Source organism: Cephus cinctus, unplaced genomic scaffold, assembly GCF_000341935.2.
Source record: "Cephus cinctus unplaced genomic scaffold, Ccin1 Ccin1_scaffold0101, whole genome shotgun sequence".
In the NCBI taxonomy this organism is placed as follows: Eukaryota; Metazoa; Arthropoda; class Insecta; order Hymenoptera; family Cephidae; genus Cephus; species Cephus cinctus.
The window spans coordinates 221,280-278,612 of NW_014332838.1; the positions used below are offsets into that span (position 1 = coordinate 221,280).

At 40.2% G+C, this 57,333-nt stretch overlaps 4 protein-coding genes and 3 non-coding genes across 11 annotated transcripts; 1 reads left to right on the plus strand and 6 right to left on the minus strand.

Moving 5' to 3' along the window:
* Window positions 1-15,147: 15,147 nt before the first annotated feature.
* Window positions 15,148-20,585, minus strand: LOC107274774. Its single transcript, XM_015754276.2, has 10 exons — window positions 19,896-20,585; window positions 19,240-19,411; window positions 18,585-18,856; window positions 18,271-18,512; window positions 17,864-18,177; window positions 17,172-17,787; window positions 16,416-16,646; window positions 16,082-16,218; window positions 15,516-15,900; window positions 15,148-15,447 (listed from the first exon to the last, which is right to left on the minus strand). The coding sequence occupies exons 1-10, from the start codon at window positions 20,120-20,122 to the stop codon at window positions 15,233-15,235; spliced, it is 2,811 nt and encodes a 936-aa protein (XP_015609762.1). The 5' UTR covers window positions 20,123-20,585; the 3' UTR covers window positions 15,148-15,232.
* Window positions 20,586-20,897: 312 nt separating this feature from the next.
* Window positions 20,898-24,459, minus strand: LOC107274615. Its single transcript, XM_015753891.2, has 4 exons — window positions 24,259-24,459; window positions 23,828-24,024; window positions 23,040-23,241; window positions 20,898-21,406 (listed from the first exon to the last, which is right to left on the minus strand). The coding sequence occupies exons 2-4, from the start codon at window positions 24,012-24,014 to the stop codon at window positions 21,268-21,270; spliced, it is 528 nt and encodes a 175-aa protein (XP_015609377.1). The 5' UTR covers window positions 24,015-24,024; window positions 24,259-24,459; the 3' UTR covers window positions 20,898-21,267.
* A 927-nt stretch (window positions 24,460-25,386) lies between these two features.
* Window positions 25,387-32,757, minus strand: LOC107274719. Of its 5 annotated transcripts, none has more exons than XM_025092019.1 (4): window positions 31,792-32,757; window positions 30,083-30,329; window positions 28,085-28,217; window positions 25,387-26,443 (listed from the first exon to the last, which is right to left on the minus strand). In XM_025092019.1, the coding sequence occupies exons 2-4, from the start codon at window positions 30,300-30,302 to the stop codon at window positions 26,272-26,274; spliced, it is 525 nt and encodes a 174-aa protein (XP_024947787.1). In that variant the 5' UTR covers window positions 30,303-30,329; window positions 31,792-32,757; the 3' UTR covers window positions 25,387-26,271. The 5 variants fall into 5 exon arrangements, with proteins under 5 accessions (XP_024947787.1, XP_024947785.1, XP_015609626.2 ...); XM_025092017.1 differs by lacking the exon at window positions 31,792-32,757 and adding an exon at window positions 31,173-31,269; XM_015754140.2 differs by lacking the exon at window positions 31,792-32,757 and adding an exon at window positions 30,771-31,155.
* A 93-nt stretch (window positions 32,758-32,850) lies between these two features.
* Window positions 32,851-35,459, minus strand: LOC107274717. The gene is made up of 10 exons (XM_015754137.2): window positions 35,419-35,459; window positions 34,634-34,703; window positions 34,469-34,558; window positions 34,337-34,399; window positions 34,000-34,065; window positions 33,665-33,706; window positions 33,533-33,604; window positions 33,341-33,454; window positions 33,080-33,270; window positions 32,851-32,992 (listed from the first exon to the last, which is right to left on the minus strand). Exons 1-9 carry the CDS (start codon window positions 35,457-35,459, stop codon window positions 33,124-33,126), a joined length of 705 nt encoding a protein of 234 aa, XP_015609623.2. The 3' UTR covers window positions 32,851-32,992; window positions 33,080-33,123.
* A 4,458-nt stretch (window positions 35,460-39,917) lies between these two features.
* Trnaq-cug lies at window positions 39,918-39,989 on the plus strand. The gene has a single exon. It is a non-coding gene; the product is annotated as a tRNA-Gln (tRNA).
* A 405-nt stretch (window positions 39,990-40,394) lies between these two features.
* Trnay-gua lies at window positions 40,395-40,489 on the minus strand. Its single transcript has 2 exons — window positions 40,453-40,489; window positions 40,395-40,430 (listed from the first exon to the last, which is right to left on the minus strand). It is a non-coding gene; the product is annotated as a tRNA-Tyr (tRNA).
* Window positions 40,490-43,612: 3,123 nt separating this feature from the next.
* Window positions 43,613-43,684, minus strand: Trnaq-uug. Its single transcript has one exon. It is a non-coding gene; the product is annotated as a tRNA-Gln (tRNA).
* Window positions 43,685-57,333: the final 13,649 nt, after the last annotated feature.

A 57,333-nucleotide genomic window follows, 5' to 3' on the forward strand; every position in this document is an offset into this window, starting at 1 on the left:
GGGGGGGGGGGAAGAAGAAAGATTAAGAAGAAACTTAAAGAACTAAAGCGAAGGATTGCGAGCGATAGATCGATACGAGTTGTTCGGCAATGAGGAAATTTTGCGACGCGCCGATCCTTGTGACAAGTGTTGTGCGCATGCGCGCAAGTGCGAAACAGAGCGAGGGTTGTACGTCGAAGGAGGGATATAAGCTGTAACTGTGACTATGTGGATCGTGGGGGGCAGGCTGTAAAATTGTTTTTACATTATAAGATGCGCTCCCGTACCCCAGGGACGTTGGCGTGACGCGTGGACGAAAAAAAAAAAACAAAACCAGTCGAAATTTTTCCTAAAATCATACGTTTCGAACTTGGACGACGAAGGGTCCGTCGCGAAGTGTAATATCGAGGTAATCTCGAGCGCGCGTAATTCGAATGAGAGAGATAAAAAAATTGGACGATACGCGAAAGTGGAAAATATCAAAAAAAAAAAACATACGAAAGTAAAGAAACAAAAGACAGCAGCCCGCCCACCCGAGATCCCCGCGCGTCAAAGCGTCACTGTGATCTCGTAATTATTAATAAATATCTAATTATGATAACGATTAATCATATGAATATTGTAATATACCCGTCACTTTCACACGAAACCCCACCCCTACCCCTATCCCTCCAACCCATCTTCACCCACTTCACCCACTTCACCCACTTCACCCACTATCCCCATCCACCCGCGTTCCATCTAAGACACGATCGATTATATTTGCATTTATTATTGTGTTTCGCAGTTTTAGTTCGCCTTACGTATATTAAGTTCGTAATTGTAACATTTAATTTTAATCACCTTTCAAATGATCTCCTCGAGGCATCGATCGCTATAGGCGAGCTCGCGTGCCGATGCTTTCTGCGTAGCCAATCGCATCTCCAAGAAAATCTCGCTCTCTGTTCACCTTTCACCCTTCCTCCCCACCCTCCCCGCATTACTTTCTCATTCGATCCTCCTACATGGCTTCTCTCTTTGTACGCCATTCTACTTGTGCATTCCCAAGCGAAATCGCGTCCCGGAAAGCATCGGTAATTTCACGATAGCCTCACATAAGACATATTCATGAATATTGCGTTAATTATGTATAGCTAGGCTATTATTATTATTATTACTATTATTATTATTATTATCATCATCATAATTATTATCAACAACACGATTATTATTATTATTGACATTGGTATTTTATTATTATTATTACTATTATTATTATTATTATTATTATTATTAATATTATTATTATTATTAATATTATTATTATTATTAATATTATTATTATTATTAATATTATTATTATTATTAATATTATTATTATTATTATCATCATCATAATTATTATCAACAACACGATTATTATTATTATTGACATTGGTATTTTATTATTATTATTACTATTATTATTATTATTATTATTATTATTATTGTGTATCGTCGATACGGATAAGTTTCAGGTTTATTCCGGCACTAAAGAGGTAATCGACTAGTCTTTACCGGACCAAGCATTGAGATTTTTTACGATGGATATTTTCTAAGATCGAGATTCTTTCTTTTTTTTTATCGTTTTCTTCTTCCTCTTAAGGCTTTTTTACCTCTTGTAATACCGCGCTCGTTTGAGTCTCGCTTGACAGTGGAGAGCGCCCATCGGCGCGACCGAACGCACACGCGCTCCATTCTCAAACACGACTATCTCGTCCGAGAATTGTTTTGTAAGATTTTTTCTACCAGTAATAAATTATTGTAGCACCACCATAGAATACTTAATCTTTTTGCCAGTATTTAAATCGGGGACTTGTCTCTCGGCTTCCCGACGCGAGACGACTCGACTCGCTCGTTGATCCGCTCGCGCGACGATCGCCTCGCGTACGAGCCGTGAGTTCTTGTTTCGTACGAAATTTCAGATACTCGTCGGTTCTTCTTTTTTTTTTTTTCGTGTAAATTGACAAAAAAAGGAAAAGCAAAAACATTGCAGACGGATTCGGTGCGAACGGATCACGCAATGATCCGTCTCGATATCTTAATTGGACATTTTGGATTCTTCCGGAACACGCGATCTTAACGGACAGCCCCGATGTAAATTGCAAATGGTGTTCGAAGCTATGAATTACGTAACAATACCACCGACGCGTACGTAACGATACCCTTCTCTTATACGTGCTCCGTTACTCGGTTTTAGCGTACAACCATGTTGCGACACGAGATACAGGACGAACTCGACACTCGGTACAACGATAGTGACAACGGAACACACTTTTATCGCTTTTACATGATAATAATCGTTTATGATTTAAACGACGGATCTTCGGTTGCTCAGACTATACTAAGTTTGCCATAATATATTTCACTGCCGGTGTGTACCGTCGTCAGTAGGTGCGAGTGGCAGAGCGTTGCCGAGCGCGGTGCCGTTTGATCTTTTATGGAAATCATATCCATTATCGGTTATTATTGCCAATCGATCGGTCAATCGATCAACGATCGAGCCCGCTCGAAAAAGGTGCCAATTCGCGCTTCCGGAAACGCCTCGTCCGTGCTCCCCTGTTTCCGCGAATTCTTTCGTCTCGTTTTATTTCACTGTCCTTATCTCTGCTGTTTCTTTTTTAAATATTTTTTTGTTATCATTCTCTCGCGGAACATACCGATCGATTCGGATCAATCGATTTGTACCTTTTTTTTTTGGCAAATTTCATTGATTAACAGGGTCTCAGCAGTCGTGATCGTGTTCCGCGTGAGAAACTCTGTCCGATCCGTCGCGCCGGTCGTCATCGGACGATTCACGGAAGTCATCGATCGTGATGACGACAGCGAGAGCATGGATTGGATTAATGACGAAAGGAATATATTATTCGATATGCCTGCGAATGCGTTACCTGTAGCCAAATGTCCCGTGGACCATAGACCGCCATGATTCGTTCGTCAGTATGCAATTTTATTTTCACGTAAACTTACGCGATCCGTGTAATACGAGCGAGCGACGCTCAATTTTTGACTATTTAAATATTTCTTTCACCATTTATCTCTCATCCAGTCATTCGCTTTATGATTTTCCTTTTTCTTTTTCTTTTTTTTTCCTCTCCGTGTACAATCTCTCACCTTGCTTCTTATCACTCTCGCTTCCGATTGTCCTGCTTCTCCTCGAATGTCTCCTCTCCTCTTATCTCTGTTCTCGTCGTTGATATCTGCGATATCTCGAGCCGCCGCACAGCTCTCGCAACTGCCTTGTGATAGAGTCTGGACTCTAATTGCCGTATTCTTCTTGTAACTTGATCATAGAGAAAGGAGAAGCAAGATAAAAAGGGAATATATATATTTATATATATATATATATACAGACGCACATATAGATATATATATATATAGAGGAAAAAAAAAGAAGAAGATATTTATTGAAACTAAATTTCGTCCAGCTGACCAATCCAAAGAAGCGACCAAATAAAGAGGAACGAATATTTGCGAGGGCTTGCTGCGATGCTTGGGATCTGTGCTTTTTTTTAAAATCTTTTTTGTTTTAATTTTATTTTGTTTTTTTTTTTGTAATTTTTTTAATTACTTGTATTCGCAAACGATCGAACGAGAATAACGGCGGTCACGTGATATAACAGTCCTTCGTGGATAAGTGAAAGAAAAAAATGGTACTATTAATGTTTTTTTCCTGTTTTTTTTTTTTTTTTTTTTTTAATGTGTAATCGTTCCCATAAATTATCATTGAGATCGACGCGGGTCGTCGCCTTCAACGAACGTCCATGGCGTCTGAGGCGACGCCTCGATTCGTCTCGGTGATTCGAGAGAAAAGAAACACTTTTTTTTTTGTTTAATAAGGAATACCGTGTATTACTAATAAATTGTATACTCCGCCTTAGATTTATTAGCGTAGACACATTATTTTTTGTTTTCTCTATTTTTTTTACATTTATTCGTTTCGTTTTGACTCTCCGAGATTACTCTTTAAGTGAACATTCGGTTCTTGCGGGTGTCGCGCGCAATCCCTAATATATATACATATATATTATATATGCGTACCGTGCGTATGCGATTTCACGTGCTGCTATCATATACGGGAAATGAATACGTGTATTCTTACGTGTTATATGACGATTGAATGAAATTTGATCTGAATTATTCTGTATAATCATCCGCTCGTACTTGCACTTATTCGCTCGATATACCTGGTCGAAGAATGTGCATCGGCAAGTGAAACGCACTGTAGCCAGTAGCTATAGGGAATAATAGGTAAAGGGTGCGCGCGCACAACGCCGCAGGACTATCATACGATGCTGTGTTATTTAAGTCACTACAGACCATACGTTATTGCTACTTTTTATTATTTTATGACAATTTTTTTATGTTATTAATTTTATTAATTATTATTTTACGTATTACCGTATCCAATCTGTATTACCGACCGATCTTGATGCCCTTCTTTTTTGTGCTCCTTCACTTTTTATTTTCAATCTTCGTTATCATTCGTCTCTCTCTCTCTCTCTCTCTCTCTCTTCCTCCTTTATCACTTTCCGGTCCGATTCTATTTTTTATTTGTTTCTTCATCCTCCTCTATCTTCTATCGTCTGTGTCTCTTTTGTCGAATTACATATTACATAGAAGTTACGTTTCCACGATCCGTTCTCGAGTCCGCTGTCCGAGGCCGACGTAAAATCGCCGTTATCAGTGACAAATCCACAATGGCTATAATAATTTAGGACGTTAGTTAACGCGAGTCTTTGGATTTGTCCGATTAATTTAGGGGAACAATTAATTAGCGCTCGATTTAATTAATATCGTACCGAGTCCACGGATAGCTTAAACGGACAGAGAGGGCGTCTCTCTGCTACCCGCATGTCTTTCATTGTACAGATTTTTTCACTTTTATAGTTATTATTATCGTAAACCTTTATTACGACCGATCACGCTGACTGAGCGTTTTCGTATTATTATTGTACTTGATTCTCTCTCCTTTTTTTTATATTGAATAAATGTGAACACGCCGAAAGCATACTGAAAAAAAAAAAAAACTTAACAGGAGACGTCTTATTTATTGCATATTACGACTCCTCAATCCTCCCTTACAAGTGTGAGCGCCAGGATCAATTCAGGTACGTATGTACTCTATATCTGTATACACATATATATACAATATACAACCTGTCACGCTGCTTATATCCACCCTATAATGGGTTCCCTGAGACGTGCCATCTGGTGAGCTCATTACTAAGGGATGCAACCGCAAACCAATCAACCCTCACGTGACAATTTGAACCTCCATACGGAGTCTACCCCGAACCGCAAGATGCTTATATCCTGATTACGTATCAGATTGCAGCACAGGATCCGCATCCCGTATATAGCAATTGCTCCAGGAAGTGCAACTACCAACCCTTCCAATTCCAGGAATGTCCTAAGGTATATGCGACAACGGTAATCCACAAGGGCGGGCGGCTTCGCACGTATATATACATATATACAGGTTTTGCATAAAACACACCCAGTTAGCTCGAACCCAGTGTAGCTATTATGTATAGACTTTAACTTGGCGCATGCGCAATTGACTGATCCTCGAATCCGTGCAGTCAGCCAATCCGTCGCAAAACACAAGGCTAACAAGGGCACGTCGAGGATGCGCGTGTCACTGCGAGTTGCATATCGTCTCGTGCATCCATATGCAGATCCCTATTGATATGACAACATTTACATACTGCATATTCGCTTTGGGCCATACACTCGCCCGCCAATTCCCCATTGTTGGCTTTCAGCCACCAGTGCGTTTGATTGACATTATTGGTCGCGCCGCTGACACCAGATTACATTTCTATTTGCATACATTCGCCAAGACCACCACCCCTATGCTCCCCTCTCGCCACCCCTTGGCTCCTGAGCCCTTATGCCGGCTCACTTTTTTAAAATGTTTTTTATGTTTCTTTTTTTTCATTTTTTTTTTCGATACCAGTCACGCGCATTGTTCGCGAAAATGCCCGCAGGCTTTTTGCGAATTTACACAGCAGTAGTGTGGAGTGCACCGAGATCGAGCTTGATGCGTCGATATCGCCAAATGGGGATGATCGGTTATCAGCCGTCCATTGTTTCGCGGAATTTTCCTGCTGAAATGACCCGTCGCGATACGGTGCACATGGAAATATGGATTTGTGAATTTTTTTTTTGTTATTTCGGAGTTTTCGCAATTTTTGTTTGTCGCACTTTGGTTTTATTTAACTTTGGCGCTGGGGGGGGGAGGGTGGAGGAATTTTGGAACTACTTTAGCTTTTACGTAATTTATTCTCGACGCCCTATCTATCGGTACTATAGGCTGATATGACGCTGTGCTATTTTTTACTCGACTACGGAAGTTGAAGTGTCACGTGGTCGGGTGTAATATTTTCATGTATTATTGTCTGTTTATTCGTCACCAACTTTTCGTCTAAACTGTGCAAATACATTTTTTTATCTAATATACTTCCTTTCGTTGTTAGGTTAGGTTAGTTACCTAAGTTGTTAACAATAAACAATGTCTGTCTTACTTGTATCGTTTCAGATGCACTCATTGACGGATCTTATTACAATAGCAATACTATCTTCAATCTCTTTATTATAAAATTTATTTAATCAAATACTCAGTATCAAGATACCTTCGTAAATCTCCAACTAGTCCAAACAAGCTATGTAACGTTATCTCTTGCTATAAGGCGAACCAGTGATAATACCAGCAATACAGAAACTTTGAATTTCAGACCGAAGCAGACCATCGTCTTCATCCAACGGAGAAGAGCAAGCTTATATCCATTCAGTAAGTAACCATATATATATATATACACTATATATATACGTTAAATAGCCAAAGGACCCGGTACACGTTCCAATTAATTAAGGGTAGTTCATTGTGGGCTCCTTCGGCCGGACGATTACCTCGCATTGTAGAGCATCAGCGATATATATATGTATATAGCGAGAGTGATTTTCTAAAGGAGCAATAGTGATAAAGTTCACAGCTTCCGACTGATTAGATCGGCGCGCGCGAAACAACAATGGGCGTCCGCGACAAAAGGGCGCGTGTCAAAGTTCATTGTGGTTAGCCCTTTTATCGATCCCGCCTAAAATATGAACGTATGGTTAACGCGTCGTCTGCACACTGACCGCAAAAACGACGCTCGAGGTTTGAGAATCCGCACGTGAATATCTTGCGTGCAATCGGTACGCACGCATAGGTGGCAGCTCGATCGGAAACAAAAGGTCACGGATGCGAATAAACGTTCGCCGATCACGAAGAATGGCTCGTTAATAATTTGCCATTGCGATCGTTTTCGCGCACCAACAGATTCCCGTGATTATCCGACCTCGCTTATTTTTTTCCACGCTACCATTATTTAGTTCCATTTGATAAAGACATGAGTGGTGAGCATAATTTTCATGGTTCGCTCAAAACCGATACGCAATTTATGAGCCACTGTTTACGCTACTTAGGTAGGAAAAATGAGTCAAGGTACGCGGTACGTGCTGTCAGTATTTTTTTCATGACTAATTCAACGTCGATAAGGGCTTGACTATTTATATATCAGGTTGATTGTCACTTCGTGACTGTGAAACGATACCACTGCAAATATTCGTGTATTTAATTGTAAATTGTAACAAAGCTACTGATAAGGCACATTGTTTGCGACGAACCGAAGCAAGGTTGTGACCTTGTAGTTATTTCTCTATTTAATTCCTTCCGTAATCGCATTCACGACCATGGCCGAGCGATGCTTCGTCGCGCTTTGAAAATGCGTAAAGGAGCTTTATCTGTCGGTTAAGGAATAGTATTGTTTACAACGGGCGATAGTATGCTCCGGTGTACGATTAATCCAAGAAGTAAAACGCTGACTGAATGAATGATAAGGGAACGGTATTTATAGTAGGCTCGCGAGCAAATAGCTCGAAGTGACAGATGTCAAAATGCGAAGCACGTGGCAACATTTTTCATTGTCAATATTTTTCTGTCAAATGTAACACGTGACAAATCAATGGATGATCATTCGTTGCCTTTAGCCGAAGATGATTGGTTACTGGGAATTTTTGCTACAGGAGCCTCTAGCACGAGACACGTGCTTCTATCTGTCACTTTAAGCCACTTTATTGACAGATCGACTGTAGTATCGAAATACACGTATTATCGATACGTAATATATACTCTATAGATTTAACCACTTATCGTTTTCCCTCTAAATTCTTTTTCTCGCGATAAACCAAAATTCCATTTTAATCTTTTACGTCATTTTACAAATTCGTAATTCTCGTATAAAAATATTAAGTTTCTATAGGTAAAGTATAAGGAAATGACATTCGAATTTTTCATCCCTCGAGTATACCCCTCTCTCACGCGTATGTGCAATCTTTACGTAATCCTATATTCCCCATAGATATTTAATACCTAGTGCAAATTTTATATGCATACGAATACATACTTGAACAAGGGATTTGCGAATCTCGAGGTTCGATTAATAGGAGACCTCGCAAAGAATAGAAATGGAGTCGCGGTCGTTGAAGCGGAACGCCCTTTTTACGCGGCTCGTTACTCAGTAATTACGGGGAAAATGGTAGCGGCGTTGCAAACGAGACTTACACGCGAGCTGCGCCCGTCGTTGGCAACCCTCCGAGTTGCCAAGTCGCTAGAGAAAGGAAGATGAGGAGGAGAGGTGGAAGAAGAAGAAAGAGAGCGAAGATGAGAATAAAAGAGAAGGAAAGAGAGATAATCTGAAAAGCTTCGATCGAAATACCCATAGCGTCATCCAAGCTATCTGATTTTTCATATACGTTTATGCGAATCTGTATATACATATATATTTACACATATGGTTACACATAACCTACAATATATATACATAGGAAGTCGTGGCTCAGCTCGTTTTCTTAACAAGTATGAAAAGCTCTCCGTATCACGTTGATCGCAAAATGCATCCGCGTGAAAAGCTCAAGCCCAGGTCACGCGTGTGACGCGTGCAAAAACTCTGATAAACTGAATATATACACATTATACATATATGAAAAAGCATAGCCAGCGTATACACGATGCCGGGAAAAACTCGACAAAGCTGCATCGTTTAAAATACCACTGTACCCACATCTCGTTTATTTCACACGTGGTCGATCTGACCATTAACCAGACACCCCTCCTGTACATATACCACGTGAAGTTAGATAAGCTAGAAAAACAAAATTATTACAAAATTTAACGCGACATCCATTGATCTTCGCCGCACACTCCGAAAGAACTCTCCACAGACTCTCTTATCGATCATTAGACATATTGCAAAGTGGTTAAAATTTTTTTTCAAAATATAAAATTTCGACACCCAAAAATTTTTTTTTATTTACGCACAATACGTACGTAACAATGTATTTTTATGTAAGACAAAGAGCTGCTCCGAAATTGATATACGTGCCTACGTATCCACATACCTGTTTATCACTTTCCACATATGACCACGTATGCGTAAATGATTCACATTATCAGAGGATTGACTGCCAGAGTGATAGTAGCTTTGGAAAAAAAGAAGCCGATAAGACCTTGGCGACAGGCCGTCTAGCGATAGTGGTAAGCGTGTTCATATAGGTGGTGGGTGCTGTTGTGCTTGAGCGTTCCTGTACCGTATGTGCACATATGATACAGATACGCAAAGACGAGTAACACACCGATACGCAGGCAAGTTGAAGGGTGGATACGATGCTTTCGCGTTATACACCTGTGTACACATGTACCGCGTTGATTACGTCTTTAAGAACGCTTTAGCCAGATCCATCCTTATCTATTGCATTGCACGGTGTTTGTTTGTTTTATTTGTTTCCAAGATTAAATACCTATCTACTTATCCTACTCCAGTGTATCGGGTCATTGGTACTCGGTGCCTATAGTAGCAATAGACTGTTTGACTAGTGAATCACGGCGGTCACAGACGCGTGCGGGAATTCGTGGATAAGAGTCGGTAAGCTTATCTATTTCCTGGAAGATACTAATTAGTGTACTTAACGAGTAAGTTTATTTTGAGAACAAAAATATCAAATCCGTCTCTCGGAACGAGACGAGATAACGGTGACTGTACGAAAGGGTTATAAGTGATTTAATTTTATTTTACGAAAAAAAAAAGAAAGTGGTCTCTGATTTCATTCTTTGAAAATTACCACTCCCCCCTCCAACCACCGCCCGCGGTTCTTTATTCGCATAAGCGAGTACAAGTCGTTTGTTTTCGCCTATGGTTCCACGCCCCGCATTTGCATCTGCGAATCATTAGCATACCGCAAGTCACTCCGCGGAACAACTTGCCCAGCACAAATGAGTTATGGCAGAAAGGGTTGAATTATGACGAAGATTATTCAGGCGCCGAATTTATGCAGTGTCGGCGACTGGCCACGGTGAAGTGATATTAATTGCTGAGGCGAAGGAAAAAAAAAAATTATATGAAATTATCATCGGAGCCTCTTCGTATCGTTTTATCTAGATAAGATTACAGTTCACCTTTATTGACTGTACGTTCGTACGGAACGAAAGAACGAAGTTCAGAATGACCAGGATCGTTTGGTATCGCTCGATTGGCAGTAGGTACAGCGGGATACCAATCTACGTTTTCCGATCGACGTGATGCAATTTCCTGGGGATTTAACGTAATCTGATTCGCAGCAAGAAAATACAGTGAACCGGTGGTAATCGGTCGTTAGTCCAGGTTATATCGTATACGGTCAATATCATGTCTTCGCGATTGCAAGTAGCTGGCTGTGTTATGTGTATAATGATACTCGATTGCATATTGCGGTTTAAGCTACCAACTAATTACGACGTGTAACTCATAGCGGGTTAAGAAACGTTGGCGTTTCTATCGGCGCGATACACTTGCGCGTGGATTAAATCTATCTGATAATTAAACGAGGCAATTAATCGAGTCGATCGGATCCCGCCGGGTAAAAATACGTCGTCGCTTTACATGTTGCGATCTAAGCCCGACTCTAAAAGTTTGTTACACGTGGAACTGAACGCGTGCCAATTTCTCTTGGCTGTACGTACACGTTTAACCAGCTGTCATTATCGCGTGGGCGATCTTGCATATACATGGTAGTCGTTATCTTAGGATAATAAGACAGAATGATATATCAATATGTTATTATTCATTGATGCTGGTTATCACAATAGGAAAGGCGTAAATCAGTTTATAACCATAAACGTAGTACCGTTTGAATGTAAAGCTAATTCAAAACGACTTGGCGACGAATTATCTACGCTATGTATATATATATATATATATATGTTTAGAACAGCAAAAAAGCGAAAGAGACGTCTAATGAGAAATAATTCGTGGAGAATAATTTTCAGTAGGCATTGACAGTCGGGACACGGTGTATAATTATAGCACGCCTAAATGGCGGACTGAACCTTGCACGCGTCTCTATTATGATGCATGGGAGTCGAATTTCAACCCCATAGGCTAGCCACAGCAACCCCACGTATTGTCGGCTTAATAATACCCCACTGTACAAAGTACGCCGTACTCCCTGTACGCCACTGACACCATATAATCACATCTCAGCCAACGTCTGGTCATGATTCATACATATTACCAATATCAAGCATAAAGAAATCGAGCAAATACCAATACACCCAAAACTATGCCTATAACGATTAATCGATATTTTGAAATTTAAAAAAAAAATAGTACATTTCGTATAACTTTTTTTAAGCGTCAGACTAAACAAATTAAGATACCAAGGAGTTCCTTCATATTTATTGACAGTTGTATCTTTATTCGACGTAAAGCTGAATTCTCAACGGGCTCTATGAAAATTACGGATGCAACTTCAGTACCGCAACTGCCACTTACACGATATTATCCACCTTAGCAAAGGGTTAGTTATCCTCTTCCGAGTATAAACTCTTCCTGGAAAGTATCCACGCTCTTTGTTGTGTCTTACGGTTGTTGAGGCATTTCAATTTTCTCACAATTTCTCCAGGCCTTACCTACAGGGTATCCAGTGATACGGGCCTCTTACAGGATTGCGGCAATCTTCGTGGATTTGATATTCACCGCTGTTACGTCACCAGAGTCAAGCCAGTCTAGTTTAACTAAGGTACGTGTCTACTTTTATGTCCAACGAAATATGTAATAAGACATTCGTTTCCAATTTACCTGAACTTTCTATATCTTCAGTCACTGTATATATATATATATATATATATATATATATATATATATATATATATATATATTGTACGTATCCAAGTATAGCAGTAATAAATAATGCCTCGGGTATTCGAAATATTACTATTATATTTATTATACGTAATTCGTATATGGGTATATTCCATATACGATACGTCGACCACTATAACCGACTAAATATTGCTCCATCTTGGTTTGTCTACCATGATTCTCTTTACGTTTCTGTTTGTTCTTCTTATCGTAAGTGTACGGAAGAAAACCTTTCCAGTCGGCCCTTGACGTTAATCCTACCGTCGTCTTATCCGCCTGGTTATATTGTACGTATATACGTAGGTATTACTTTGAAAACTCCACTGTTTGATTTTCTCCTCAAGTTCATCGGCTTTGCGAGACGCTGAGGGGAAAAAGGGATGCTGGAAGGGGAGAAAAAATATCGAAGAGAAAGAGAACGTCCAGCGACGATGATACGAAAATACGGGCACGCGTGCTGATTGATCTCTGACACGTGTCGTCAATGCCGCAATCATCGCGGTTGACTGACAGGACCCGCTTCCAATCCGTCTAGCTTCTAATGCGTTATTTATAGGCGATTTAAAACGGTCAGTAGATTAGATTTTTTTTTTATAATCCAACATATACAGAAGCGCCTGTATCCTTCTCTCTCTTTCTGTCACCATAGAAAATCCTACGGTCCGTTTCCATTAAATCCATTTATCGCCATACCGACTGACCCGTCCTGGCCGCGTGCGGATTTGGCAGGTTTCAATAAAAGATGCGGTCAGAGACGTGGGGATAAATCTCGATTCGTGAATGACGCGAATGATTTCTATGCCGAGATCAGGTTCAGAAAGGTTCAAGTATCCCTGCTCGAAAATCTCTTAGACCCGTCTACACTATATTGGTCCTTATCGAGAATTCGGGTAAATATTTGAGGTTCCGAAGTCGATGGACTTAAAAACCACTTTCATGTAAATTGAGCAGATCGCTTTGGTCCAGTTTCTAAAAATATTATACGCCTTCAGCTTTCACCCGGAAATATAACTATGTATGGTGTTGCCGTATCCCCCGTTTTGTTCCTTTGTCATCCGGGATAAGAAAGGCCGCTGAGCTCCTTTGCATCGCTACCAATTCGGCAGGATTTGTTTCGGCACTTGGGGTGTGGTAAGCCGACATGAAACCAACACCCCATCCTAATAACGAGGAATTATCACGATAATACAATGCCCGGCAAATCCTCTTTGATGTCGCTCATGGAAAATAATACCTGGCTAATAGAATAAGATTATTCATATCAGGGCGCACCTATTGCTCCCTTTATCCCTGTGCTGAAAATGATGAATTTTCATATTGATGAAATATTTTTTTTTTAATTTTGCAAATATTAATACAAACTATGTCAAGTGTACCGGTTAATTTTATACTTCACGTAATGTAACCGTATATGTAATTTAGCGATGTATGGTCATCTATAATGGTAGGACACGTGTTCTCTGGTTGATTCCTCTTTAATTGTCAGGTCATGCACGTTAATGTCCGGATGACACTATTCAAATAAGATTGTAGGCAAGGGCGTCGCATGGCATATCGAAAGGTGAATGTTAGTATGTAATTATTTTATCCTCTCTGCCGTATAATTTGGGGTGCCGAGAACTCGGGGCGGTAGAAGCCATGGCCGTAGCCTGAAGGGGCGTGTGGCATAGACAGGGCCAAGTGGGGTGCAACTGACAGGAGAAGACAATTAGCCTTCTGATACATATACGATTGCGTGTCACGTTGCACCCGATTTTCACGAGCGGGTCTAACATCGGGTTAAGATCGCATCCTTGCTCTTGGTTGATAACTTCGGATTAGAAGATATCAATATATAGAGTGTATCGGTTAAGACGCGCGTTTGCGGTTTTGCGATTGAACGATGCACGATTTCGGAAATCTAATGTGACAACCATTTAATGTTTTTTTATTGCGTATCGGTTGCGCATTTTATTATTGTTCGTTGAATTGCAGTTCGTTAATCAAAAAAATTATCTTTGCCATTTCAAATGATATCCAAGAAAGTTAAATGCAAGATTCATAAAGAAGAAAGAATAGAAATGAAAAAAGGGTTCATACGAATAGAATTAATGATAACGGAGATATTTGCTTTCGCATTTGGTTATTTTTTCGCAGATTACTGATACTGACGGAACACCTAACTTCGTGCAGTAGCTTCATGCCAAATGTGCGATTCGCAATTGTTTTGAGGTACAGCGTTCAGTCAGACGCATACTAGTAGACAGTGACTATTGCAGTGCTGTTCTTTAATTACAAGTTTGAAGTTTACGTATATAATTTTGGATTCTACATGTTCCTCGTTATAGATTTTGGAATCTACGGGAGTCTTTCGAATTTGAAGTGTTCCTGGTCAGAGCTTGTGCAATCTTAGCAGTCTTACGTTTTTCGGCCATGACGATATTTTCCGAATTCAACGCCCCCTAACGGAATTTTCCGGAACTAGCGCAGGCGCTTGACAACGCCATCCGGTGGAATTTTCCGGAACTAACAAAAGGTCTTCCCACGAATATGCAATTTTCGGAGATAATTAAGCGAATTCTCATTTCACGCCCCCTAACGGAATTTCCCGAAACTAGCGTAGGCGCTTCATAGTGCCATCTGGTGGAATTTTCCGGAACTAACAAAAATTCTTCCCGCGAAAATGCAATTTTCGGAGATAATTTAACGAATTCTCATTCCACGCCCTCTAACCGAATTTTCCGGGACTAGCGTAGGCGCTTAACAGCGCCATCTGGTAGAATTTTGCGGAACTAACAACAATTCTCTCTTCCAAAATCCATGTCTCAAATTATCAATGCAGCTTGGAGGTGTGTAATGAAAATTCAAGGCATGCATTGTGATAAATATAGCAAAGAAACAGTAACAATATTCAGTGCAAACCATGGGTGTGTATACTATATATATATATATTTAAGTACATTGTCAGTTACATTAAATTCGTATATACGACAAATATCGCCCGACCAAAGTATTCTTATGTAACGACAGTCGCTCTAACTGGGCTTGATGTAAGTGACGTTACCTCTATCAGTAATGATAACCAATTTCTTCTTCTTCCCTTTGTGGTACTTCAGGGGTTTCTTGGTACTATAAGATAATCCAGGCACATGAGGATAATCAGTATCTGTGCTTTTATCATACTTGATGGGAACGCATTCGTGAATATCTGAATTATCGCTTGGAAAATCTCGAGGGTAATCCTCGCCACCTAGAAAAAAAGAAAAGAATCAATTTCATTTTCTGATATTTAAAATCAAGATCATTTAATATACCAACCAGGATCTCTCCAAGTAGCTTTTATCGTCTGTAATGGACTTTTGGGAATACTTGGCGGGGTGCTTACGGTTTGCAAAATTATTGCGCATACTGGAATTTGTATCAGTAATAGCGGCAGGGCGTATACAACGCTACCACACATTATCAAGATTTTCGGAGAACCTCCCTCCATCTTGCAGGATGGACCCGTACAAGGAAACAGTGCGTTAAGTTGTACAGGACGCATGCCTAACATTGGCATTACATGAAGTGATGGCATAAGTCCTATTGCCATTGGTATTGGCAGTGGTACTGATACTGGCATTGGTATTGATACCTGCGGCATTGCTGCGATTGCTGGGCCACTTGCTATATTTGGATACGACATGCCACTTGGCATAGGCATCTGTATGAGAGTAAATAAATGGGACTGTACATTACAGTGGAATGCACGACACTGATAATATTTGCAAAATTAAATGACGTGTGCTATGGGATATTGATTATGGGCTAAAATGAGTTTTTCATGAAAATCAGTAAATAGAGGAATTAAAAAAATTTTCTTTTTGCATATTGTATATTCTTACCTGCGCACCGCCAATCATGATTGGTGTATTCATGTGTTGTCTCTCGCGTCTTGAAAGTTTTATCTTCTGACTGTCGTACTTTGATCTTAACGGTTTTCGTCCTGAGATTAATCTTGCTTCGCGAAGATGCTGCGCACCTGAAATATATTGTTTGACTGACATTTAATTAGTGGTATTTGGTTATCGATTGGGTCGGTATCATCGTTATCACTGTCCCGCGTACAGGTAGGCTTGGTAGGTATTGAAGTAAATCGGGCTGCCGAATTTCAGGCGATCGATCTTATCGTTCTTTTACATCTATTGATATATGTTATTAGAAAATTGTATCACATACCACTTTCCATTTCGCGTGGTGAATTTAGACTCAAGTCTCGTAACCGTTCTTGCTCCCGTCTTATTCTGCTCTGAGAGAGAATTTGCGATTGGCGATTGTCGAATCCTTGAAAATCGGTCGATTGGACTGATGGATAATTTGCTGAATATGGTAAATTACTCCGATCCATATTAAAATTCGAAAGAGTTCTTCCTCTTTGATTCAGAGAGTCTGCATACTTTCTGTATAGATCTGTAAATACGAACAAGACTGTCTAAGTCTTTATTGGTAATCAATGAGAATCAAGTGGAGAAACATCGCCTTACCATTATCATTAGAGAAATACCATTAGAATTGCATCAGCCTCGTATCCCGTCTTAAACTAGCACCAGGACAAGGGTAATGGAATTACGCATGGAATATCTTTAATTGATAATTACTTTATTACTTGATTAATCAACAGTCAACACGTTGAATCGTGTCAACCTTTATTAATATATACAAGCATACATAATCCCATTACTTCAGCTAAACTAATAACTACAAGTCGTTAATTTGAATATGCGAGAACAATAATAGCGTGGAATAAATTTTTTCTTTAAATTAATAATTAAGTAAGACGCAATTAAAATCATCGTCACCGAGGTACGGAACGAAAAATCGGAATTTTTAATGGCCAGAAGAAATGGGTCGCAATTCGCGTTCGCGAAGCCTCATTGTTACTCTTATGTCTTATGGTCCTAACAGTAGTATCGTTTCATTTTTAAATTTTAAAACCTTGAAGATTCTGCTGACTCAAGTCGTTACTCTGGGTTCTGGGTACTCTGGGTCCATTATGAATAGCTCTCAGCACGTGGCTGAGGATGGTCGAGGCTTGTCTCCTTTCCCCAGCTCGATCGAGACACATCACCTCGCAGGGTACCGTTCTGGAGAGATCCAAAACCGGCATTTCCGGGGACATCAGTGTGCTCAGGGTACCAGTGTTCAACATTATCTGATTGAACTGGACCGGGGTCCCTCTTACGTCATGGCATATCATGTCACAGGGTTGCGTTACTTGGGCTTCCTTATCCGCGAATACGTCAGCCAGGTTTACCATATTGAAACCATCAAAATTTATTGGCTGGGGTCCACGGTCGTTGCCAAAGCTTCGTCGTAGAGACTTCTTGTAGCCCTCGGAGAAGAGCTTGGAGAAGCCCACGTTAATTTTGACCTTTGTGCCATCAGGAAATGTGAACGTGGACATGGTCTCGTTGATCGGGTCATCGGGTACGTAAAGTCGCGCCTTTGGGAAACTTATTCTTGAATTTTGACCACGTGGATGCTGAACCGAATTCGGTGAATTTGGATGACTCGACGTGTAGAGCAAATTGGTCTCCTGATCTTTGCCGTCCTAAAAATTAAATAGAACCTTGTATGGCTTACGTCAACATGGAGAATATCCGGTTGGCTCCTATCGACTTCTTTACCTGAGGGAAAAAGGGAGGATTGACATGTCCTGATCCAGTCTGATAACTGCTCCCGGCATCCTGATATCCTACCAAGGACTTTGAGACTCTGTTCAGTGGCTGCTGGCTGTCCAGCTTTTCCTCGCCTGGGAATGCAAAAGTTCTCGAGCTGTTTTGAGCGCGTCCTCCGGGGAAGAAGCTTTTCCCGTAATCCCGTCGGGACGGCGGGACGGGATTGTCAAACTTGAGCTCTCCCGTGCCAGTGCGATCGGATTCGGGTCCTGAGAGTCCTGGAGGCGGCGCTGGCTCCCTTCTTGCTGATACGAATTGGTCGACTGCCGGGACAAAGTAAAGATCACTTAGATATTATAACAAAGTGATCGTACGAGCTAAGCTACTTATTTAAACTTTTCAAAAAATTAATTTACCTGGACGAGAATAGGATCCTTGTAACGAGGAATAGGGAGTGTTACCGATATTCGAGAAGAAGCGAAAGAAGCCGCCGTTGTGATTATTCAAATAGTATACGAGATCGTCAGAGTTTCTTGGACACTTCCTGTACTCCTGGTAGCACGCTTCGGGATTACCTTTACTCGAATATCCCAAAACTGCAGCTTTGCCAAAGGACAATATCGGTGACGTTTCTCCGACGTCGATGGTCGACAGTAATCTAAAAAAAAAAATAAAATTTTCGATTATTCCATCAATGATTGTATATAATTATTTTTTAAAAAGTGCATACCCAAAAAGAGCATTTTTTCCTAAATCCTCAAAAGTCGAACTGCCGGCTTGTTTGTAAATTCCATTACCGGGTGATCCGCCGGCTGCCATTTCGCACAGGATTCTGGGAACGCATTTATAATCATCGTATTGCGCAATAGAGGAGAGCGCTTCTAGAAGATTTATTCCGGTTCCACCCAGCGCGCCTAAACCACCAGCAGGAATGCCCTGATACCCTATTCCCGAAGGATAATAATCCGGTTGAAGATCCGACTGACCGGTGCCGGAATATATCTGTGAATCCAAAAATAAAAGATCTTGAAAATTTCCTCTCGTAAATGTTAAACACTATCTAGAGTTTAAATGACAATTATTCGTATCGACACTTAGCTCTACATATGCATATACGTGTACCTTAAGCGTTGGAGCAATAAAAGTGAAAGTGCCCGTCGAAACTTTTAAAAGTTTTTTAACGTGTCGCCAGACTAATTAGATTCTTCTAATAATTTCTTTGTTCCTTATCTCAGAGTGATGTACACACTTATAATACCGGAAAGGATACGTAGGTTGGTTCACCCGTAAAATAAAAGAGTCAAAGTCCGTAGAATGACTTTCGAATATAGATATACGAATATCCATCTGTTTGGTAATTTAAATATTTCAAATTTTCAACCTACCGGTCTGCCAGGTCTGGAATCATAGTACGGCGAGTACGGTTCGCTTCCTGGACGACCTGTATAACCAGAAGGATAATAGGGTCTGCCTTTTCTGCGAAATGCTCGTTCCTTATCTTCGAACGATTTGCCATTAACATGATTAATTGCGTTGGTTGCCAATTCGTTCATGCACCTGTAAGAATATTTGCAAGAAATTACAACCTTCAAAAAGTCCAACAACGAATAATTCATCGATCGAAGTAATCCTGACGAATGAAAAAAAAAAAATTTATTTTTCTCAGATTCGTTATATTTGGTAAATCTGCCTGCGAGCAAAAGTTCTCACGAGAACTCGATTAAAGTCTTTTCAATGTTTTTCCACATTCTCATGCTGAGTAATGTACCAAACTATTTCGTAAAGTATACCAAGAGGCAGAAGAACTTAAAAGTTATGTGGAACGCGGTAAGTTACTGTCGGCCACAGCAACACGACCATTCGTAACTTCGAGACGACTTTTCAACTCTTAACTCGGTCTACACGAAACCGACGAGAAATCAGCCGAGATTACCGAGCGTACCTTTTTATATGCAGCCAGTAAGTTTAACAAAGTTCCACTTAAATTTCTCTGAGCGTGTAACGTTTTATCCGAAGATATCACGTGTTTTTATATACTCACTGTAGCAGCTCGGATGTTCCGTAGAGTTTCTGTTTGTTGCCGCTGAAGTTGCAGTGGCGCAATCCGGCCGTTTCCTGGGACAGTTCCGATTGAACCGTAGATGTTATAGAATGCACGACATTTATTTTGAGAAAAAGTGTCAAAGTAAAAATAAGAATCAATCTCGTTAATGACACTACGGACACCATATTAGTACAGATATAAAGCCTGTACCGAAACTGGTACATTTTTCGAAAAAAAAAAAAAAAGTTAACTACTCGACGAGCTTACTTCAAAGAGTTTCACTTCGACCACGCTACTTCATTTTACCCAAAGGAACTTCGCACGTTTTGCATACGACTCTAACTTCTAATGGCAGCACCACGTAGCCGTGTTATCCCGTACATTTTCAACGAGTTTCCCGATAACGACACAGCGACCACTAAGAGGCGAACATTAACGAAATATCACGGCTAAAGTTTATCAAATAAAATACCGAACGCGCACCGGCCTTTAATACGACTCTGAACGCGTTGGTAATTACGTGATAATTTATGTTTTCTGTTTGCAACTCCAAAGCGTTGTTTCAGTTCGCGGGAGCTTATCGTGCGTGATTCTAGTGGATTTGTATTCTTTTTTTAGCCACACGCCAATGAATCCAAAAATTCGAAGACGACGATTGAATTTTTTTTTGCAACCAAACGATTTCGAAGGAAGTTTCCTTGGTACTGCGGTCAAACGTTCCTTAGCGAAACTTTATTCTCAAAGAGGCGTGGGTCGGCAGAAACGTCATCAGCCGACAACTCTCTCTGACACGAGGTGGAAGGACCTACATACGGTTTCGCATAATGCGTAGACGTTTCCATGCAAACCGCTTTTAGCCGATGAGAGAAAAGAATCGGGATTCCGAAAAGGGTATTGATATAGGATTTTTAGAATTCCAACAATCAGCACGGAACGTGCCATATTTGTAAATGGGATCACAAAAATTGTGTACCGGACGAAAAGAGCAAAATATTCTTTCATTATTATTTTTTTCTTTTTTGAAATATTTATTTCACAAAAACTTCCTTACTCGTTAAATAATCCCTTATCTATGTACATACGCGGGGAATCCAAAAAGTCATCCCATGATTAATGACGACGACGACGTCCGAGTGTATAACTATTCATGAAACTGGCGCCAAAGTAAAGCCAATCGGAGAAAGTGGAGGTCGAGGTCCCCGAACAAAATATAAGAGGATCCTACCTCCATTTCTTTTATCTCCAGTCTTTCTCCTAACGCTTAATAATTTATTATACAAACAGTAGGACGTATTAAGATGTACATGAATTATTTACAATCTATACAAGGCTCCAGCTCTATCTTAGATAATGGTTTGTCGATGTCACATCAATCGGATAGCTCGTCATTGCATCCACGTCCACGTTTGGCCAACTGATGACAGAGGTTAGGACTGCCGATGATGTCGCCCATGAAAACGCTCAACAAGTAATTCTCCTTCATTGGATCAGGCGATGATTTATACTGACTGCAAGTATACAAGTGAAAAGAGGAACACGGTTATACGCAATCGAAAATGATCGAGCGGAGACTTAAAAATTCAAAGAGTTATCGTGCGTCTGAAATACTTTGGTATAACGTCGGAAAGTGCGTTCCGAACGTGCCGTGATCGACGAACCAGAAATATTCGTTTCGTCGATTATGCTAATGGCTGTCGTAACGACAGAAAACCATGGGAAACGCTTGTAGGCTCGTTCGCGTGTTAACGCGCTCCTCGGAGCCTCCTGTAAAAGTGCGGTAAACAGACGCATCGTTCTAGGTCCCTTTAAACGAGTTTAGAAAAAAAGAAAAAAAAAGAAAAGAAAAAAGAAAACTGAAAAAATGCCACAACCCGAGTTCGCGGTTGACCGCACACACTGATTACGCATCTACACGCAATTTTGGACAGGTCGTAGGAAACGTTAATTTTCAAAAAGTCACGTGGCCAAAGTTTAACACTCAGGCATAAAAAATGACAGTACACTGACAGTAGTGAAATTAAAGAAAAATTACGTAATCCATCCTCGATATACAGATATACTAATAACCATAGAAAAGTGGGCCATTACTCGTGTCTAGACCGTCCGTCAAGCTGAAGTCAATCCTTTATCATCTTGTTATCTAAGAATTAGTCGATCGTGCCTTTAAAATGTTTTGAAATTATGAAACAGTCCGTAGGTGGAATTCTGTAAAGGATGCTGATATACCAAAGGCATCCTTCGAAGAAGGATAAGACGTTTGGTCTGAGAACGTGGCACGTGCTCAGAATCTTTTCTCATATTGGATGGATTATTGATAAGGGTAAGGTAATCTGACAGCTCACTAAGATCCTTACTACATTGTGGTGTATGGTATCTTTGGTGTTCAGGCAGTGTACTGAATACGAGGTCCTACAGGAGCTAAAATGCTCGATGCTGCCAGTTCGTGGACTCTTGGACATGTGATTCTGAAGTAGAGGAAACGTAGTTATCGGAACGCATTAGGGTGCACGAGCCAACGCCATTAAGGTTATCTGTTCGTAGCGTTACTTACAACTAAATTTAGTGTAGGTTCACTATACCTTGATGGGAGAAAGGACACTTAGCAGAGTCGGTAGCCCAAGACTTCTACCGTCCATACTCTAATGTTCCCTACTACCGCCAGGCCTAGATTTTCTTTAAAATAATCAACACGAAATCGCTTTGCTTTTAGCGATCCTAAAGTTATTAATTGGTGTGATTCACTTAACAAAAAAAAACTCTCGAGACCTTTATTGCCTCTGCTATAAATTTAGTTATCACTCTGTGTCTTATCGAGTGGACGTATGAACGTATCCTGTATGGTATTAGTCGTACGTAGATTAAGAATATTTATATGTTTAATTGATTGACATAAGGACTCTTTTGATTATCATAGTGAAAAATTCATTAAAATTTCTTTATTCTATTTCTCTGTCTATACCGACATAAGACAATATCCGTGACGCAATGTGTCACCTGGCGCCGGTGTCCACAGCCCTGAACTATAGGCCAGTCTTTCTCGATAGACGTTGCAGAAAACGTAATGATTAATGAAATAGCATGCTTGCTCCAGCGGCATACTTTACCATTGCTATATTTATTATGATTTTAAGTTTGTCGTACCTGAACACGTTATCCCAATCCAGGACCCGTTCCTTGCTTCTGCGCTGAAGAGTCCTGGCTGCATACCGGAAGCATATCCTCTCGTAAATGCAAACGTTATTCCCAAGCTCGGCTATGAGCTTTTTCTCGACTTGTCCAACGTCGAGAATTTCTTCCTCGTGAGGACGCGGCAACGATCTTCTTACGCGACTCGTGTAAGTTTCTGGAAAGTACAAGTAACGAGACTTCGTGAATGTACATCCTCATCAAAATTCGATCAAGCAAGTCACTAAGAGAGGTTTTTTAGTACGGAATATTATTCAATGGCAATATCACGCTGAGACGTACAAAACCAGTATGTGACGTTAAGTTAGATATTTTAACGGTGAAAATCAATAATTTCTATACGAATATAGAATAGCAAGATAATACTGAGAGACCTTGATCGTACGGCAGTTTACTTCTTCGTTACGTAATTTAATGTCCCGTAGATCGTAACGCCAAGCGAAGCACTTTCGCTTTCGTGCGAATGTGCCTTGTGCTTTTATTAACGTTAGAAAGAGACCTAAGGAATTTCACGATTTGATATTCAGTCTGGGCTTCGGTTATCTAGGAGACAGTTATTACTATTCGAAGATTCTTATAATGACGACCAGACAGGAGTGTCTTGTAGTTCTCTATGATAAATCAAAGGCACTGTCGTTTAACGCTTCGTCGATCTCACCACGGGATGCTTCTAGGAAGCCACTCGAACTCGACGATAAACCACATAGCAGATACCACGTTAAATGACTGGTCATAATACTTACCAGGGTTCAAGGAGTAGGCTAACTTTTTCACGAAATTCGTTATTCTTACGGCAGCTATTATCACGGGGAAACCGACAAGCTGTACTGGAATTTCGAACGCAGGTTCCTGTGGACTAGGGGCGGCTGTCACGCATGTCAATATCAGGTAACAGACGACGAGGAGTGACGGTATCCTTGACAGCTGCATCCTGAAGTATCTGAAAGAATTTTGAGAGAATTTAATTTCACGCTAGTTTTTCGGTATTTATAAAGGTAATTGACGTTATTTGAATTTTATTGGTATCCTTTAGTTCTGGATGTATAGTCTAAAATTTACGAGGGTCTTCGTACATTCTTTCATGATGTATTTATATGATCGTTGAATAATGTATCTCGATCCGATTTTACAATAGCTTTGTAGATGTATTTTAGACAGTCTCAAGAGTACGTACCGTGTGATCAGTTTGCACCGAACTTGTCCACTGGAGAGCACCAGTCAAAACTCAAGTGTTTCTTTGGTAAAAACTTGTTGCTGAATGTACCTGAACTGCCGCGGTCTACGGCAGTCGTGCACGAGAGAAAGTCGTGCCCCCCCTGCGATTCCATGCTCGGATAGGAGTTACAGATTGCGACATTTTGAACGTGATGAACCTGTCCCGATGAGGTCTTCAGGCTAAAACACAAGGTCGTCACTTTCGCCGTGGGGCAGACGTGCCGCCGACCACGTGGTTGGAATATCTGAACCACGTGTGTATGACGAAAAAAAAATGTCAAAGGCACAAATTTACTTCTTAAAATCTATTATATTCTTTTATATAAATCCGATCATGTATTTCTGTTGTCGAAGAAGTAGTTTTCTACGATACTGCAATGACCGACGGTGGAAAGTTTAGCTAGTGTTATTTTGCTCTCTTGACAGGAAGCAATTAGGGAACCGGAAGTGCTAACACTCGCTACGTTTTCTACGGCTGAATTATAAGAGATTTAATACTCGTACGCACATTACGATACCTACTGTCAAATGCGAGATACTAGTGAGGCCAATTGCCTTTCCTTCTTCTTGACTCTGTAATTGCTGGGGTCAAAGCCAAAGACCTTTGGTCACTGCTACCATTGTGGAAATTACAGGGTGCGTGATGTACAGTTTGTGTATGGAAGTATAGTTATATATGCACTATAGCGCACCAGGCGAAAATGAACTCTGGGAATTGAACTCGAAATCCGAGTACCTTCTTGTTACTAATAACGATTATGACGTTCGTACAATTTCAAAATTATTTGTCTTTCGAATAGTGCAATAAGTCGGTGGGGCGGGTGATATTTGATAATTAATATTTTCTCATTAGCCGACTTTCGCTACATACTATTTTTCTGTGGAAACTTTGCTTTTAATGTCGTTTACGTGACATAATTTTTTTAGCTTCGGGGCTCGCGTGATGCATGAGCTTTTGGCTGTAGGTAAATTGTGATGTAACATTTATCACTTAGATTTTTCTATATTCCAGAAGTGTATTTTTCCCATGGAATTGCATAATAATCTCTGACTTAAAGGGGGATAACGCAGAAAAATCTGATAGGACTTATTCTCAATCGATATCGTTACTTTTATTTATATAAAATGTTTCATTCATTTTCTGTACAATCGTTAGGCACTTTGTTAAGAAATTGTTAACAATCGTGGTAATCAAAATAAAAGTATTTGTATCTTATCATTCTTGAGTCAGACTAGTTCCACGATTAATTATTCGAATAGAATCTTATATACGTGAAGTTATGAGATTCCATATTCGTAGTACGAGAGTTTTTAGTGCGAAATAGTTACTTAAATTTTTACCGAATTTCTTTTGATAACCTCAATTCTCACTTATTCCTCTTACAAATAATTCTATGAGTTTTAATGTTAACGGACTATGCACATATCGTACATTAAATACGTCACAGGTAGGTAATACTACATCAGTATTCCTACGAGAATTCTCCTTAACTTATTACATAGTCATTAATTTCACAATCTATATTTAATAAACAGATCTACGAGAGCAGCACTAAGAATTGTTAAAAGGACTAAATATTAACAATATACATAACTTATATTTTCACATTACGTGAATCCTTAGGATTCAAATGCAACGATGCAGGCGTTGCTTAAAAAAGTCCCTAATTTTGTTGCAATAAGAAAAAGCACACGTCACTTAAAAGTACCTTTACATATTTAGCAACGTTAAATAACATTTCCAAACATACCAAATATCTTAATTAATAATACACAGGTAAACAAGCTGAGCAAAGTCGCTAGTGATAACCGCTTGTCGAGTGTTTCATTAAAAAAACAAAGCTCCTAATTAGATGAATATGAATCCTAATTACCGGATCCTCGAAAAGAGCTCGTTCAGATAATAGTATAAATGTTTACGTAATTGCGATATATCACAGAATTCATCAAAAAACATAACGAAAGATCATATTCAACGTAATCGAATTTTCTTCATCATGTTGAGAACGCTGGATCCTGGCAGTGGGCAAGTAGGATAAAAGTTGTGGCATCCCTGACCCTCAAGACCGGAAATGAGTTGTCCCATGTGCGCGGCGAAATGATATCTCGATGCAACTTCCGCCGTAGTGCTCAGACTGGTGTCTCTGCGAAAATGAATTAATCATAAATTATGCAATATTCGCACGAGTGGCTCCTAATAGCCAACGTCCTTAAAAAGTTTCTTTTTTAATCATTTTTCCGAATTTCACCAATTTTAATTATCAATTCCCCTGATAATTATTATTTACAGCAAAGTCAAGTTGTCGTAGTTCCAATAACTTATAGATTTTATTGCTGTAATACAAACATACTATTGCGATAGCCAGTCATGGCGAACACGTTTAGAATCAAAGACAAGAACAGGCACAAGGCGAGTCCGCCTTTTACTTTCTATATCAGCCTATGCGTATCATGGAATATCTACGTACACCTACGTCTGCATATATCTATACGTTTAGTAGTCGGAATCGTACCGCAATCTAACGAGCTCGACGATTAGAACTTATACAACTGAATTAGCGTACCCCAGTGTACGGGAAAACAGTTAGAGAGTGTAACAGTACCTCTCGTGTTATGTCTGGCTGTGCAGTTCGGCCATAAACGCAGTAACGTATAATTAGCGAAGGTTTCCACCAGAGCCATATTCCGTAATAAGTGGTTGCACAAGAATACTTGCTAGGGATAAGACCCACGAGTAACATGAGACGTCGAAATTGGATAAATCAATTTTTGCACGCTTATAGGAATTCCGACTTTTTACCCAAATATCAAGTTCATAAACTTTATTAAAATTTTTTTAATTAGTGATATAATATTTAATTTTAAAAAAAATTGTCATAGAGCACTAAAATTGGGATATCAAAAATGATTGGAAAATGTGACTTAATAAATGGCAAAATTTCAAAGTTCAATATGGATATAAAGAATAAATGTTAATGTTTTCTAGCTCAATTTTGATCCACTTTTACTTATACGATCCGACGAATAAAAATCAAATCCATGATCTCGATTTTGTGTTTGTCATTGTATTTGTAGTTATGCCAATATAAAGATTGGAGTCTGTAATTTAGGTCTGTTAAGCAAAAAATGTGTGATTGTTGCTTCTATTTTTTTATTCCTAGATTCCTTTTTTATTTAATACTTTTAGTTTCATGTTTTTTCTCAGGTATCGTTGTATCCACCCTACACATATACGGGGCAGAGAAAGACATTGTTTTCTCGCTGTATTTGATGGCCGGAGAAAGTTAACGGGTGTTGAATAATCCACGAAAAAGAAAGTATTGACTACTTTGGAACAAGACTCGTAATACGAGTCTACGAGTTTCCGATTTTGTACCCGTGACTTACGTAATGAACGTGACTTTCACGTTGGCCTGATACGACTGGTTTTGACAGAAAAAATTATTCCAGAATTCGTCATCTATACGTGAATACAATATTATCGATCAGTGTAATCAATCATGGTAAATACAAATTTTATCTAGACATTTGAATTAAATTAATCGATGCACGTTATCAATTTTTTCATCGACTATCGGCGAATGAAAGTTGTGAAAGTTGACTTCAGAGAGTCCAACTTTTGAAAGTAAACCTCAAGTTCTTTTTGCACTACCAATGTAGCAGCGAAATCGTACGCTACATATATTTTCTGCAATTGTCATTATTATCAAGTGATAAATTCACTTATTTTTTTTTTAATTATTAATGACACGAATAAATTAACATAAAATTGAATAATTTTATACCTGATCAGATTGAGAAGTGATCGTTCCATATCGCTCAGCTGATCCTGATTAGCAGTCGAGGTTAGCTCGCAAATTAATTTTGGCAAACAGGCAGTCTTGATGGTGGACATCAACTTGGCTCTGCGAGAATTACCTAAGATAATATTAAGAAAAAGAAAAAAAAAAGGAAACATAAAAAGTCTTAGAAAATTCGATTTAAACGCTAAACACTTCAAAATATATTTATAGATGGTTGTCACTAATTTATCCATACTTGCGTGTCAGCCATGTTGGTCAGTCTCGTTTTCAGTAGTCGTTATCTGTAAGTCTAAATTCTGTCACAATTTAGCGTACTTTCTCCCGCGATTTTTAACATTCTCGTCGACTCATCCTTGAATATTTTCAAATGAGAAATATAAATATTTTCGATTCACCATCAAACGATTACGTCATGCATCCAATGACGAATATACATTCGGTACACGAGTCTTGCAAGCAGTATCGTAATATAAGATCCATTGTTATTCGCGAGAGTATTCGACGACGCGTCAAGTGAATTTAGGTAAAGGTCAAAAAATAAATAAAACAGGTTAATTAAATTTTTGAAATTTTTTGAGTAATAAAATTTCAAAAGTCAAACTTATGTTCAAACGAAAAACTATCATAGACAACTCTTGTACACTGTAATAGAAAATTACAGAAGTGATACAAGCATGTAATAATATATAACTGGAAATCAAATTAAACTGGAAGAATTATCATTGCGAAATCACTAACTTGTTCCGTGTTCTATGCCAGAATAATATACCATCTCATTAAATGATACTTGTATTATTTTTCTTTCTTTAGCATTCTACGTCAATGCGATCGATTCTCTAGATCAGAAATCATTAATCTGAAACGACGTTTCAATGTTACGCTTCAGTGACGCGCGATCTACAGAAATTCCCGTAGCTTCATTATACAATAGGTAAAGCGTGTCGAGTGTTAATTACATTTTATAGCAAACTCCAAGTATGCACAATTTTCATTAAAAATTTTTCTAATATTTCTATTTTAAGAAAATTTCCAAGAAAACAGTTTTTTCCCCAATTAAATTTAGCTTCAGGAGTTTTAGAGAGAAAAGATGGGGTATATCGGTTTTACCAAGGTGAATGACACTAGCGAGTTCATTTGAACCAGATCCGGTTGGATGATTGATTCTATTCTAGATATCAAGACTATGACGTATATCAAATTAAGACTGGTAGTTAAAATTTATAGAAGATTTTCAAAGAATTTCTCACGTTCGTTATACGATACGCAAATTATCCTTGACATGCACAAGGCACGAACGACTCAAGGTAATTCCGAAGGATCGTACAGACCAGTGAAAAAAGTCTATAGTTCTCGCAATTTCACCTTTGACCTTGATGAATTTAAACATGAAACGGCGTACAATTTATAGATCGTAATACAAAAGTGTGATGGCGAATAATCATCAACGGACTCGTAGATTGAGAGTTTCTAAGTAATTACAGAAGCACTCGAATGTCTCGGCAGGTCGACGTTAATGTGAGAAATCGTATTCAATTTCCGAGAGAATGAGGTTAACCAATTTCCATATTAATTTTCTTGGAGACTATAGTAACCGCAACTCATATCTGTATTACTTCAATAATTCCATACGATGTAGCTGCGACAGCATATTGCGACTCTACGTATATTCCGTAGCTTTAAGAAACGCGTACAGCTTTATATATGATTTCTGACGATCGCCAAACACATTAGAATACATCACTTGTGATATAAATACGATTAATGAATTCGCGTGATACCCAATTCAAAGGAGGAATAATACTAAGCGTGCGTGTCGTTTGCGTAATTGAAATGCTTCTTATCACGTAATACATGCCTGGAGTCACGCACGACATTAAAGTATAATATATACGTATGATATTTATTTAATTTATATTTTAATATTTACGTCTGATATAATTATAATTTTTTATACATAAATATATTCGAATATATTCTCACCGTTCTCTTCCTCGGCTTCATTATTCGCCAATGAAATGGACATCCTTTCTACATGCAGTCCCTCTTTGGGTGGGCCTTCAGGCCCTTTTGTATTAACAGTTGAATTCTTCTCGAGGCCATTTCCAAAAATGGACGAAATCACGGCGCCGTAATCGCCAGCGAAGACTAAAAACATTCCCAGGAAAATGACTAGGCGTACTGTACTCGTATCCATAGCCATAATCAGTAGCCTCCAGTAGTTTAAAACCTTTGGAAAGTATCACAATATCGTTAGTTCAAAATCTTCCTATTGACTTCATAACGTAATTATTAATTGCAATCGGATCAATCACTTTATAAATCAGACAAACCAAACGATCGTAACGAGTATAGTCACTTACAAAATTTTTCACGAGATCACAAAAAAACAAATGTAACGAGTAATTTTATTTTTTTCACAAAATTGAAAAAAAAAATTATTCCATTTTCACGAAACAACACGCATCTCTGTAGAGCAACAATCGCGATTGAACGTCATGCAATGACTCGTCCTCTCACTTTCGGCAGAATCTTCGTACCAGAACTCTCACTTTCCTTCTACTTTCACATCCAGAGGACCCCTCCTCTCGCGAATCACGCATCTGTACCGTAGATCATACCCATGCAGAAGTACCGTAAAAAAAAATTACTCGTACACGCATTTACGTACCTACAGATACAAAGTACTTCCCTGCAATGCCAAAACACTTGGACCTTTTAAATAGCTATGTTGAAACTTAAAAAAAAGCACTACAAGAGTCAGTGGAACAGTGACAGAAGTCGTCAGACTTCTACCAAGCGCAAGGTAAAACTGACAGTCTGGTTAACACAGTGAGTTTCCACTTCCTTCTACCGTAACGCGTCGCTTTATTCCCAAGAGAAATATTTAAGAATTCCGCGTTTAATTTTTCCTGTGCTTTTTTCACGTAAACACATTCGCACACCGATGACAATGACGTCAATCTCTGTTATCCGAAAAAAATTAACAAACTTGTTGATGTTTATCGTTACTCCAGTTAGATAAGAGAACGCGAGTTTGGCTCTATGATAACGGATCAGCCAATGACTGTACCTATTTGCTACAGAAGTTGCGCTGCCGTTGGGCCTCTGAGCCGCGGAATGACTGTGAATGATTCGAAACCAACTCCTGTTGGCCAACAGTGCAGCACCTAACGAGTCGTAAGTGAAAGTTAGATTCTCGTACCTCTATGTTGTTTGGTTACTGGATCAGAAGGCCAAGATTCGTTATTGGTATTCGCGATCGGATTTTATGAATTATTCGTTGACGACGTTGCACCCTGTTTCACGAATAAATTACTGTTACCCGTATTTTTCATATTTTTCGTGTTACTTTTCATGCGGATTGTCAGAAAAAGGTCAGGTGAAAGTATGTTCAGTATGCAATTGAGATCTGGGACGTGTAATCACTCGTATGTGGCTCAAGTGGCTACTAAATGGAGTTGAAATTGGAAATGAATTATTACATAGGAATTTAATATGGGAATATTTGACTTTGCCGATGTAATTTAATAAAATATATAATTATTGACATTTTTATTAAAAAATTGCATTATTCCGTAATGATCGAAGATGAAAACTATATTATGACGGACTCGTGGGGTACACATACATTTGTTTTCGTGGTTTGTTTTTGGGGACTCTGGAATATTTTATGAATTATCGTTGCTCACCTTGAAAATGTCGTTATGCTTCGGAAGCCATTGACTTGCTAATTAAAAACGGGTATACGAGAGGTATTGTAATTGCAAATGTGATTTCTCGATGGCTCTCGAGTGAATTTTATATTTATATTACTCGAATGGAATTGTACGTCATAAATTTCTTTTTTTAATATATATACATGGCTGTTGTATATTAATAGTACGAATTTAAATAATTTTTCACCAAAAATTAATGGAATCTATGTATTTCTAAGCATTTGTTTAATTGCAAATTAAAAGTTGCACGTGACACGGGATCAATTTCTTTGCATTCCACGTTCGTCAGATCAGAGATAAGTAATTTATAGTAACACACGTAATTATTTCTTATCGATGATGCAACGTATTACATTAATATTTATCAGGTCGAATAACATTTATCACAATCACAATTCCAACCGAGTTCATTTCTCTGATATAATTCAACGAAACTTATCTCCGACACCCAGTGAGTGCATTCTCCATCTAGCGAAATACGAACTTGCCGAAAAATTGCTCGCGAATTCTCATTGGATCTGTTTACAGTTCGTCGGGATTTTATTGCCGGCGAGGCTTTCAAGTCGATAACCCAGGGAGTTTCAACGACGAGAAACTGTTTTCGTATTTCAAAGCAATAGAGGTAGGTACCTACTACAGATTCTACTTATTTGACAAAGCGTCCAGGCGCAGGGCCGATTCTCATGTAAATTTACAAAGTACGGTAAACATTGAATTTCTAAGAATCACGACTACTCGCGATGCCCCATTACAGCACTGTGCACCTACGTGCAATATCATCATCAAGGATAATCGCATCGCATGACGTCCCGATTTATCCGTGTGAAATCGCACGTAGGTGTGCAACTGCGTAGACGTTTCGTTTAAATTACAACCAACTACATCGCGAATAATTGTGTATACGCCATAATGAAGATAATAGGTTCAGCTTTATCTTGTACAGATAAAAAAAGGAAAAAATACTAATGAATTGATAAGTAGTCGTCCCTTAACAAAATTGGTGCCAGGCCTAAGACGGACCTGGTAAAAGGACTTAAGGTCTTAAACGATTCCATTTGGAATTTCTTTACGGCGCCAGACGTCTTTCTCGAAAGCGTCTTACTGGAATATTTTTTTAGACAATATCGTCGCCTGTCACCTTCCTGTTTTCGATTGTATCTCGGCCATATTCTTTCTGCAGCAGTAAATCCAGACATTTTACTTTCTTGTGAAAGAGATAAACAATATTTTTGAAATTAGAAAAAAAAATGTGTGTAGGCACCTTTACGCATAGATTCGCTGGACGAATTTTCAGCCGAGGCTGCGTTACTTGAATCCAATTTTTTGGGGTGATTTCTTGGGGCTTGGAAGCAACGCCACTGTACGTTGATTGGCTGGACGACTGGCAAAGATCCCGTACTTCCTGCGTGGCGGCTCTTTCGGTAATGGCGGCGGGAATGAAGGTTCGAGGACCTTGTTTTTTTTTTTTATTTTCGATTAATGCAATTCGCAATTAATTAATTTTTTTTCTCTTACTACATACCTTGACGTCCTCGAATACGTTTGATGCAATTTTCGTTCCTTCGTGAGGTTCGCCTTCTCGTGACCCAATGATTCCGTCATTGAAACTACCATATGTATTTTCCCAAGATTTGCACTGAAAATCATCTAATTTTTAATAACAATTACTGAATTAAAAAGTCGTTGGACCACCGATTGAAATATCGTCAAATACTTTTCCTAGGATCTTTTCCAACTCTGCCATCTTATTTTCCGTCGCTACCAATTCGTTACCTAGTTTCTTCATCTATGAAAAACATTAATTCCATTTAATGAAATAACATACTATTTGTAATCAGTGACCCACCTCGTTATCTAGATGTTTTGCGGTTATTCTCTGTGCACTTTTCTGCAACGTAAGTCATATTAATTTTTTTCTGACAAACGACTTGCTATATGTACACGTGCATATGGCGCAGACGATTGTACTAATATTTTGTTCGCTCTATGCGTGTTGGGTACAAATGACACGTGTTCCAGGAAACCAATGTAAAAAAAAAAAGGTATAAAGAAACGTATAAAAGCGAATAGAAATGTTATATCACCATTATCACCCAGCAAATCGATTGATTCGATTAGATAGCTAATGGTTCCCTTTCACCGATCATTAATCAAATAGTCAAAACTGTATTATCCACTAACCGCTTTAATTACTATTTCTTCGTATTCGGCGCGTTTGTTCTTCAGTGCTATGACGTCATCCAATTTCTATAATAATAAATCATTAGGAGTATATAAATTATCAACGACCACAAAAACATTCATTCATAAGAATTCCAACTAGCGCCGCTATCGGTTTATCATTATTTAATTATGAAAAATTAGGATTTATAATTTTCACGTAAAAAATACCAGTTGTCGATCAATTAAAATATTTCAAAAATTCTTCAATTCAAAGTACCTCATAGTAATTCGATTAACCCGCATTAATGAGCATTTTCTAAGAAAAATTTATTATTATTTAAGTAATGCAACATACCGTTCTATTCTCTTTCACGGTTAGCAGCATTTCATTATTCGTTCTTTCAATTCGTTTAATTACCTACATTATTCAGACGATCAAGAAAAATAAATTATAAGGATCAATCAGACGCAGCCATATGCAACGTACCTTATTAGCGTACCAAAGTGCAGCATAGAAAAGTATGTATATGAGAATACACACGAAGACATTGTCCAAAACGTATAGACGAATAAATGACTGTAATAAAGATTAATTGACGTAAACAAAAAATTAGTAAAATCGTTCCGGAATGCTATCTGTAAATGATTTTACCTGACGATCGTAAATGTCAAGGAGTTTGAATATCGGATAGGATCTCATCAGTCGTGAAAAGTAGCATTGTCTATGGGAAAACATTTTGACAAAGGGTGGTCCATTAGCAAAAGTAAAGAGCTACGAAAAGAAGGGATTCCTCATATAAAAGTTCTTCCGATGCGTTAAAAATCTTGTGTTAAATTTCCAGACAGAACGACGACGTCACATCGTGACACGTATGTTTACTCGCAAACTGTGAATGTAGCAGCATACAAGCAGGCTCTCCGGTACAGCAGGAAGAATAAAAAAAAAACAATCCCAACCAAAAAGAATTGCAAGATTTCACAGCGAGCGCGAGCAGCTAAGCTGGCAGATATGGGAAACCTTTCGAATTTTAAAGCGTTGCCGCGCAATACGTGGATTACGACATAATGGAATTTGCTCGAAAAAACATTCTCTTACGCCCCGGGGAATTTTTGCTGCGCCAGCAGACTCGCTAGCGAATAAATGAATATAGCTGAACCGGATTGAATCGTATTGAAAATATGAAAATCTGACTCTACCTTCGGACATTATCAATCCAGTCAAAAAAATGCCAATATCCTACCCTAAGGTAAAAAATTAAAAAATTAATAAAAAGTAGCATTCTGGATAACGATCTCGATGATTAATTATATAATCATTTTTTCATTTTATACAAATCAATCTAATTGAACTCTAATTTTATTTTATCATAATAAAAATTAAAAACGTATTAATGACCGAAAAAATAAGGTTGATCCATGTTAACCAATGCTACCAACCTACTCATAGCTACTGTCAAAGTTTTCAGTGTCCAACTCATTTCCACGTGGTGTCACGTAATGAATAGCTAAAATATAGATATACATAGGTGCACACAGAATTCCTGCACGTAGTTAAAGCAAATGTCCTGCAGTCTGGGTTGGCGGATGGACAGCCACTGTAGATATAAAAATTCTTTTTTTTTTTGTTCCAGAACATCCAAACGATCGCTCGTCCTGTTGAGTGTGGAGCTTTAATCCTGTCGGCGACGTTTAATCGCGTCGCGTAAACGCAATACGTAACGATAAACCGCGTCACGTCACGTGCGTGAGCTCTCCATAGAATCTCTGTGTACGGCGTTATCGATCGACGACACGAAAGCAGGGACCCATCGATAACGATACGAGGTCGAAGGGAGCATCAAAATTCATTGGAGGTCGGTGCATTAAAGTCCACCAGACTTTAATTGCAGCCTGTTAAGTAATTCACGACAACGTAACAAAAGGTGCGAATGAGTTGATTGCAAAATTATCAGAGATACCAAGCATTCTGCCGGGACAATCAAACAAATGTAGCTTAAGAAGCCGACTGAGAATAGCCACACCGAAAACTCTGAGTGACGATAAAAGCTAAATGATCCATTCGTGACTTAACGGTGCATAGAAATTGTCACTATAAAGCTGCACTGATAAAATTATTACCTATGATACCCCGGTAACCTTTAATTAAAATCTCCTTCGTCACTGGCTCTAAGATCATTTCCATGCTTTTATCGTAGCTCAAACGGGATAAACGCACGACAAATAGACACTTGCTAACGTAACGGCCTCACCGCTCTTACTGGGGATATATATTATAATTTTATAAATACAAAACTGTGCGCACCCTCGTTTTATTGCCGTTATTAGCATTTTATTAAATAAACAGAGATTAGCACATGAAAGGCTTTAGTGATCGATAATACGCATATAGATAGGCATAATATATAGACACATGCACGGGGACAGGTGAAGTGGACTGTGCTCTATATATATAGATATATAGTCTATCGAGTTCCAGACGTGTATACACGTATCTGTATATATATATATGATTCAGGGGTGGCGTGCCACTTGTCATTTCCCGCGACACCCCGAGGGCAGGGTTGACTAACTAAATACGAAGTTAGCTAAACATACCCGAGGCCAGGGTTAAACCGTGCTTAAAACTTCACAGTGGTTCACGGCAGTAAGGTTGGTACCCACTGCTTGCATTGGATAAACGTAGAATAAACAGGGAATCAACTGGGAAAACACTTCTGACCCATTATGCGGTTTGCTTAAAGGAATCTCCGCCCTGGACGCTTCATTTTCGACCACCCCTGCCGGATCGCGAGGGAGGATTCGACTCCGGAGATGTTTATGCAAAACAGTAGCCAACAACCACCCTAATAGCACTGAGTATAGGGGATGGAACTTGGAAAGCTGGACCCGGCGTAAACCACTCGACGTGTCAAAGATGTCAGCTACACATCGTTGGAGATTCGAGACGCGCCTAGTGTTTTTTTTTTTATTTTCCACCCCCAGAAAAATGGTATACGCATAGGGTAGTTTAGGTCGGAAACATCCCTTACTTTTTTTAAGAGTGAGACTAGTCCGATTTTTTTTTTCTTTTTTTTTTTTTGATTGGGTCTTCAGGGTACTTGGCTTGTTACAGGGCGAGATTTCTCGAGAGTGACAGGAGGGGGTAGTGCCCGAGGGTGAGATTCTCGGGGCACCCCATGCAGAACAGGATTGGTAATAGAGTATAGAGCAACACAGAGGACGGCAGAGCCAGAACCGACGGTAGGCATTGGAAGATAATCGATTTGCCGTGAACTCAGCCGTAATTCAGTCTGCAGTCAGTGTGACAAGAAAGTCTCGACGGCAAAGGCGCCATCGAACCGAGAAATTACTCATCGTTCTGATTGAGGTTAATTAATTAGATAATTAAGTCCCTGCAGCGAAGCAACGGGGCTCACCGGCGTGGCGCTGTAAGAGTGGGACAAGGACGAAGAAGAAGAAGAAGAAGACGAAGCTAAGCGTATATAAGTGTTCTGTCTTATCACGCTGAATCCCCAGAAGAAAATTTGGCAGCGAAGTTCATTATAAAAAAAAAGAAGAAAAGGTTCCCGCGCGTCGCGATAACTCGACTCATTAATCCAGATGGCGCTGATGCCAATGCACCGCGACGCTGCCGTCTGCCACTGGTAACTCGTTTCCTGGTGCGAGTCTTAACCAGGATCTTATTATGTCTACACATTATTCACGGTAACCTGAAACTCCTTGTCAGCTCACCTGCGGCTGCTGCGGTTCGAACATGTAAAATTGCGATTTGCCGTAAATCAGCGTATCGCCGCCTGTTTTCCCGGCTGAATGCAGTTATCTTCGTTCTCTCGCTCGCACTTCGACTCTACGCGGTCAACCGTCTCAGTCTGTTCAACTCTCGTCGATATACCCGGGACATCTTTGTACGACGTTGGATCGCACCCATTTCTTATTATCCAAGTCGCGGAATCAATTGGATCCAAAGTTCTTCCTATAGAAATCAACTTCGCACTTGGACGAATGCCGTTATCTTCGTCGATAGAAGAAATTGGTAGCGCGATAAGTGTATAGATAAACTAGTTTTTTTTTTTTTTTTTATTAGAGGTTGGCAAGTGCTTGGACATGAATACTCGTATAGGTCGTCAGGACGCTTGCTGGTAATTTTTTTTATTTTTGTGCAAAGCAATTTGACGCAAAAATATATTTCCAACGGGAGGGTCGTGCACCCTTGTTGAAATCCGACTCCACTGTATACACGTAGTATCTACACGTGGACTCGCCCACCGAAGGCCGAGATAGAATCTTCGCTCTAAATTGCAGCCGCTTTTATAAAACCATAAAGATGTAATCGTCGCGGTACGTTGGCTCCGCGCGAAAAATACAGAACCTAGGAAGAGCGAATTTCCTGCACGAGGGTTCCATGAGTCCTGGGAAAAACACCATGAGATTGTAGGAATCTATAAAGCGAAGGAAAATTTAAACGTCCTTTAGAGCGATGACTGGCGATAAAAATATCTCCTCTAATCTAGACACCGATACCATGGCAAGTTCACGTACGTCATCTTTTCGAAATTTACACACGTCTTCGTTAACGAGGACAGAAAAAATCCATTTATTTTTTTCACCGCGATTTAGTCATTTTAAAAAATTACTTCTAAGTCATACCCGTAGCTAATGTAAAAAAATTCCTTCGAGCGAATCAAAGAATTTTTTATGACGCTATTTTATTATATATATCTCCATACGACCGACCTTGTTTCTATCGGGTGGCTTTTAACGCCGAGTCAAAGGATCTTCTTGTTTTTTCATGCCAATGCATATCCGCTCGACCACCGATATCACGCAAGAAGCTAAATTGCATGTTGCATTAATTTTCCAGCAAAGTGGATCGCTATAGGGTGCAATCCAAGCACATTACGTGGTGCCGCGTGAGCACCCTCACCGCAGTGCGAGTATCGCGTTCAATTCGTAATCCCGCTTGCGGCCCGTTGTGGAGGATCCTTTATGCCCAGAGCAAAGCACTCGGGAGTTCGGATATCGGTTGAAATAGCGTTAGTGCGCCCGATTGCGAGAATGACGCTCGTATAGATAGGCGAATCGAAAAAAAGTACCGAATCCCGTCTCGATCATCCGAGCGTGTCCAATCTCTCTGAATCATCCGTGATTGAATCTAAAACGATTTAACAATGCCACTTGTTCCTGGTTGTCATCTGGTGACGGGTGTGCCTGCACCTACAGAGCGTAACGCGACGCGCTGCTGTTTATTTCGGACGTATGCGGCTCCATACGTATATTCACGTGTGTTCATATGCGAGTACATAAGTAGTGGGAAGGATAAGCTGTCAGTCAAGGATTAACCGAGCGTAAGGAAGAAGCATTGTATCGTCCATGGAATAATACGAGAGAGAAATGAAATCGAGGGTGTTGCTGAATTTTGGGGTTCTCTTACGAGAAGGGGATGATTTGATTGGACGTCAAGTAGCGTGTTGCTGGAGAAGAATATGCTTCGACTTCTTATTAATTTGAGTGGTTTCGCAAGAGTGACCCTTCTGTAGTATGGGATACTTATGGATTCTATATTTTTGATTAATCGTACCAGTCATGATGATCTTAATATTTCTTAATGAGGGAAGTTTAGGTCACATGGTGTAACGGGTAAGTTTTTGGATTCTGTATTCGATGATCTGTTTTCTTAGCTTGGTGAAATTTTACTTTTTTTTTTTTAACGGGGAAATGTAAATATAGAGGTTTCACGTACTTTTGGGATGTTCCAGACACTTGGAGTAGAGTTAAGGTTTGAATGGTATTTTCATTGGTAATTGTGAACAGAAATAATTTGTGTAATTCATATTTTAATAGAATAATTTTGAGTGGGAGTATGTGATTTAATGATTAGGTAATTAATAACCTGCATGACCCTTTTAGACAGTTATTGGATAAGGTATATGATAAGAGGTTCCATGGTGTAATGGTTAGCACTCTGGACTCTGAATCCAGCGATCCGAGTTCAAATCTCGGTGGAACCTAAATTTTTTTTCTGAAAATATATAACGTTGCTTATAAATAAATCGTAGTTATGTAAAGAAAAACGTGGATTACGTCAAACCGAGGGGTAATAAATAGTGGAGCACTGGGGAAGATTTAAAATATTATTTATCTTCGCATTGAACGCATTACTTCGTATCTTTATACGAAGTATCTTTAACTTGATAATTGTATATGCTAATTCAAGCATAAATATACATTTTTATTCGGACTTCTTGATTTGCGTACCAGTTAATAATATTTTTTGAACTTTGCCATCCGTATGGATATTGAGATATTAGAATAATTAGTGTAGTAAAAATATGTCACTGTTAGCATAACTATTGAATTTTTTCAATGTTAGGTTATTATTTAAAGTTTCTTGCATGAGTATACAAAAAATAGAATCCTTCGAGCCGGATTTGAACCAGCGACCTATGGATGTCTCATATCGTTTCATACCAACTACAGTCCACCGCTCTACCAACTGAGCTATCGAAGGAACAGTGAATGTGCAAAAATCAGTTATTCCATTTAATTTATCATAGTTTTGTAATACATTTTAATGCATATTCTATATAATTTTGCACTTATCGTGCCTTGAAAAAAAGTCAAGTGTTAAAAAGCAAAAGAAAAATTCGTCTTGCGTGAACTAAAATACATCAAAATTTATATCTAAGAAATCCCATATCGGATAGGTTTCCCCAATCACCATTAAAATGCCATAGCCCGTCAAGTTTCATGGCCCCGATACAGTTTACATAAAACTATAAAATTATGGCCGTTCCCAAAAACCCCGAGGGAATGAGAATGGGGTGGCTACAATAAACCCGACGGGGTAGGTTATTTTTACACAGTCATTAAATCATTTTACTGCAAAACAAAAACGCTACGCACTTTAATTACCCCCTAATCACCGAATTAAGAGACATGCCTGCTCGCCCACTTAATTAATGAAAGACTTCGTTTTCCCCCACTTCGTTCAATTTAAAACAAAAAAAAATAAAAACATATCTCAAACTTCCAAATTATACATAAAAAATGAATAAAATTTTAAAAACATTTCGCACGGCTCTCAACGACTGTCCAATAAAAGAAAGAAGAGGTTACGAGGTACGTTCACAAAAAAAATTTACTAGACAAACAATTTTTAAGGGCAGTTAAGTCCGACATTGTGTACCAACTGAAAATACCCGAGAATCATTCGATACAGTAAAAAGAGCCCATTTCCGTATAAGAAGTCGTTTTTACGAACGCGTCCCTTTATACGCTGCACGCACTTTAAACGCATAAAAATTTCGCGTCTTATTTAAACGTCTCCCGGTTTCTAGCCAAACAGAAGCCTAATAACATTTTTACGATATAAGTTCGAGAAGGGTCTTACGGGTATATACGTATGCGTTCGTTATACACGTAGATCGCATGGGGTAGAGAAGAGCAGTGGATCGAGTAAAGAAAGGCCATAATAAAACACGTTATAATTGCCGTGACGCGCGTAAATCTTAAACATCAGGACTTTTACGAGGTTGGGAAATTGGTTCAAGACGCTACCGATATTGGGAATATGTAAAGGAGCGGCGCTCCCCATTCAAGTTTCACATTCCCCATTGGATAGACGGGTTTATAGAAAGATTTGTCCCGCTATACCTTTAACGTATTATATTATATTATTTGCATCGGGAAAGAATGCACCGAGTCGTTTATACCTTCCTGATCTTTTTAATTTTTTTTTTTTTTTTTAGTACACCCCACAAAAAAAGTAAGGCATATAACCCATACACTGTAGACACAATAGCATCGGATCCTCCCCATACGCGATGACTACTTTACGTCTAGATTTAAGAAATACGCTCGAGTCATAAACCATAAAGGCTCCCCGTCATAACTCGAACGGTATCACATTTTATTTAATTGCCCGTCGGGACTACCGGCTTCGTGTGCATAATATTATTTATTGCTGAAGGAGCTGTTAAAGTTTAACGTCGCCCCGTAGCTCACTCTTCAAAATTAAACTCGATAAAATGTTTGTTATCCAATCAAGTCTCCCCTAATGTCTTGAATTTGTAGAAAGCGATCTCACGGGCCCGCGTGTCTTATCTCTTGGATAAGGTACGTAGGTACCTTTATAACTAAGGGTTTAAAATTAGTTATGTGCTTGAGGATGGGCAGCCATATTCCCTGAGTGAACGATTCCAGATGAATTCAAATATCCACTTTGAAATTAAATCCCACTGTTTCGGGTATCTAATATATAATATGAGAAATAATAATTATGAAATTCGTTAACTAATTTTTGTGTAAAAAATAGAAATTCAAAAATCAACAATTATAAGCTATGAATTTTCTTTTATGGGTAAATCGATGATTTGAAATTTCCCGTTATATTATATATATATATATATAGATATTATACGATATATATTCTTCTAGTTAACGAACGAGTAGTGAGTATTATCGTTTGCCTAAGTTATGGAGTTCTGCTCGTTAACCGCAAAGTTACCAAGGATTGACGTCGCTTAAATTTAAATTGGGAAAGTATTTTACGAGGGAGCAAGAGTTTCATGGGGGTGTTGTCACATCTTGATGAACCTCCGTGAAGTAACGATCAAGTTGGGTACGATATAGTCACTGCGATCCTATCGAATAGGTCCTGCTGGAAAATTGGTAGATTTAACTGCTGCTGCCAGATTTAACGAGTAAAGTATACGTATACAGGTAGATTTAGATTTGCCGTTCGTTAATGAGAAAAAGACGTGTAGTCGATATTTGCCAATTCCGTGTAACCAAGAGATACAGTCCATTCCAAGGATTAGTCCATTGTTATTGGATAGTAGCGAGATAGCTAAAAGTATATGAAATAAGTAGAGGGAAATTAAATAATAAAAATAAAAATTTACAGAAACAACCACTAGACAGGTAGCTAACTCGTAAACGTATTTATCTTCGGAAACACGAAACCCATGTGGCTATCGTCTTTCCATCTGGCGTGCAGTTGCAGGCTTTACCTACTTGGCATTGGCAATGCTTAGTAAATATATAAATGGTTGCTGGTTTCCGCTTGGCTGTGCTAATACGACGTGCTGTCTCGACGGAACAGTAAAATTTGCTTTATTCGCAAGAGAAACAGTCAAATAAAATATATACACTTCTGTATGTATAGCTATAGTAGCCGTGTACTGCGAAACGAACGAGAATACGAAAATATTATAGGAAGATATTTGAATTGGTATATCGAGCTTATTAGATAGATATAATCTGTAATAATGTATTTTTTTTTATTCTCGTGTCTCGCTATAATCCTCATTAAAAAAAATACTTGATTGATGTAATCGAAGTCGCGGCTGCTATACAGGGGGGTGTTTAGATTCGAAGATAAGACCTGATAGGAGATACGTAATGCTTTATTAGAACGAATGATAAGTGTCCTGTGTCTCGTGTTAGTACTGGAAAATTATCGTGCTACGGCTGTAATGATGGAGTACAAATTGTATCGCGGTGTAGTTATCGTTTTATTGCGTAATTTAGATGTTAATTGCTAGTTTGATACTTTTTGCACAATACACTGATAAGAGAACAACAATTTGGATAAAAGAAAATTATATGTTTGAAAAAAAAATATTTTCACAGGTCCCACCGAGATTTGAACTCGGATCGCTGGATTCAAAGTCCAGAGTGCTAACCATTACACCATGGGACCGTATGTTTGGTTCAATGAATATAACATATATTTTTTCACGCACGATAAGTTAATTATTAATATTATATTATTCTTTATATAAACTCTTCTGTTATATTAAGTAATACATAAAATTATATATAAAATTATCTTATCTGATACGAATACGAAATGATCATATGTCGGTAAATTACGTTTGGAGCAGTATTTATGATTTGCTAATAAATTATCTAAAAAAAATGATTTAACATAAAGAACGTATTTATATCCAATGTACAAAGAAAACTTGAGTAGCCATCATTCAGAAAATTTCAATCCTATCCCTCTCGGAAGTGGGGGATCGATTTCGAAAGGCATTAGTAATCGAGCGACCAACCAAAAGCTTCAGCCCTCTGTGCAAGTCGCCAACCCCTAATTGAACGGAAGTTGGCAATAAATATTATGTTTCTCCCGGGGGGATGATTTTATAATGGCGTCGAATGAAATAAGTACAAGTTCGCGCCGGAAGCGGATGTGCAATCAGTGTGACGCAGGGAGCGCTCCTCAAATTTATTTCATATATCACTGCACTGCGCGCGGAACGCAAATTCACACGAGCCTATACCCCGGGTATTAACGAAAGTAACCAAAATCCCTAGTAATACGCCTGGCTAAGCATGGCAACTCGGAAGAAGTTTAAAAGCCAAAAGATTTCGATGAAGACGAAATAAAAAAAAAAGCTGAAATTCAAAGAAAACGACTTTGAAGTGATCGTAAGGTGGTAAAGGCAGCCAAGAGTATTTCTACCTAGAGAACGTATTCGCGAGGGTAAACTGCAAAGTGAATCTCATTAGTCGTGCTGCCCCTGCCAGCATGCAGGGGCGTCACTTTGATGTCAAACGATATACCCCGGGGCGTTCGAAGCACACGTCATTATTATTATTATGAGCAAAGCCGTTTCTAATTATCGAAAGGGAACCGGAAGTCACGAGATATGACATTACTCGTTCTCCGCTTCATTCTCGTAGCAGGTCGACGACCGAGGATTTTGCAATTTTCTAAAAAATTTTCAAACACCCTGGAAAGACACTGCAATAAAGAAAATCTATAATCCCCTATATTAAAAAGATCCAAGAAACATAAAATGGCAATTTTTTTTTTAATACGAAACGTCAGGGAATAAAATTAATCCCGTGAGAGGTTTTGAAACTGAAGGGCGAATGAAAATGAATTCAGGTAAGCACACTTGAGTCCCCTGGATCTGGGTCAGCCAACGTGAGGATGCTACGTGAACGCATCAAAACGGGGTGACAATGAGTGCATTAATTCACCCCTATATAGCCACGTGACTGGGGTAGCCATGTTGGATTTTAAAATACGCGGGAAAGCAAGGAGATCTCTCCCTAAAGAACGGGGACGACACACGTACCCAGGGGGGACTTGAATTAACGATCAGGAAAAAAAAAGAGCGTGCACGTCACGCCTGGTGGCAAAATGGTGTGTGACTAATGCGAGACTCTTTGTAGACTCTCGAGGCTGAAAAGTGGCATTGCGCATTAGAAAATCATTGGCATATTGTTCAATCGTATTACGCATTACACGAAGGCTGAAGCGTACACAAAGAATAATTTATAGCTGCACATAAAGAAACGCTCCAACGAGCAATATTAAATAGCCCAAAGCGTTCTAGAAAAAAAAAACCAAACAACCATTTTTACATAAAACACAAACCAGAATTACACGTAGCGCTCCGAATGCAAAAAAAAAACTCGGTCGAATAAATATCGTAAAGCAAACAAACCAAAAAAATTCCCGTCGTCCCACGTGAGAGGCAAAGCAGAAAAACCTGCTACTCCGATTGCGACCCACCAAAAATTTTTGCACGCAGGTACCAATCTCGTTCAAGTAGATTCCCGCGTTGAAATTCAGTGGCGGTAAATTCAAATGCGTCGTCCACTATTTTCTATGGGGAGCGTGCATGTTCCGTATGCCGCTATTTTAATTTACTTTATCATAAAATCTCTATGTAATACGTATACCTATATATATACGGTCATACGTTCGGTACGTTTTTCATTCGCTGCCGTAGGTATAGTTGGTACAGCCAGATGCCACGATGCGGGCGCTATCTTCACGATGGCATCTTTATGCCCCGTTACCCATTTTAGATTATTACTCTAGTTGGCGGTTATCATTTCACTTTTGCCCTGCCAACTTCTCGATAATCAAAAAGGGCTCGAGAGTTTCGTATACCACCCGTAGCGCAATTGTGCAGAGGCGTTATGTATTTCGTTCATACGGTGTTAACAATTTCTTTTTTATTTCAAACCCTCATCGACTAGGCTACCCCTTTCTGTTTCTCCCTATGAACAGCCAATTTATACCAACGCCATAGGATTCACACATATCCTTATCTGCTATCACGAAATCATAACTACTTACATCGACTGGAAACTGTAATCAAGCAATATCGATATGCCTTATGTCAAGGTGTAAATAAAATCTGTGCTATTACGCAATTTTACTTTAATCATTGCTCACGCTCTTATACCTGTACGTACAGTCTGTCAAATGTTTACAGACTAATTCGGCGAGTTCAAAGAGATTTATCAGAAGATATCAACGATTCAGTAACCCATCCTTTCGTGCTCGCGTGGCAAGTATCTTGTCGAAAAAGGTCAGATTAGATACGTCGTTCACTTTGGCTCGTATATCTATCCGATACTGTCCTCTTTCCCTGTATCCTACGTATACTATATGTATATATAGAGTACATGTGCGTTTATCCATCCTCGTAGGGTTTATGTAGCTTTCTGCGAGTATGTATATAGGTATATATCTAGGTATGTATTGCACGGTGAGTTACGGGACTGCGGACAGAGTGATGCATTGCTGTGAAACCGAAGGACCAGGTCCCACGGGAATCGAACGGAACCCTTACGCATCGCGGCCAACACCCCACGACAGGAAGGGGGTTGAATTATTGGAATATCGATGCCACCGGGGCTCTAAGTGCCTCAATTAGCAATATTATCCGAGATGCAGGATATTACGTATGATAATCTAATAGCGAAAAGCTACGATAAAACCAGGTGAAAAGTACGATATAATCGTACAGTCAATCTCGTATGAATAGTATAGGGATTTTATGTGTTCCAGAATTTTACATGGACACGTATACAGGGGATACCTAATTCCTAGCGAATCCCAGAGGTGCTTCGCACTTTATTATGGAATGGAGTTTACGCAAAGCTACAGCGGCTATTGCACGTTATAAATCATAGAGGAAATACCGACGGCAATCGAGGGAAGTTTATTACACATGGGTACTATATATATATATATATATATGGCAGTTAGACCAAAGTATACGGACACGTAGTACAGACTAATAGAGAAATTTTGAATCTAGAAATTTTACTGACGTTCGAGACCATAGTAATGAATGGGTAGTAATACTTATGCATCCAGGCAGTTAGACCAAAGTATACGGACACGCGTTATAAATCATAGAGGAAATACCGACGGCAATCGAGGGAAGTTTATTACACATGGGTACTATATATATATATATATATGGCAGTTAGACCAAAGTATACGGACACGTAGTACAGACTAATAGAGAAATTTTGAATCTAGAAATTTTACTGACGTTCGAGACCATAGTAATGAATGGGTAGTAATACTTATGCATCCACCTGTACTCTAGCCTAGATGTCTAGCTGGACCGTACAGAGTTTTCCAGGGTCGTTAAAAGTAACTTGCACTTTCCCCATTGGCTAATGCATCCGAACGTAGTCCCGCTGCAAAGTACTTTATTTTTATTTAAACTACCTTCACAGCCATCCGCCCGTCTCACTGTCGAGAACTCCGGGGCCCCGTTTAATTCCGGAGCGATTCGATCGATTACCGCGATTAAAATAAAATGTAAATGGAAGCGGTGCGCGACTCGTGTGTTATGCAAATATCGCTTCGGTAATCACCGAGTGGAAGCTGATGTCTTCCTTTGGTACTAATGGCCGGGAAAAATAAAGAGGGAAAATAAAGAGAGGAGCGAAGGATATACGTAGACGGTGGAAGGAAGATGGGAAAAGGAGAAATAACGTCAAGAGAAAATAACGGGCTTAGGTATAAATAAGAACGCTGAAAGAGAAACGAAAGGGACGGTACACCGTGAACCCCTGCAGCCATACCCAGGGATAGGTACAGCACATGTAGAAACCGACCACTGTATATATGTATACATATACACAAACCCCAGGGAACACTTGGCATCAATAGTTTAATGGAATTGCTGAAGACGTGGCTGTACATCTTGGCCATGCTTGATCTGATTCTCATCCCGTGAAGATATTTATTACGTTCCTGCTCGCACGTGCTGCACGTTGATTCTGTGCCGGGAAAGCGAGTACGAAATAAAGAAAAAATATTTTGAAACTTGAAAAAAAAATCTATAAAATTTAGGATAACAAATTTTCAATCATTTTCATTACTTTGATTTTCAATTTTGATTATACGCTTACAGTCACCGATTGCAATTTATGTATCTTTCGACTCGTCAGTTTTGAAGTTCTAATCCGTCCAAAGATACCCCACTGTCTGGAACATGCCTATGCATTCATTGGCCGAACCATCGTTCCAGAATGATTAATTAGTTGTCGCGGATAGAAGCGTGTTCCATGTCAGCATGTCACTCTTGTCACGGCTTTGTCACTTCCTACAAACACCGGCTGGATACCATTGGCTGCGCGAGTAAAGCAAATTGCATTGTAACCGGACTGCAACAGGCGTGCCATTAATCAATGCCCAATGCATTGCCGTGCATCCAATATATTCTGCCAATTGCGAAATCGCAATCCATCCGGACGCTGATCCTCGTCCAGTGAAATATAACGCAGCGGGAGGGCAAGGGGGGGGGGGTGGATCGGAGTGGATGGCTTAAAGCCTCAAAGAGGATCACGGCTGTTTACGGTAAAGTCGATTAGGATCGTTAAGAAATTCAATCGTTAATAATAATCATGGATCGTTAACAAATACCGATCCATTGTTCCTCAACGTGCCCGTACGGCATCGCTGCCAGCCAAATCCCATGACAGACTTTTGGCAAACACACCGCGGGCGTAATTTTCAATTGGCTATTGACATACGTATTCATATAGGTAGAGATATCGAGGAGAAAAAGATGGCTTCATAAAGGGATCCGCGAACTCTTGTATTAATCAAGTTCGTTCTACGGCTGGGATTAATAACTCATATCCGCCTGTGTTTGCCATTCTTCGCGAGCGGGTTTAACGCCCGCGAGCAACCGGGCCAGTTCCTAATTCTCGTATTTCGTGCGAGACGCGTCAATTAAGAATCAATTTACATTAATATACGTATATATGTATATAAGGTATATGGCTGCAGCGAAATTCGGCAATTACCTGGAAGCCAATCTTCGGGAACGATCGTGCGAAATGTTCCATTACTTTTTAAGCCTATTGTGGGCTTAGGTCATTTTTACTTAGAGACCAAATACAAAAAAAAGTCTTCGCCCCGTCTCTTTAATTCCTCTCACGAGACCCTGTCAACGCCTATCTGATAGTGAGACACATCCGGTTGCCAGCTGCCTGCTTAACTTTTAGTAAGCCAAGAGACCGGAGACAGCAAAGACTTATTTCAATGAAAACCAGAGGAAACGGTACTGTGAATTTTGCGCGTGATAAATATGTAATTGCGACGGCGAGTGAATAATCATCAGGCGAAATGGTGAGTTCGCAGCTTCGATAAGACGAGTGAAATAAAAAGTGTCTAAAATACACGTGTATATATATATATATAGGAACAACGGCGGTAAACGGAGACTCGAAAAGAAATGGACTTTGTCACGACTTCAACGAACCGTTGAGAAGCAGCGCGGAACAGTCTCGTAATCAATTATTTAGCAGCGGGAAGTTGGCCGCGACTGCCTAAAGAGAGAGGAGAGAGAGGGAGAGAAATAAAAAAAGAAATTAATAACAAGACAAAGCAGATCATACGCATGCACTTACGGGGAAGGGTAGAAAAGGTAGCGGCTTAAACTGTATCTCCGTTGCAGGTGTAACAATGCGGCGTCCACGCGTTCGGTCAGGTGATAATTGCTTTACAATGGAGCGACAGCATCGATTCGTCGCGGTGGCCCACTTTTCTTTTTGTCGGTCGTCGATTCGACTCGGCGCCATATGTCGGGACGATTATTTATTTTGTATCGCAATATTGAAATACTCCGCATGAAGGGTTAAACGCCCGAACGCGTAACCGTTGGACGATGTTAGGTGTGAGAAAATCGTAACCGATTTTCAAATGGGTTACATGGATAAGCAGCAACGCGTATATATACATATATATATATACATTTCGAGCGTAATTATCGACCAGCCAGGATATCCCAGGATCATTTAATGACGATTTAACGTACCGCGAGTCATCTCCTTTAAGATCTCGAGCTGTTGCTAAGGGATTGATGGGGTTACCATGGCAACTGCTGAGGGCCTATTGTTGCACCCTGCGGTAGGTACCAACCACCCCGTTCCCACACGGCATATTTATTTGCATGTAATGTATGTACGTCTTGCCGGTACGTTGGTACACGTACCTGTGCGTTCAGATGTATCACGCACGGTATATACGCTCTACGTATGCACATGCGTTTTCGCGCATGCGTCACAGTGCCCCTTCCTGTGTTTATGCATCTATGCCAGTGGTACCAAACCCCCTTTACGTAACAGGGCAACGTCCTACGTTAAAGACGAAGGATCCAGCCATTAGATCCTTCAAAAGATCTTTACCAAAGGTTGGCAGCTGCTACGATTATACGTACACGGCTCATACCTTCCCTTTTCACATTTTTTTCGCAAAAGCGCCATTGACCTTTGACACGGGTTCACCCGAAGGGATGACGGAAGTCCTATCGCCCCTTAGGGTCCGTGTCGCCCGCTTGTTTCTCCGAGTGAGGTTTGACATATAGATTTATACGTTTTTATATGTACACTGTGTATATTTAAAATATTTTAGGGAAAATATTTAAGGGTACAATTTTATTATTTATAAACATAACGACAGCAGCCAGCAATGTCGCTCGGACAGGAGACCAATGTTTTTATGTTTTTTACGTAAAACAAGTATACGGGGATACCGCGAGAAGCAGGGATTCTGTCTCAGTGACAAAAAGGCTCTGGATAAGGGAGTGGGTAAAAGAGAAAGGCACGGAGAAGAGGGAAGATATAAAAAAAAAAGTACGCAGCTACATGCGTCGCTACTACGGAATAAACTCACGCACTTTCATCCTGCGTAATTAAAACTACGGCGACATCCTTCGGCAAGGGATGAGATAATGACGCACGCTCCAAGACAAGGGATCATGAGGTATATACGTATACGTGTTATAGGTGTTTATGCGTAACGCGACGTATAACGCACTATATGTATAAACGACTATGTATACATATAGAGCATATGTATACAGTCGATGATTACCCCAAGTTATTACCTAGATGCTCTTTTGTGGATGATGATGCCGTCATCAAGATTTCCGTTTTTCTCATTGTGTACCTCGTGTCTGATTTCTGATATGTCAGACGGTAATAAAGGAAGAAGGGGATTGTTTTTGACTTGGTAGAAAAAAATTACTTGCGCAAACCGGGAACTATTGGAATCGTCGTAAAAATTCATCCCCCGATAGTCGATTAGGCTGGGACTGCGATATCTTGGAAAAATATCGTCATTTCGCAGTTTTCGATTATTCGAGAAATATTTACTTTCACCCATCTCTCGACGTCCGTCGCTTTGCCATTCTCGTTAGTTCATAAGGAATTGGATGAACTATAGATGGCGCTGTCGTTTTACGAGGTCTGTCCTTTTGGCAGGGGACCAGGAGCTCACGCGGTCGCTAAGTAACTCAGAAGGCATAAAACAACGGGCGTAAATCGTAACTGCGTTAACTTTACAGTCGGAGGTGTAAAGAAGTGCTTATTTATGAATATCGTTTTGAAGCCGACCGTGACAGACAACAACCCTTTTGGTTCTAGCCGGTGGGTAATTTGCGCGGGCATCTGGCAAAATTGTGACTGGCCAAACGACGACGGGCGTCGCGTCGTAACTTTTTCGCATGGGGATTATAAAATTAACGTGAGTCTCACCCAGAGCACCGAGAAACACCCATAGGAACATCCATACGCTATGTTCTGCCCTCAGGGTTGATATTCCATGCTCGGCAATAATCGTGAACGTCAAATTTAATGTTACGCTTGCTCGATGCAATCCATTAGATATTGCTCGTAAAGAGAGGTTCCTATCTCGAATGTACATTGCACATGCATATCAAAGTGGCCGTAGACCGATTGCATGGCAGATGCGAAAAATCCGGGAAAATTATCACAGCTCGCGAATTACCCGTCAATGACAAATAAATAGTACGCAATTAGCGTTATTTGTCAAAAACAAATCACGCTTAATTCCATTGGAATAGGGATTACTCGAAACCGTCGAAAACCACGAAAACCAAACGCGCAAGCTCGAAAATCGTAAATGATTATACGGTCGTACGAAAGAGAAGAGAACATTTCAGCTTTGAAGATAGAAAATAATTTTCAATGGCTATCGATACTTTAGTAATCTTCACGATCGTTTGTTTCGATGCCGCAATCCTGCAGCAGCCGCAAAGCTGGTCCAGCGGGAGAATTCGTGGTCAAACACGCTCCATGATAATACGAGTACTAAAGAGCGGTATCGCTGTATTATTGCTGGTAGAAGCATGTCGAGGGTGGAGCGGTTAAACAGAGAGAGAAGGAGAGAGATAGGGAGGGAGAGAGAGAGAGAGAGGGAGAGGGACTGAAAGAGATAGAGAATCCGAAGGGGTTGAAGGCAAAGAGGAAAAACGTGGAGGATGAGTCGCCACAATTTTACATGCACCGACCCTCTCGCAGCTATCTGCATTTACGGCCGAGTATTTTTTCTCGGCTACTGGTTTTACGGGTAATTCGTAATAAACCCGGTAAGCCCTCACTTTTAATTCCTTATCTTCACCGAGGCAGAATACTAACTGCAGGAGAAACAGCTACAACTTATTCGTATATACGTATACATACGTATGGAGAAACGTAAAAAAAAAAAAAATTCGACTATACAGAATAACACAGTCAAACCTTGAGATCGTTCCTGGTTCGCTGCTGTGTAATTTAACCTAGAATATGTATTTCACGAATTAATCGTTATAATCGTTATGTCGGTATCAACATTAATCCACTGTATTTTCGCAATTTTCTATACGTCACTATTACACAGGACTTTTATTAGAGATTTATCAGGGCACCAATAACGTTCGATGGCGTGGATAACCGCTGGGTGTAACAACCGCTGCTCGTTAATTTTCCAACGATTTTCCAAAACGTATCGACGCGAGTTACGGATTTATTTTAGCGACAGGGTAAACAAGGTGATAGATCAGCCTGCGAAATAACCGAAGGCTCATCTACCGTGCTATCCGCTTATATATACATATATATAATAGAATGAAAGCGCAGCAGTGTACTGCCGCGCGTAATACACTGCTCTTACCGGTTTTCGGTTTCCGTCACCGGACGAGGGAGTGGCTGCGAGGGGGTGTAAGTGAATTTTGACTCCGGCAACAGGGGATGCACAAAACGCCATGCATCCCCGATGCAATATAACCCCGTGGTGCATTGTGTTATAACGCTGTTAACACCCGTGATCGCTTTCAATCCACGTAGTTCATCATCCTATATTGGCTCCAACACCCTGAAGTAGTCCGTGCAACGCGCAACACCCACAACAGAAACAACACACGAGACCAGCTTGCGGAATCATTGCCGGAGCTTCGAAATCATCGGGTCCGAGTGCAGTCATCACCATTAACGACCCCCGAGAGTGTGACCGCGCGACATTGGGACTTGCGCAGCTCCCCGCTTGCTGATTTACAGCCTTGGCTCAGACCCCATGTGACCTGAAGGGATTCGTTTTCTTCTGCGAGATTTCATCGTCGATCCACGTGATCCGTTTAATGTGACAGTTGCTGAAAATACGTATTTTTTATGAAGAAAAAAAAAAAGTTCAATTTGGATTACGGAGTCGCGTTGTTCGGTAAATGGACGTCCGTGTTTTTCTCTATTCATGGAAATCAGCCGCAACGACTGCACCGGACATTTCGTGTGAGCCCTGTTAACAAAGAGGAATATACGAAAAAAAAAAAAAAAATACTCTGCGCAAATGGAACTAAACGAACGGGCGTTTGGCAAAATTTCGTAAAAGCTACAGGCGACGGTGGCGCCACGTAGCGGCGGTACGCCGCGCTGAACGATGACGCTTTATGGCGGTGCACTTCGAGCCACGGTGCAATCAAAGCGAGAATCGAATAGCGAGTGAGTGAGCGCAATTTCACAGGGCATGAAACACTGACTTCATTATCCGGTTGTTAATTCGCATAGCAGTCAGAGAGTGCGCTGCCGTAGGTAAGAGAGCAAACGAAGAGAGTCGCGACGGGCTAAATCGCGTCGGCGATGTTTCGCACGTCGCGACGACTAATCCAAAGCGATTATCTGTGTTTTCAAAGGGTCCCACCACGTCGGCGTCGTCGGTTTTCTAGTAAAGAGGTTAGGTAAGCGTCGAGTCCTCAACCGTACCCGCACGTACACGTCGGAGAACGTTTAATCCTTCATCCTGGTGGGACGAGCCGATGTGCGCATCGCATTGCAAACTCCGCGTAGGTTAACGACAGGGAGGGTAGTTCTTTGAAAATATAATTCCTGCCAGGTATGTGAGTCCGCGGTCTTTCTGTATGTAGGAAGTAATAAGCGGCCTGAATGGCGCGGTGTATTCATTAATGTATGCCCGTCGGAGGTATAGGTATCGCGTCCCCTGGCTGTCGCATTACCCAACCCCCCAGGTACATCAGCCCCTGTAGCCCCGCGTGCACTTTACTAAGACTGCACTTAGTGCATTCATTGCACGGCTTGCATTGACCGGATCAACGCACTCAAATACCCACAATTCCCAAGTCGCGTCTAAACGCATGATAGAATATAAACCCATCCCCCCTGTGGGTAATTCGTTACGATCGCGATGTATTTTTTATTTTTCCATTTTCCACGCGTATTCTGAAAATCGATGAGGCTTCGAAAAATATTCGTACGAAAGTACACGTAAATTGAAATTATCTTTCGTTCTACAGGCCCACGGGCACAGGGTTGTTAACTTTTAACAAGCTCTTTGCGCCGCTGCAAGCGTAAAGAACGTTTTTGAAATTGCACGGAGGATTTTAGCGGTCTATCTTGACTCCTTGCATTTACTCCCTCATCCACTGAGTTCTTCATCTCCCTCTCTCTCTTTATCTCTCATTTTTACTCTCTTCCTTTCTACGCTCTCGCGTTTGAGATCTCTCACATTCACTCACTCCCGCCCCCCCCCCAACTAACAACGGCATCGGGCTGTTTTTCCCCGGCTCTATATGCACTCTCTGCCACCCTACGTAAAATCCTCCCCAGGATTGCATCGCACATTTCCCAGTGCACACGTGCACGAGCAGCGCGTACCAGCAGGGTCCTTTGCCAGCGTGTACGTAGATCCATATGTGTTTCACCAGGTCAGGTCAACGTCCTGTCACTGGCAGGAGAACCAGCCTGCACAATCCTCCAGATATTGCGCATTGCCTGAATGCACTTCTTCGCTGTCGAGTATAAAGGGGTTGTAGTTGGGGTATACCTATACCATACCTACTTCGCGAGGGTGCAATTCTGCGCAGTTCATGTGTGCAAACTCGTACGCCATTATTCGATACGAGGATCCAAGTACCATAGGGACACGAATGCCACCGGGTGTGAAGGGAAGTGCCGATCCGGGAATCCTCCGACAATCTTTTTTTGCGCCTCGAGATATCCTCCTCTTGAAAACATTTATTGCGGCTACGAAGTGCCGTCATTTTCAACGAGCTACCAGTAGAACACCAACCAGATACGTATTACGATAACACAGAGAGCAACATATTATTTATCGTCAATTTAATTTTAAACTCTCCTAAATATACTGGGAGAAGTGTTTTAGATCTTCGCCCTTGTTTTTTACACTCTCTATCCATCTCCCTCTCTCTTCCGTAAATCTCTACTGGAGTTACTCTCTCTCTCTCTCCCTCTCTCTCTCCCGACAACAGAAAAATCACTCATAAGATTTATCGGTCGTTCCCTTCGCGCCATAGCGGAGTAGCAAAAAGATCCTTTTGTTAACCTACTCAAAACATCACGCCTTCGGGACATCCCGGATGGACCATTTAACATCTCCAGGACTATCCTTAGCCAGTACCTCGGAGACACCCTTCATGCAAATGTCGTGTTCGACGAGAATCCCAGCCACCAGATCCAAGAGTGCTTACACATTCCTACGGTAGTTTCCCAGTGGTCCCTTTTTCTTTCCCGGATAGTTTTACTAGCGATTCCGCAGCTAAATCGCATCATTACCAGACTCGTGGGGGGTCTTGGCTCGTCAACTAACTCATTTGCATCACACTCAAACTGGTCCCGTAGAAAACCGGAAGAATCCGGACCCGCCTAAAAGTACTTTTTACGAGGTGTCCCGACCCCCCGGATTCGCTTGCAATCCGTTCACACTGACTTTTTGTCCAGTACCGTCGATACCTCAGGAACGCGTCGACGCATATAAACAACAGAGCGACCGGTCGTACCCGAGTAACGAGCTACAAATAATAACGAGCTGTTAACGATAATGGAACGAAGCTAAGTGGAAAATTGTCTGGAATACGCAAGAAATTTAACTGCCCACCTTATACTACGCATTATCTTTTCAAAGTCGTTTCAACGATACCGTCGCTCCTGCCAATGACGCAATAGGACCAAATTTTCAACATGTAATTCTAACCCTACAGCCATATAGTCAGCTAGTCAAATACAGAAATTCCTCCTAGTATCTACCGCGTACCGTGAACAATCTCATGATGATGGACGAGCGTAACGGTATCTGGTCTCGTCCTTAACACACGATCGATTCGCAACAGCATCTACCTAAACATCTCTTTGGATCGTTTGTAAATGGTAGAAGCGGAAGTTGCCGGAGGATCGGTACGTCAACGGTCGACAAGATTATGCCGGAATCTGTTCTCACTATGGGAACGGGTTTGGGCTCGTGCGAAATGCCGGCTGTCTTGACAAGAGCAATTTATCATGCTCGATCTGTATTTGCATACGTTGTCAAAGGGCCCCGTTCATTATGCCCGTGACATCAGATAGTCGAGTGCCTTTTGAAATTTGCGTGTTTGCGAATATGCCGCAGCGACGCTCCTCTATTCGGGTTAGTCGATGCGCGAGATATGAACTCGTTACAAGACCTCCTCTCTTAACTGATCGTCGTTTAAAACCTGATCCTGAAACGAGAAGACCCGAAGAGCAGGGCAGTGACTACTGTATTACGTACCGTGGCTACGTTCACGTCTATGGCACTTCCTGAACATCGTGCATACTGGAACAATCCACGGACACTTTGTATAACCGGTGTCCAGTTCGGGTTTTTCTTATATAACACGTCATCACTGGTGGGCAAGATCACGCCTCTTCTTCTCCCGTCACTCTTAGAAAGTCGACAGGCTTGTCCATATATCGCGATAAGTCATGCCCTGTATTTTCAAAATTCCTTCCCCCCCCCCCCCCCCCCCC

Excerpts from the sequence above, each read along its gene's own strand:
- LOC107274774 (XM_015754276.2), bottom strand. The coding sequence starts at position 20,122 with ATGTACCAGTTTCGGTACAGGCTTTATATCTGTACTAATATGGTGTCC. Across the intron at positions 18,513-18,584 it reads GGAAAAAATGCTCTTTTTGG|ATTACTGTCGACCATCGACG; the intron begins GTATGCACTTTT and ends TTTTTTTTTTAG. Across the intron at positions 17,788-17,863 it reads ATCCTCCCTTTTTCCCTCAG|GACGGCAAAGATCAGGAGAC; the intron begins GTAAAGAAGTCG and ends TTTAATTTTTAG.
- LOC107274615 (XM_015753891.2), bottom strand. The coding sequence starts at position 24,014 with ATGCAGCTGTCAAGGATACCGTCACTCCTCGTCGTCTGTTACCTGATA. Across the intron at positions 23,242-23,827 it reads AGCCTACTCCTTGAACCCTG|AAACTTACACGAGTCGCGTA; the intron begins GTAAGTATTATG and ends TGTACTTTCCAG. Across the intron at positions 21,407-23,039 it reads GATTGGGATAACGTGTTCAG|TCAGTATAAATCATCGCCTG; the intron begins GTACGACAAACT and ends GTATACTTGCAG.
- LOC107274719 (XM_025092019.1), bottom strand. The coding sequence starts at position 30,302 with ATGGCTATGGATACGAGTACAGTACGCCTAGTCATTTTCCTGGGAATG. Across the intron at positions 28,218-30,082 it reads TGAAGCCGAGGAAGAGAACG|GTAATTCTCGCAGAGCCAAG; the intron begins GTGAGAATATAT and ends ATATTATCTTAG. Across the intron at positions 26,444-28,084 it reads TCACTTCTCAATCTGATCAG|AGACACCAGTCTGAGCACTA; the intron begins GTATAAAATTAT and ends TCATTTTCGCAG.
- LOC107274717 (XM_015754137.2), bottom strand. The coding sequence starts at position 35,459 with ATGAGTTGGACACTGAAAACTTTGACAGTAGCTATGAGTAG. Across the intron at positions 33,707-33,999 it reads AAGAAATAGTAATTAAAGCG|AAAAGTGCACAGAGAATAAC; the intron begins GTTAGTGGATAA and ends CTTACGTTGCAG. Across the intron at positions 33,455-33,532 it reads TGGAAAAGATCCTAGGAAAA|TGCAAATCTTGGGAAAATAC; the intron begins GTATTTGACGAT and ends GATGATTTTCAG.